The 72,089-nt window shown below is 47.5% G+C and overlaps 1 protein-coding gene across 3 annotated transcripts; it reads right to left on the bottom strand.

Annotated features, from left to right (window-relative positions):
- Positions 1-12,830: 12,830 nt before the first annotated feature.
- On the bottom strand, positions 12,831-64,731 carry LOC126548583 (monocarboxylate transporter 13-like). 3 transcript variants are annotated; one of them, XM_055063322.2, is made up of 8 exons: positions 64,471-64,731; positions 64,101-64,192; positions 56,660-56,918; positions 43,936-44,079; positions 30,595-30,899; positions 18,844-18,927; positions 17,827-18,289; positions 12,831-13,242 (listed from the first exon to the last, which is right to left on the bottom strand). In XM_055063322.2, exons 3-8 carry the CDS (start codon positions 56,886-56,888, stop codon positions 13,091-13,093), a joined length of 1,377 nt encoding a protein of 458 aa, XP_054919297.1. In that variant the 5' UTR covers positions 56,889-56,918; positions 64,101-64,192; positions 64,471-64,731; the 3' UTR covers positions 12,831-13,090. The 3 variants fall into 3 exon arrangements, with proteins under 3 accessions (XP_054919297.1, XP_050052789.1, XP_050052790.1); XM_050196832.3 differs by lacking the exon at positions 64,101-64,192; XM_050196833.3 differs by lacking the exons at positions 64,101-64,192; positions 64,471-64,731 and adding an exon at positions 64,366-64,461.
- Positions 64,732-72,089: the final 7,358 nt, after the last annotated feature.

The following is a 72,089-nucleotide window of genomic DNA, read 5'->3' as shown; positions in this document are numbered from 1 at the left end:
AGGCTATGAAAATGTTTTTAGAGCGCAGCTCTTCAGTGCCCGTTCCTGGGGCGGGCGTCGGCATAACGGAACGAATGAGCACAGCAAAAGATGAAAGCGAACGCGGAGCGCAGGGGGGGATGAGGGACGCGAGGAGGAGGGTGGAGAGAAAGGTGCAGCGGAGCCATGAGGCGGAAGGCGGAGGAGGGTATGGCGAAAGCGTGAGAAAAAAGGCGTAGTGTGGCGACGATGACCACGAGATGGCGGCAGAGTAGCGCGCGTCGTCTGGGGCATAGAGTTTGTTACGTTTCGCCTACAACGCGCGGTAATGCCGGCGCGGATGCAACGGACACCGGGGCTTTGTTCAAAGCGGCGGACATTTTGGCCGTCCGACGCCGCCGCGACGCCTACCCGCCAAGCGTGTCCAGGCGTGTTTCAGTGCCACGTGTCTTCGTGTGTGCGTGTGTGTGTGTGTGCCCTCGCTTGTCAAAGCGCGGCAGCCGGGGAGCGGAGTTCCCCGAATGAGGAGCCTGGACGTCTCTCGGCTCAACTGTTCACGCCGTCGTGTGGGTGAAGGTTGGCAATGCGTCACTACACTCGGTTCAGCAGGTCTCTCGGCCCGACAGTTCGCGCCGTCGTGGGCTCCTGCTGCGCCGTCCCGTGACCTTCATCCCGTGACCTTCCCTCCTTCCCTTTTGGACCGCGACGCCGGGAGTATAAGAGCAGCTGCCCCCGGACGCCAGGGGAGAGGCTCCGATTTGTACTGTTGAGTTACGTGCTCTCCCGTCTCTCCACTCCGGTCGACCTGACCGGCCGCTCTTTTGCTATGTTAGAATAAACAAGTTGTTCTGTTACCAGTCTTCTCTTGCTTTGCCGGGACCTTCGGATGCTTCCAGTGCCCCAGGCCGCCAGGCCAACGCTACCCTTGGGGCTTGCGACCCATTGGCAATAACGGGCGTCAGCACCGAGACCCCATCAACTCGTGCCAGCGGTGCAATTACAACATCTGGTTGCCAGCGGTGAGATCGCGACAACGGAGGCCAGCAGCGAAGAGATGCGGTTGAATGTATGCTGAGCAGCACAACGACCATCCGGGAGCAGTGCAACGAGCCCTGTGTGATGACTGGTTGCCTGCAGCGGAACGACTGCGCTGAAGTCTTGCCTGCAAGGTTTGGTGAGTGCGGGACTTTCTTCTTCTGAGTTTTGCCAGGCTTTTGTTAGTGTTAGAAACAGAGCTGGTAATTGTGGTTGTCGTTGCTACCGGGTTAGTTTGCGGCAAGACAATAGTAGGCAGTAGAGAAAGCAGCATTCAGAGCAGCCATGGATTTGAAGTCGTTGCGCAAACCGATATTACTGGAGCTTGCAAAAGAGTTGGGTCTGGATGTCTCAGACAAACTCAGAAAACCAGAACTGCTAAGGGCTATTCTTGAGTTAGAAGCTGAAGATGACGAGCTGTCGGATTGCCTTGAGACCATTGAGGAGCGGGCAAAAAGACATGAGCGCGAACTTATAGAGCAGAAAGAAAAAGAAGAGCGCGAACACGCTTTGGAATTGAAGCGTCTCGAGATAGAGATGGAACGCGCTCGTAATGGAAGTCAGGCACACGGTGCAGGAGAACGAGTATTGTTCAAAATGACTGACCTGATGCGGCCGTTTAAGCTTGGAGAGGACATTGGTTTGTTCCTGGTTAACTTTGAGCGAACGTGCGAGAAGCAGGGGTTCTCTCGGGAAACGTGGCCACAGCGCTTGCTCACTTTGTTACCCGGCGAGGCGGCCGACGTAGTCGCTCGCTTGGAGAGAGAGGAGGCAGAGGATTTCGACAAAGTGAAATCGAGTCTGCTAAAAAAGTACCGGCTGTCAGCGGAGGCGTTCCGTCGGAAGTTCCGGGAAAATGAGAAAGGCAGAAGTGAGTCGTATACAGAGTTTGCGTACAGGCTTATGTCAAACATGCAGGAGTGGCTAAAAGAAGAGAAAGCGTTTGGTGACCACGAGAAAGTTCTGCAGTGTTTCGGGCTAGAACAGTTTTATAGTCGGTTACCTGAGAACGTGCGGTACTGGGTCTTGGATAGGCCAGACGTTAGTACGGTGGCTAGAGCCGCTGAGTTAGCCGAGGAGTTTGTGACGCGTCGGGCTCGCGGAGCTAAGGACGGTCAAAAGGGTGAATTTGGCTCCAAGTTTGAGAGGCCGAAGTTCACACCCATGAGAGCAAAGGGGGACACACGTAGTTCGGATGCAAGTGAAAGCAGTCCGACCGAACGTAAGGAGACGGCGGCAACCGAAGCCGAACGCAGAAAGCGGTTCGAGATGAGGCAAGCGCGCGTTTGTTATACGTGCCAGAAGCCGGGTCACTTTTCGGCGCAGTGTCCAGAAACAAAAAAACAAGTCGTGTTTTTGTCTATATGCAGCACTGACGAGAACATGAAGCTTCTCGAGCCTTACATGCGAGACCTCCTCGTGAACGGGAAAGAGTGCCGAGTGCTTCGCGATTCCGCAGCTACAATGGATGTAGTTCACCCCTCTTACGTAGAACCCGATATGTTCACGGGCGAGTGCGCATGGATCAAGCAAGCAGTGGAGGCTCATAGCGTGTGTCTGCCGGTAGCAAAAGTGCTTATTGAAGGACCTTTCGGAGCACTTGAGACGGAGGCCGCAGTGTCATCTATGCTGCCCCCCCAGTACCCGTACCTATTTTCGAACAGGTCCGATCACCTCCTGCGCGAGAAGGGGCTTTTGTTTGGTGAGGCTAGCGTTCAGGCCTTAACCAGATCGAAGGTTCGGGAGCTCGCTGCAAAGGCGGTAGTTGCGGGGCCGACGTTGTTGAATGATGAGAAAGGGTCAGAGGCGCAGCAAGCTGGTATTCAGAGCACGCCCGAACTGAATAAAATTGAGCCTGTAGCGTTAAAGGCACCAGATACTGGAGAGGAAAATCCCGACACGGGAAAGTTAGAAGAGCTGTCTCCAGATTTGCTCATCGCGCCTACGTCAGACGGACTTAACAGGTTGCTAAAAGTCAGCCGGTCGGCTTTGATAGCCGAGCAAAAGAAGGATGGCAGCCTAGAAAACATACGCTGCATTATCAAGGAAGGTATCGCCAAGAAAAATGCTCGCTTTGTGGAAAGAGGTGGGGTCCTGTACCGGAAGTATCTAGACCGCAGAGGAGTGGAGTTCGATCAGCTGATCGTGCCTCAATGCTATCGTCAGGATCTGTTGCGCTTGTCGCATGGGGGTTCGTGGTCCGGACACCTAGGAGTTAAGAAAACTAAGGACCGTCTCTTGCAGGAGTACTATTGGCCAGGGTGTTTTCGGGACGCAGACCACTTTGTGAAGACATGCGACACCTGTCAGCGGGTGGGCAAGCCAGGGGACAAATCGAGGGCGCCGTTGAAGTTGGTACCTATCATTACGGAGCCTTTTAGACGGCTCGTTATTGATACAGTGGGACCTCTGCCGGTAACAGCCACGGGGTACCGACACATTTTGACTGTGATCTGCCCAGCGACAAAGTTCCCTGAAGCAGTGCCGCTTAAAGAACTCAGCTCAGTTGAGATAGTCAATGCACTACTGTCCATATTTGCGCGAGTTGGTTTTCCTGCAGAAATCCAGTCAGATCAGGGTACAGTGTTTACTAGCGCTTTGACGACAGCCTTTCTCGAAAGGTGCGGGGTAAGGCTGTTACACAGCTCAGTGCACCACCCCCAGTCGAATTCCGTTGAGAAGCTCCACTCCGTCATGAAGCGCGTGTTGAGAGCATTGTGTTTTGAACATCAAACTGACTGGGAGCTGTGTCTGCCTGGAGTGATGTTTGCTTTAAGAACCGCGCCGCATGCGGCTACGGGGTTTTCGCCAGCTGAACTGGTGTACGGTCGCTCGCTGCGATCTCCGCTTCGCATGCTTCGAGAATCATGGGAAGGCAGGGGCGACGACCCAGTCGTGGTAGAGTACGTGCTTAAGCTCCTCGAACGCTTAAGAAGGGCACAGGAGTTGTCAGGTGAAGCAATGGCAGAGGCCCAGCAGAGGGCCAAGGTTTATTATGATCGGACAGCCAGGGCCCGTCGTTTTGAGGTGGGCGATGAGGTCATGATATTGCGCACATCGCTAAAGAACAAACTCGACGTGCAGTGGGAGGGCCCAGCACGGATTGTTCAAGAACTGTCGGACGTTAACTACGTGGTGAGTCTGCCAGGAAAGCGGAAAGCACAGCAAGTTTACCACTGTAATCTGCTCAAACCCTATAAGCAACGGGAAGCAGTGGTGTGCATGATGGTAAACGTGCCCGAAGAGCTTCCGGTCGAGCTTCCGGGACTAGGCTCAGTGACGAACAGGAAAGACACCGATCAAGTCATTAGTGACTTAATAAGTAAAGCATCGCTGTCGCCTGAGCAGAAAACCGAACTACACCAGCTCTTACAAGAGTTTCAAGGTCTGTTCTCTGAGAGGCCTGGTAGGACTTCTGTCCTTACTCATGACATAGAACTTACCTCCCCAGAGCCAGTACGATCCAAGGCGTACCGGGTGTCACCCCGCCAGAGCGATATTATGGAGGCTGAGGTAAAGAAAATGCTACAGCTCGGTGTTATTGAAGCGGGTGAGAGTGATTATACCTCCCCTTTGATTTTAGTTGAGGTACCGGGCAAGGAACCTCGTCCTTGCGTCGACTACCGCAGGCTTAATTCCATCACTAAGGATCAAATTTATCCGATCCCTAACATCGAGGAGCGCCTTGAGAGAGTGAGTAGCGCTCAGTTTATTTCCACCCTAGATCTTGTCAGGGGTTATTGGCAGGTTCCACTTACAGAAGAGGCTAGTAGGTATGCGGCGTTCATTTCACCAATGGGGACATTCCGTCCTAAAGTTTTGAGTTTTGGTTTGAAGAACGCGCCATACTGCTTTTCAAGCCTCATGGATAAAGTGTTGCGGGGACAGCAAGAATTCGCTTTACCGTATCTAGACGACGTAGCGATATTCTCCGCATCCTGGCCGGAACATATGGCGCACTTGCGGGCAGTGCTAACCCGCCTGCGCGATGCGGGCTTGACAGTCAAGGCTCCCAAGTGCCAGTTAGCACAGGCCGAGGTTGTCTACCTCGGACACGTGATTGGTCGGGGTCGTCGCCGCCCCTCTGAAATAAAAGTGGCCGCTGTGCGAGACTTCCCGCAACCGCGCACGAAGACCGATATTCGGTCGTTCTTAGGTGTCGCCGGCTACTATCAGAGGTACATCCCCAGGTACTCTGATATCGCGGCATCCCTAACGGATGCTCTAAGAAAGACAGAGCCGCAAACAGTCGTCTGGGACGAGACAAAGGAAAGAGCTTTTAGCGCCCTAAAGAGCGCCCTAACAAGCCAGCCTGTGCTACGATCGCCCGACTACACAAAAGGGTTCGTTGTTCAGTGTGATGCTAGTGAGCGAGGCATGGGCGTTGTACTGTGCCAACGGGAAAATGGAGAAGTAGAACACCCCGTCCTGTATGCTAGTCGTAAGCTGACGAGTCGTGAGCAGGCGTATAGCGCCACCGAGAAAGAGTGTGCGTGTATCGTGTGGGCCGTTCAGAAATTGTCATGTTACCTAGCTGGCTCGAGGTTTATCATTGAAACGGATCACTGCCCTCTCCAATGGCTGCAGACCATCTCTCCCAAAAATGGCCGCCTCCTGCGCTGGAGCCTCGCTTTGCAACAATATTCCTTTGAGGTGCGTTACAAAAAGGGGAGTCTCAACGGTAACGCCGATGGCTTAAGTCGAAGCCCCTAACGTGGGAATCAGCCTCAAAATTACTTGTTACTGATGTTTTTCTTCCTGAGGCAGGATTTTTAACCTATTGCTTTTGTGTAGTGTTTCAAAGTGATGATGTGCTTTTTAGTGCAATTTTTCCGATTTGTGGACGCGTTCTGAGTGCTGCTAAACTAGTGTAAGGAACTAGGCAGCAGTATAAAAGGGGGAAGAGCCTGGCAGGGCTTAGTGAGGGTTGTGCCGTGCTTGCTGACTGAGCGGTTGACTTTTGGCGTGGTTCTAACGCTTGCCGGAAACGAGAACAAAAATGTCAACTCTCCCGAAGTCACTTTGCAGTGTCCTGTGTGCACCTGAACGTGAGAACGAGGCCTTCTCTGTGCGCTGCGCTCAAGAAACGCCCAAGGACGCCCAACTTCGGTTATGAGCATCATCGAGCGACATCCCTCCGGACAGCGGATGCAGTCCCCTGACCATCGGGATCTCCTTCCCCCGGCGGGGCGGTCTGTTACGTTTCGCCTACAACGCGCGGTAATGCCGGCGCGGATGCAACGGACACCGGGGCTTTGTTCAAAGCGGCGGACATTTTGGCCGTCCGACGCCGCCGCGACGCCTACCCGCCAAGCGTGTCCAGGCGTGTTTCAGTGCCACGTGTCTTCGTGTGTGCGTGTGTGTGTGTGTGCCCTCGCTTGTCAAAGCGCGGCAGCCGGGGAGCGGAGTTCCCCGAATGAGGAGCCTGGACGTCTCTCGGCTCAACTGTTCACGCCGTCGTGTGGGTGAAGGTTGGCAATGCGTCACTACACTCGGTTCAGCAGGTCTCTCGGCCCGACAGTTCGCGCCGTCGTGGGCTCCTGCTGCGCCGTCCCGTGACCTTCATCCCGTGACCTTCCCTCCTTCCCTTTTGGACCGCGACGCCGGGAGTATAAGAGCAGCTGCCCCCGGACGCCAGGGGAGAGGCTCCGATTTGTACTGTTGAGTTACGTGCTCTCCCGTCTCTCCACTCCGGTCGACCTGACCGGCCGCTCTTTTGCTATGTTAGAATAAACAAGTTGTTCTGTTACCAGTCTTCTCTTGCTTTGCCGGGACCTTCGGATGCTTCCAGTGCCCCAGGCCGCCAGGCCAACGCTACCCTTGGGGCTTGCGACCCATTGGCAATAACGGGCGTCAGCACCGAGACCCCATCAACTCGTGCCAGCGGTGCAATTACAACAAGTTTCATACAATAATTGCTAGAGGGAACTCTGGCGCTAGTGTCTGCGGGAGCTGCAGTAGGGGCCGTTCAGTCAGCATGGGAATTATGTGAAGTACGTGGATCTGCCTAAACTCCGTCCTTCTGGCTTCAAGTGACTCCGCGACTTTGTAAATTCGTTAACTAATTAAAATATTTACTATAGTTAACTTTTTAACTCTACATATTAGTGCACGTGGTGCATTAATTGGAACAGAGATGCTTAATGGACATGTATAAACAACAAATGTGCTGGGGACGAATTCTCAAAGCTTCTTCGTAAAGCCCCAACCAGACGTACGCGTTGGAACGCGTCCGCACGCGCCGCGCCCACTTGACGTCGCGTCGCGCCCGGCGGAGGAAGAGGGCGCGCACCCAAGCGATGCAGGAGTCGCGGCGCGCTCGTCGCCGCGCGTTTCTTCGCGGCGATTCAAGAAAGCCCAGCCTACGCTTAACGGTCACGTTAAGCAATGTGCTAAAGATGGCAATAACACGCAATAATTTTTAACTTAAAATTTGTTTTTATATTTTAAAAATTATATTGCAGGGCTCCTAGTGGTTCAGTCAGCTGAACTATCAGTATTGCGAACTCGGTGAAACCTGCAGCAGCGTCGGCATAGCATCACTCGCGTGCTCTGTGCCTTACGCGTTCTGCACGCTGTATCAGGTCCCGAACTTCTGCGATGACCATTTCGTTAATAATGCGCCCGTTACGGCTGAAGACTTCAGCGGCTGCCATCATCAAATACCGAAACCCGCGCGGAACTCCGATCACAACGCACGCAGCTCGCCCGGGCTTGCGTGCACGCCGCGCGAAGAATCGTTCCGGAAGTCACGTTGGTTCGCCGTCGTCAGGTGAGGCGCGTCGAGCGGATGACGAGAGCGGCAACTTCCGGTGCGGGCGCAAGAAACCTAGCAGTGCAAGGTCTCCACGCCGCCGCGCGTCAACATGCGATGCAGCCTCCATGCCTGACGCCGTACGCGTTCAGACGCGGCACTGCGCGTGCGGCCGCGTAACAGCGCGTACGTCTGAGAGGAGCTGTTCCCCAAGATCACACCGCGTTTCGACGCATACGAGCCATGCCGCACCGTCTGCGCATGCGTGGGCGCGTGAACGCGAGCTTGAGCGCGTCCGCAAGCGTACGTGCGGTCTGGGCTTAAGACTTTGCGTAAGACACACGCGAAGACACATTCCGCAAAAAGCATGCACATAACGCATACGGGAACATATAGAAATTGGTAGATAATATGGAAAATATGAACCGGTGCTAACATTTGGAGCAGAGACTTGGAGGCTAACAAAGAAGCTTGAGAAATAGCAAAAAACCGCGCAACGACCGATGGAACGAAAAATTGTAGGCTTAACGTCAAAAGACTTGAATACAGCGGTGTGGATTAGATAGGAAAACGGTGGTAGCCGATATTTTAAAATAGAGCTGGGCAGACCGTGTGATGCGTAGGGCAGACAACCGATGGTCTATATGGGTTACTGAGTGGTTTCTGAGGCAAAGGAAGCCAAGTCGTGCATGGCAGAGAACTAGGTGGTGTGATGGAATTAAGAAATTTGCAGGAATAGGATGGTGCCAGCTGGCGCAAGACAAAGGTAATTAGAGATCGATGGGAGAGGTTTTTATACTGCAGTGGAAATAAAATAGGCTAATGATGAGGTTTATAATTAGGTTGATGATGTCCGTGTTTCTTTTAAATTTTTTGTAAATAAGTCTTGCGGCAAATTCCTCGAAAAAAAGTAAACACGTCAGTTCAACAACCCGTGATCGGATTTCCCGCACACAGTTTCCAACGCCTATTCGTGGTGTGCGATTTACGGCCACAAAACAAAATTTTAGAGCAGTGGCAGCTCGCGAAGCTAACTTTCTCGTCTATCATAAGTAATGACGACACTAATGACAAAATGAATGGTTGTCGCAAACCGGAATACTCAAAAAAGAAAAAAAAAATAACAAGTATACGTGATTGTAGCTGGCGATCCCCTTTGTCTAATGCGCGATTCGTGGGAAACAACGTCCGGTTAAACTATTAATGTCCGTTCAAATATTTATCTATAAACGATAACAGTTGTATTACATTCTGCAAGTTTGTGCTTAATGTGACGAGTTAAATACCGTCGCAAAATGGCAGTCAGTGCGCGTTGTGTTATCTGTACAAGCTTGGCGATTCACTTCAGTCGAGATTTTACCATGAATTAGGCCACCTAGTTACAGTTCACATCTTCACTCCTTCTTTCGTCAGTGTAGGCGACTCAAAACTTGGTCTAAAAATATTCGAAACATTACTGTAAATGTCGAATAAACGGCTGTTCGATTCTAATGCCGAATCGAATAGCTTGAAGTTCGATTCGGGTGCTCAATTCGGCAACTGAATTCCTCGCAATGCCAACTGTTTCACAGGTTTTCTTAGCTCATCTTCACTTCCTGTGAGCAGCGAGTCTTCACCAAGGTGTGGGGCGACGCAGAACATGTGCCTGCGCATGCCGTTGCGGCCATGTAAAGGCGCTGGCACTCGGGAAGCCCACGCTGCAGTTTGTGTTTGGCTTTCTCTTATAGCTCAGACGCTCCACAGTGAAGCTTATGTCTCTAAAAAAAAGAAAGAAAGAAAGTCTCGTTTTATATGCGCAGCGAATTCCCGAATATAGTGGCAAGATTACCTTTAGTGCAGCTAGAGAGATAAAGAGAGGGAGACAGTGAAAAAGGTAAATCAAATAAAAAAAAAACAAGAATGTTAATCGGAATAGAACATCTTGTTCGTTACCTTACACAGGGGTAAGGATAAGGGGAGACAGAAAGATGGCGAGAATAAGGGAGAAAGAAAGCACGCAGAGGACATAAAACTCGCTGGATTGTCAGAATATTTTGCACGTGCACTTCGCACTGCAATACTGTGCACGAGTTGCACTCAAGAAACTCACAAGTACTTAGAAAGGTACTCGTAAATTCCCGAATGTAACTCAAACATTTATTTGAGCAATTGCCCGTTTTGAGGAAGAAAAAAAAATAGGCGTATGTGTGTGCGTGTTTGTTTGGGAGGGGGGTGCTCGAGTTACGTTTGCGGAATGATGGGTTTCTTAGCTAGGGCTGTCCAGAGAGCCCGCGATGCGGCGGTTAGGCTCCGCCTACCAGTCCCCACGTGGGAGTGGCCCGCAGCTCTGCCCCAGGGCAAAGCTTCTCAGGACCTTGTAAATAAAGTTCTCCGCCTGGCTGTCTGTTAGCGAGTACCGTGTTTTGGTATAGCAGTGTAAAAAAAAAAAACGCAATAGCGCGACACTGGTGCATATAACACGCCTACAGTATACTGGGCCCGTAATAATACTTTGACTTTAGTGCTACGCAAATGCCCTGTGCGACACCTTACTCGAATGACGGACAAACTGTCGATGACTTAGCCAGTTGATTTGCTCTGAAGATGAAATCCCCGAAAGCTATTCACCAATAATGCGGCCCCTGAAGCATCGAAGTCGTAGATCGACGCATATGTATACAGTGTTGAGTAAAGGAAACACCCAATTTGTATTCAGTTCTCGATAACTTGAGCGTTTATTCTACGTTATGATAAAATGTAGGTCGCGGCCGTAAGCTGATATCTATTAACTAAAGGTCAGTATGCAGGTGTTCACATTAAAATCGATTAAATGTTAATGTGTCTGTCCAGTGGACAACCCTGTACTCAACGTACGCACCACAGAAGCGCACTGGCCACCGCTCTTGTCGGAACGTCGAGCGCGGTGGCCAGATAAGGCCGCTGTTTTGTCCCAAAGACGATTCACTGACAGCGACTTCACGGACTAAGGTTCTACAAGTTACAACAAACGTTCGTTCACTAACTAAACCCGTGCGGTGTCACGCGCCCAAAGACGCGTCAATAGAGTTCACTCAATGACAGCGCGCTCTCGCGGTCACGACTCTGCCGTGATAAGGAGCTCTGTGAGGGGGGGGGGGGGGGGTGCGTGCGTGCTCTTCCCAAAGTCCGTGCTGCCGCTCTCTTTCCCACACGGAGGAAGGAAACTAAGGAGAGGCCCTGACGTCACTCTTTGTGAAGCAAAAGTGAAGCCGGAATTTGGCGTTGCTCATGGCGATGCTCCGCCTTTTGGGCCACCCTCCTCTCTTGTTTACATCTTTCGCGAAACCACGCCGCGCTGCGCGTGGTGTCGCGCGCTCGCGCAACATCTGGCAGAGCAGGGTGCAGGTAACACAGCGCAACAAGACACGGTGACTAACGCAAACCCGCCCACTCAGCGCCTTTGCCACGGCCCGAAACCTACCAGAGCAACACGTGTGAGCGCTCAAAACCATAAGAACGCCGCCATTGTGGCCCAAAAGGCGTGGCCATACAACAAAAAAAATAAAAAAGCAGCAAAAAAATGAGAACCTACTACGTCATTTCCGCCACACTTTTCTCCTAGCGCGCGGAGGGGGTAGGGCCTCTCCTTAGTTTCCTTCCTCCGTGCTTTCCCATTTCGACTTTGTCACGCCTCCAAGGCTCAGCAGGTCACGTGACCACCAATACTCGGCGCGCGAATACACAGCGCGCCATCGAGCCACCACCCTTCTCGGTTCGCCCTTGCATGCTCGCCCTGGCACTAGCAGTGAACCACGTGTCTTCCAGCGCACGGCGCTCGGACTACGTACGCGCTCGGTGCCGCGGGCAGAGCGAGCTCGGTCAGCCGAGCGGGTTGGGTGGCGAGGGCTGCGCATGTGCCGTCGCATCCAGGACAGCGAGGCGGTGGTGGCGCGAACGCGCCTCGGATGTCCGTGTTATTGATATCGCAAGAAAACGACGCGCGAAAAGTTTTCCGAAAGAATGACTTCTCGAGGCGCCACGCACTGTTGCTGAAAAGCCGAACTCTCTATTTGTACCTGCGTTCGAATAGTGGGACCGTATATTTCGTGAGCATTCTTCTCAGATTTTTATTAATTTCTCATCATCCGTCCCGCCGAGTGGCAGATCCCAGTGACGGTGGGACCACACGTGCGAGCGAATGACAAAGGGCAAAAACAATGAAAAGATTTCTTACAAAATGCGGCCCCTGCTCGCAAAATACATGGAGAGCATCCGAATAATCGCACACTCGCAAATCGGACAGCCCAACATTTTGTTCGTTACTCGTAACATCTGAATATTTATTTAGTCCTAGAGTAAAACGTTGTGCGTTTTATTTTCTTGATGGGCTTTCATATTTTCTGACCGACTTGTAAATGTTGAACTGTCCGTGGCAGTGAAGAAACTGCCGTATCGCTGCATAATTCGTTTATTATGCACACTCGCCACTTTTCGTAGAAAAGAAGCCATAACGTTAAGTTACACGTACTAAAATTTCGTCTAAAGGAATCGTTTATAGCAAGGGCGATTCCAATGGAAATGCAAGAAGGCTGATTTTTGGCCTTGTTGGTACTGATGCTTCAAATAGTAAACAAATAAAAAAGTAAAAAATAACGACAATATACCAGGGGCGCACCCGGGGCGACGTTGTATTTTCTGTGTTTTATGTCCTTGTCTTATGCACTGCAACGTTACTGAACAACCCAAATACTTTCCGCGCATTCGACCAATCACTTCCGAGCTCGGGCTCTCGCGGTGCGGTTTACATTCAGCAGGTCGAAATCGAGCGTGCGTAACACAATCGCCTGGTTCATTCAGAGCGCCGCGTTCCAGCCCACAACACTTTGGGCCATGTTTACCGTCGAGCTGGGAGCGCGACCGAGGTCAGACAGAATCCCGATCATGTGGCTACTCCGATGGCCCCGGGAGCGGCCAAGCGTTCAGCTCGGGCAGGTTTTCGAGAGACAGCTCCGGAGCGCTGTGCAAACCAAGTTGGTCGGGACTAGTCGAATGCATAACATTAGTTGTGCTTCAAGTTTTATGACGTGGAGGCTTTACGAACCGCCAGAGTGCAACCAATGTTTATTGCAAACTTTGTAGCATGACCTGGAGCCTCTCGTCGTCGCGATTTTTTTTCCCGTTTTTCTCCCCCTTTTCTTCTCGTCCCTCTTCCATCCTTGCGCTTTCTTCTTTGCCGGTGTCGGAGGCCCTTGAGCCATGCGACACCGCGCAAGGCCTCGGCGCGGAATGGCTTTCGGCGTACAGTCCGAACAACCGACACGATGGTCGCGGCTACTACAATACATGACACCTCGCAGGAGTGCGTCAGGCAAATGCGAGGGCTATGCGCAGCTTCGCCGTCCGGTGCCTCCACTTGAGCAGAGCCAGCGCGCCCCAGCACACGGCCAGCACGACCTGCATGGCGGCCAGGCCCACCATGAGCATGAAGTAGCTGCCCAGCGTGTCCCGAACGTAACCTGCGAAAGAGGAGAGTCGGTAGTCTATATTCGAGTGTTGGATGAAGGCGTTGGGTGCACGCGTTGTTGAACTTTTCGCTTTATGCCCATCAAAGGAAGATGTGCGTGCGGTATACTGAAAGCATTAGATGGCCAACCGTTATTTCCTTTAGAACGACAAAGCACGGACACAAGAGAATGGTAGTTCAAAAAAAAAAAAAAAGGGCGGGGGGGTGACGAAGGCAGACGGAAACATTACCTGCGCATACTGACGGAAAATAAGTCATGGACACAGGATATATAGACGAGTTTGTGCTGTCCATTATTGACGGCTTGGCGCTGCCTTTCCATGAGCCACGTGCTATGAGCATGCGCAGATAGTTCTTGTGCCTTCTTTTCCGTAAATATGCGACCTTTGAGTTTTCCTTTTTATTCATGTCGTTTCCGCGCTTTGTGCGCCTGTTTTTCATAAGATACGGAACGGTTTGTTTCTTTGGATCATATGCGCAAACTCATACCGCGGCTTGTTTCAAGCCTTAAAGAGAGGCCGTTTATTGCATGAATATGTATCTGGCTTATTTCGGACACGAGTTCGAAGCACAATTGCGCACACTTGCGCGCCAATTAGCACCATTAAACGCGTCAATTAACTCTTGAGCCTTTAGGTGCGCTAGGAACGGTGTGTGATAATGCCCAGGGAAAGTGGTTTGCTTCCAACCTCTCCATATGATAATACCATCAGTTAAACCTACATCTATAGTTCTTATATATGCCCCTCACGTCCTCGCTCTTTCAGCGCTCCATCTTAACTGGGCGAAATGTAGTTAAGCGAAGCTGACAGGTGGGCATGGTGTTCTGAACAAAAGGAGAGAGAAGAAAGGACACATTTGAAAACAAATTTGCCAATAAGCTGGGAGACGACACAAAAGATGCCGCACAAAAAGAGATGATGGGCGGTGACAATGCCTTCACAGTAGTCCGCAACAGGAATTTTAATGCGCAAGAAACCTTTTTTTTTTCGTAGGTGAGATCTATAGCACCTGCGATGCTCGCCCATTCGTGAGTAATCTTGCTGGTCTCTTTTATTAAAAATGTTTCACGCCGGTGGTGGTAAGTAATGAATGCCCGAAAAGAAAAAGAAAAGCTAAACAAAACAAAGGGGGCGAAATGCGAAAACACCCGTGTACTTAAATTTAGGTGCACGTTAAAGAACCCTAGGTGGTCGAAATTCCCGGAGTCCTCCACTACGGCGTGCCTCATAATCAGAAAGTGGTTTTTGCCCGTAAAACCCCATAATTTAACTAAATAAACAACACGAATCAAATTTAATTACATAGCGGTCTCCACGAAAGGTTGGGAAATATTTCAACACGTGAAACACGAAACAAACGTGGTTCAAAGCCACTTTTACAATTAGTATCGCATGAACGAACTATAGCATGTGCTTTACCCAGAACTCCAAGTGAGAGTCGCGCCGTCGAAGACTCTGTTAGTTGTGGTCACACGCACTGGAAAGCCGAGGCTAACACTGCTACAATCTTAGAAAAAAAAAGTTGCGTCAGCTGCTAACTAAAAGGTAGTAACTGCTTGTAACAAAGGTAACTAAGTTTCTAGTAAAGGCTGTTCGTAACGGTGCCGGTAGTTGCAGCATATCCAAAGGAGGTAGTGCATACGACTCGCACAGGTAGCCAGTTTACGAACCATAGATAGTAAAGTCATCGGTGTAAAGGCATTTGTTACCGAATTAAGTTAGTGGGGCCTGTTTTGTTTACAAGCGGCGCTTCCATTGGCAAGAAATAACTAAGTCGCTTCTATTATAGAAGTGTAGGATAAAAATATATACGGGAAAAAAAGAAGGAAAATAACGATGACTGCATTGCCACACGTTTTAGTGATGTTTATAATGTCATCAAAGAATGGTTTGTAAGGGTCATGACACAAACATTAAGTTACGTGTAATCTTTGAAGAGGTTCTATTGGGACCTTGGCCGGATTCTTGTGGGCGTGATGTTGTAAAAGCTCTATATAGTCGAATTCTTGCACGAGAACCGCTTAGATTTGAGACTTTGAAGAGAATTTGCTGTTCTTGTTCACTCACCGCCATCGTTACCCTCATCATCAACACATCTCTCCCTCTCTCTCTTTTTACTACAGTCTCCCTTCCCCAATTCTGAGTATCAGGTCAGAACTTTGATTCAGGCCGACTTCTCAGTTTTTCTACCATAGTAAATGCTTCTCTCTCTCTCTGCACTGCACAGAAAGGCTTAAACGACAACAACGTATCACACAATACAATGGTGTGGATATAGTAAGCGACATCTTTCTAAGAACGACTTTATAAGTATATATAGCCATAACCTTTAGAAGCACAGGTTGTACCGCTGGGCTCGCTCGTCCTATGTATTTGGATAAACAAACAGGAACCTATATTTGTATAATGTACAGACTGTCTATATGTGCGCGACAACGCAGAATATAGCTATTAATCCAGCGTTATGATAAAAACTATATTTTATCTAAACATCGCAGTAAGATCGCCACTACACAGCATAACAGACCACATGCGAGACGAGGTCATACTTTTTACAAAGATGTCTTTGTGACATGGTAACTGCTTAGGAAAGGCAGCGCTTATAGAAAGTCTGAATTATCGAAGGTAGTAAACAGCTAATAAAAAAAAAGTAGTAATGGGTGGTAAATTACAACTCATTACTACCGTTTTACTAACTTTTGTTCCTCAGAGTGTACTGCAACCGCTCGTCACTGAAACGCAGCTTACCGAAAGAAGGAGGAAACTGCCCACATACGCAGCTGTGTGCAGCCGCGTGACTCAACACGTTGTGTTCCAGAACTCGATACTTCGCAAATAAGCATGCAAAAGTACAACACAGCAGGCTTCGCCGGGGTGCGCTGTTATTGCGGGCTCCGCGATGCTCTGGCCGACTCACCGAACCAGACTTGGCTCGCCACGGGCCGTATCTTCTGCAAGAGCATGGGAGATGTGGGCGAGGTATATGCGGCGCTCTTTTTTGCACGCCAGCGGCCCGCAGTCGTTCCTAGTTGCTTTTCGTCCCGGGAAATTGAAAGCATAAGGACGTCACCCCGAACCGTCAAAACAAGGGTAGCGCTCTGGCGCTTTGCGTTTACAAATGAAGCGAGGTCAGAGCCGCTCAGTGTTACAGTGAGTTCAGAATAAGGCAAGTTGGAGAAAGATGTACGGACATAGTGAGACTAAGTTTACAACCACTAAGGCTGTCGTAAGCTTGTGCTGGCGCTGTAAAGCGTTCCAGACTTTTCGTTTGCTGCAAATAAGCCACGGTTTCAGAATGCCTTTCCTCATATTCACGGACGACACATTAGTCGCTGCCCGCGCAGCGCTGTCGGAAGGGAGTGATCCAGGCACGTACACAGAACGTTTATTCATCTGTAAACCAATTTCACTCGCACTCAGTCCTAAAATATAGACTTACGCTTTCCAAATCAACGGGGTTGCTATGAGAGATGCTATAGTAAATTTCATCAGTTTAATTTTGACCACATGTGGTTCTTTAACGTGCGCCTGAAAGTCGGTTTACGAGAGCGTTCATGCACGAAACGTTCTTGACCTTGTGCTCAGCAGTAAAGCAGCAAATATCTACGAAACCACAGCGGCGGGGGACTCAGTTCACTTGTTCAAGCAAGGCTGATGGGAAAATGTCGAGCCATGGCATCAGCAACGTAACAAACTGGATGTTTATCTTCCGGTTGACCTCCCCACCTCTCTCTCTCTCTGTCTATATATATATATATATATATATATATATATATATATATAAGACGTAACACAGCTCCAAATGTCAAATGAATAACATGATGGATGAACATCGTCATCGTTTGAGCGCACATAGCAGACAGGGCAAGTCTGCTACGAAACTGAACGATCCGATCCGCTTCACGCAACAAAATGCGATCGAACTCTGTGTTGTCGTTAGCGAAGAGAACAAACGACGGACGAGGGGGCGTGTTATGTGTACACTTGGGGAAAGGCTGCGTACTCTGAAGCCATTTGACAAGTATTGGCCACAACCTTGAAATTATGCGGTTTTACGTGCCAAAACCACGATCTGATTATGAGGCACGCCGTAGTGCGGGACTCCGGAAATTTCGACCACCTGGGGTTCTTTAACGTGCACCGAAGTCTAAGTACACGGGTGTTTTCGCATTCCGCTCCCATCAAAGTGCGGCTGCCATGGCGGGCATTCGATCCCTCGACCACGTGCTTAGCAGCCCAACACTGGCCACAGTCTTCAACGTGGACTAATATGTAGCTGCGCGTGTCGTTTCACCTTTCTTTATGAGGTGATAGAAAACCATGCGAGCCTCCTTCATCGTTCACCTCAGTGACTCATTGCTCTGGGTTAGTAATTTTTGCATATTTGTGACGCTTGAAAGAAGCAAGAATGAAGTATATACGAAGACAACGGTCATTCGCTAAGCGCATGGCATCACCAATCAGAGCTCGGCATATCAGTGTGTGGTTTGGCATATGCGGCCCGCTGTAATGAGATTGTCTTTCCTTTTTTTTTAAACCCCGTAGAAGCGTGCACTAGCATGGTAGAGACTTACCGATGATGGGCGCCCGCGCGAAGAAGGGTAGCGTGCACGAAAGACTCATGAGCGCGAAGGCCAATGGAATCTGTCCCTTGGGGAAGCGCTCGGGCACGAACACGAAGAGCAGAAAGCCTCGGCTGCCTTGACCCCAGCCGACCAGAATGCTGCCGGTCACGAGCCACGCGTAGTGTTCGCCCAGCACCGCCATAAACACGAAGCCGACGCCTTGCACCACGAAGCTGGTGAAGACCACCGTCTCCTTGCTGGTTAGCCCCGCGTCGACGGCCGGCGCAAGTGCCACGCTGGCCACCGCCCAGCCCACAGACATAGCTGTCATCAACATGGCGGCCTGGTAGCCTTGAAAGCCGCAGTCGTGTGCGAAGTCCACTATAGTTAGTGTGTAGGTGAAGATGGCGAAGCATCCGCATGCGTTAGTCGTGCAGCATATCGGGAAGATGCCTTGCAGGAATGGCCGCATCTGCATCGAAAGCAGCAACCCGCACGTTGTCATAAATCACTCGTTGCTTGTGCATTGTCACCATGCATGTGTACTTTAATTTGATCCTGCGGGGTAAGCCCTTAAGTGCTAGTGGGAAGGTATGACCCCCGAGGGGAAAGCCCTTAGGTGCTAGTGGGAAGGCATGGGTCCTAGCACACAGCAGGTTCGGCCATAACTGAGCCGTACAACAATTGGTCATGTGCCGTGCTTTAAGGCCACCGTGGCAGTGAAGAGAATGTACTAGAATATAATATAGACTTTCAAGAGTGCGCAAATAGGTGCAAACTTGCAAAGGGCATAACTATAGCACAACCTGTCCTCCGTACATTACGAAACTTTTCAGTATTGCCTTTAGATAGTGACACAGAGTTGCGACTGCGCTGATTCATTGTTCTGCAATAATTCTAATTGGAGAACAGGGAGAATCATAAATCTACATGTGATGTGCAGCATTCGGGTTGAAATAAATATTGCTGTCCAAGTTTTTTGGCAAAGGTTCAACATTCTAAAGACAGGAGAGTGCATTGACTTACCTTTTTGAATATAAGTGTGCTTTTGGGAGTATCTTGTTTTGTGTTTTCTTGCTTCACGATGTGACCATTTGTATTTTCCCGCACCTGCGTGACAAGATAAAATTATTTAGTGTAAACACACTTGTACACGTTACAGAAAAAAAAAAAGCGACCAATTCCAATTAACATTACTCTATTCAAAAGTGTAATTAATTAGTGAACAATTTCTACCCCATGAGAGTAACTGAACAATTGCTAACAAGTAGTCGAATACCTTTACGTTACCTTCCTCGCAACCTTTTTATCATTCCACAAATACATTCAATAGAATGAGCCGGCCTGGCCCTTTTCGTACCTCCTCTGCAGCCTTTAAGACATTGTCTGCCCTAACAATTGCTTTTCAATTTCTGTTCGGTCATCTTCCCTCGTTTTATTGTGAGGCCATCAACAGCGACGCTGAAAACTCGCTCTATTTGCGCTCCGGACGGAAGGGCGATGTCACAACGTACGAACACCGGACGGAGAAATTGGCGAACAAAGACCGAAAACTATCCGATGACAATGGAAAAAGCGAAGTCTAAGCTAACTGAACATGAGCGTTCTGGCATTTTTTTTATGTGGCTGGTAAACGCGGAACAATCGCGAGACGCAGAAAGCGGTGCCGACAATAGGCTGCGCAACCTTTATTGAAGGCAAGTAAACAAATACTGAGCGTCTGCGTTTGCTTGTACGAACGTTCACATCCATGAGAGCGCTGCGTGCCACGAGCGCATGGGTTCTATTGTGGTTCCCACCAAATTGAAGTGCTCAAACCTGTGTTGCCTATTGCAACTTGTCGGGTCAACAAAGTAACTGGTTACGTGTAATTGGTTACCGGAAAGCGTAATTCAATTATGGCGAACGTTACCGAGTAAGAAAAGTAATCGAACAATTACAAAACTCCAAAAGCTGTAAGTTGTTAGAAGTTGTCAATTACACGTAATCCGTTATGTAGAAGGCTGGTGCTGATGCACGCGTCTCTACGTTTCATGACGTAAGTTTGAAGCTTAGTGTACTACGTAAGTGAGTCAATCCAGGATCAAGCAAAACACCATTTTTTTCGGAGAAAGAAATCGGAACTACGTGCACTTACTGCCCCATGTATATATATATATATATATATATATATATATATACACACATTAAGAGGTTCAATACATACAAGCATCTGTCTCGCGAACCAGATTTTTTTCAAGGGAATTTTCCACGTCTCAGTAATTTCTCTCGTCGTATTCGAGTGCTGATTGCCGTGTTATAGTTTGTTAACGAAGCTTTCCCTCAAGTCTAAATATTTTAAGGCAGTTTTCCTAGCCTCTAAAGCCGCTCGAGTTCGCTCTTCTCCTCGAGCGGCCATTTTCCTAGAAAGTATGCCTTCCAACCACTCGACTAAACCGACTATCGCGGACAACATGAGTCTCTTTCCACGTAAGTGTGAGGCTCGGAGCAGGAGCTGCGGCGCTAGAAAGTAGCCTGGGGCCTGACGAACCAACCGACTGAGCTATCTTTCCGGGCAACATCGAAGGGTCACGAGTTCAAATCACCTGTTATGTTCCTTTTTTTTCGCCCTTTTTTTTCTTTCTTTTAATGTCTTTTCCTTTATTTTATCACTGTACGGGAACCCTCCTAAAAAAAAAAAAAAAGATATATATCTTCAAATATGTATGGCCTCACATGTGCAGGTCATAAATACCAGGTTCTCTAGCCGAGTGCCATCCATGCGGTATAACCGAGCTCAGATTGGTCCACCTTGACTGATCAAATAGGGCACCACTGCAGGTTAAATGAGGAGTACAACTCCTGCGGGACCCGCCGTGGTTGCTCAGTGGTTATGGTGTTAGACTGCTGAGCACGAGGTCGCGGGATCGGACCCCGACCACGGCGGCCGCATTTCGATGGGGGCGAAATGCGAAAACACCCGTGTACTTAGAATTAGGTGCACGTTAAAGAACCCCAGGTGGTCGAAATTTTCGGAGTCCTCCACTACGGCGTGCATAATCAGAAAGTGGTTTTGTCACGTAAAACCCCATAAATTAATTTTTAATTTAACTCCTACGGGGACGGTAGAGTATCCGTCTCCAGTGCAAGAGGACCGTGATCCAAATCCCGGTGCCGCGCAATTCTCCACCGGAAAATAAAAAAAAAAACCGTGTGTTGAGAAAATTGCACAAACAGGCCTGGAGTGCGGCCTGATCCCGGTGACCAGAACCGGTAACGCACTCTCTCACCAGAGCAGGATTGGCCACCCTGGTGCAGTACTTGGCCACAACCTCCTATATGAATACAACAATCGAACCCCGGCCCTCAGTCCCCAGCAGCCGCGAAGCAACTGACCACGGCGGCGGTCAGATCTGTGACGCTGCAGATGGTGCTAAGAATACCTGGCTCCGGACAGGCCGCCATTGGAATCTGAACCTGGCAACGTTTAATGTTAGAACGCTATCTAGTGAGGCGAGTCTAGCAGTGTTATTGGAGGAATTAGAGGGTAGTAAATGGGATATGATAGGGCTCAGTGAGGTTAGGAGGACAAAAGAAGCATATACAGTGCTAAAAAGCGGGCATGTACTGTGTTACCGGGGCCTAGCGGAGAGACGAGAACTAGGAGTCGGATTCCTGATTAATAAGGAAATAGCTGGTAACATACAGGAATTCTATAGCATTAACGAGAGGGTGGCATGCCTTGTTGTGAAACTTAATAAGAGGCACAAAATGAAGGTTGTACAGGTCTACGCTCCTACATCTAGTCATGATGACCAGGAAGTCGAAAGCTTTTATGAAGACGTAGAATCGGCGATGGGCACAGTCAAAACAAAATACACTATACTGATGGGCGACTTCAATGCCAGGGTAGGCAAGAAGCAGGCTGGAGACAAGTCAGTGGGGGAATATGGCATAGGCTCTAGGAATAGCAGAGGAGAATTATTAGTAGAGTTTGCAGAACAGAATAATATGCGGATAATGAATACCTTTTTCCGCAAGCGGGTTAGTCGAAAGTGGACGTGGAGGAGCCCGAATGGTGAGACTAGAAATGAAATCGACTTCATACTCTGCGCGAACCTTGGCATCATTCAAGATGTAGACGTGCTCGGCAAGGTACGCTGCAGTGACCACAGGATGGTAAGAACTCGAATTAGCCTAGACTTGAGGAGGGAACGAAAGAAACTGGTACACAAGAAGCCAATCAATGAGTTAGCGGTAAGAGGGAAACTAGAGGAATTCCGGATCAAACTACAGAACAGGTATTCGGCTTTAACTCAGGAAGAGGACCTTAGTGTTGAAGCAATGAACGACAATCTCATGGGCACCATTAAGGAGTGCGCAATAGAAGTCGGTGGTAACGCCGTTAGACAGGAAACCAGTAAGCTATCGCAGGAGACGAAAGATCTGATCAAGAAACGCCAATGTATGAAAGCCTCTAATCCTACAGCTAGAATAGAACTGGCAGAACTTTCTAAGTTAATCAACAAGCGTAAGACAGCGGACATCAGGAACTATAATATGGATAGAATTGAACAGGCTCTCAGGAACGGAGGAAGCCTAAAAACAGTGAAGAAGAAACTAGGAATAGGCAAGAATCAGATGTGTGCGTTAAGAGACAAAGCCGGCAATATCGTTACTAATATGGATGAGATAGTTCAAGTGGCTGAGGAGTTCTATAGAGATTTATACAGTACCAGTGGCACCCACGACGATAGTGGAAGAGAGAATAGCCTAGAGGAATTCGAAATCCCACAGGTAACGCCAGAAGAAGTAAAGAAAGCCTTAGGAGCTATGCAAAGGGGGAAGGCAGCTGGGGAGGATCAGGTAACAGCAGATTTGTTGAAGGATGGTGGTCAGATTGTTCTAGAGAAACTGGCCACCCTGTATACGCAATGCCTCATAACCTCGAGCGTACCGGAATCTTGGAAGAACGCTAACATAATCCTAATCCATAAGAAAGGGGACGCCAAAGACTTGAAAAATTATAGACCGATCAGCTTACTGTCCGTTGCCTACAAAGTATTTACTAAGGTAATCGCAAATAGAATCAGGAACACCTTAGACTTCTGTCAACCAAAGGACCAGGCAGGATTCCGTAAAGGCTACTCAACAATAGACCATATTCACACTATCAATCAAGTGATAGAGAAATGTGCAGAATATAACCAACCCTTATATATAGCTTTCATTGATTACGAGAAAGCGTTTGATTCAGTCGAAACCTCAGCAGTCATGGAGGCATTACGGAATCAGGGTGTAGATGAGCCATATGTAAAAATACTGGAAGATATCTATAGCGGCTCCACAGCCACCGTAGTCCTCCACAAAGAAAGCAACAAAATCCCTATAAAGAAAGGCGTCAGACAGGGAGATACGATATCTCCAATGCTATTCACAGCATGTTTACAGGAGGTATTCAGAGGCCTGGAGTGGGAAGAATTGGGGATAAAAGTTGATGGAGAATACCTTAGCAACTTGCGATTCGCTGATGATATTGCCTTGCTTAGTAACTCAGGAGACCAATTGCAATGCATGCTCACTGACCTGGAGAGGCAAAGCAGAAGGGTGGGTCTGAAAATTAATCTGCAGAAAACTAAAGTATTGTTTAACAGTCTCGGAAGAGAACAGCAGTTTACGATAGGTAGCGAAGCACTGGAAGTGGTAAGGGAATACATCTACTTAGGGCAGGTAGTGACCACGGATCCGGATCATGAGATTGAAATAACCAGAAGAATAAGAATGGGTTGGGGTGCGTTTGGCAGGCATTCTCAAATCATGAACAGCAGGTTGCCACTATCCCTCAAAAGGAAAGTGTACAACAGCTGTGTGTTACCAGTACTCACATATGGGGCAGAAACCTGGAGGCTTACGAAAAGGGTTCTGCTGAAATTGAGGACGACGCAACGAGCTATGGAAAGAAGAATGATGGGTGTAACGTTAAGGGATAAGAAAAGAGCAGATTGGGTGAGGCAACAAACGCGGGTAAACGACATCTTAGTTGAAATCAAGAAAAAGAAATGGGCATGGGCCGGACATGTAATGAGGAGGGAAGATAACCGATGGTCACTAAGAGTTACGGACTGGATTCCAAGGGAAGGGAAGCGTAGCAGGGGGCGGCAGAAAGTTAGGTGGGCGGATGACATTAAGACGTTTGCAGGGACAACATGGCCACAATTAGTACATGACCGGGGTAGTTGGAGAAGTATGGGAGAGGCCTTTGCCCTGCAGTGGGCGTAACTAGGCTGATGATATATATATATATATATATATATATATATATATATATATATATATATATATATATATATATATATATATATATATATATATATATATATATATATATATGTCTATCCACCTTTCCTGCCAACTTCTAAACCGGCGGTGCATGTTGATGTATTCATAGCAAGATCAAACAACAAGAAAGGTAGCGTGCACGTGAGATTTCCGAAGGTCGAAATCGTTACACGTGGAGACGCATATGCGTCGGCGCTACGGCATTGGTGGCATTGCCAAAAGAACTAGAAAAAAGAAGAAAGAGATCAGCTCGAGTATGTTTTCATTTCTCTGTGCGCGTTTTCCTATACATGACTTTACGTGCATGCCACTGCTGGAAATAAAGCAGTTAGTTGATAGTCAGCTCTGTGCCCACGTGGTTCTTTCTGTTTTCTGTTTTTGCACTCTCCGCTTTGTTCGTCCTAATAGGAGAGAGAGAAAAAAACCCAGCATACATGGTCGCAATGGAGAACGGGGCCCGTATTCACAAAGGCGTCCTTACGCTAGAACTGTTCGAAAAAGCTGCAAATTACCAATCGTGGCAGCCGGCCAATGGCGAATGGCGACTGTGAACGAATAACTTTCTGAATTCGGCTCCGTAGTACTGCTTCGAGATCTTACTTTAGCCAAGCCATCGTTAGCCTTGAAGACACATACAACTAAACGGCTTATCAATACTGGAACCCCCCCCCCCCCCCGCCCCCCCCCCTCCCGCCCTAAATCCCTTCTTTTTTTGTATCTGCAGTCGGTGCTGTTCAGCAGCTGTAATTTGCCGTTAGAAGTACAGGCATCGAACGCTTCCGTCGCAGCTACAATTACCGAACACAAGGGCACCAAAATTGTAAGACATGGTTATGCTGTGGGCAGACAAAAGCAGCTGCTTCTGCGTTAGTGAAATGGCGCTCAAGTTGTTAGTGCTTACATCGGAAAACTTATATATTGCATAGCGTCAACCTCTGAGTACGCCAGAAACTTATGGACATCTATAGGTTGTCCCAGGTAGCGTTAGCCAAGAAGACATGGTCCAAGATACGAGTTCAAGACCTACGGTGTTTCGTCGTCCGACCTCTGACGACCGAACATCGTAGGTCTTATAATCGTATCTTGCGTCGTGACTATTTAATTTTTTTTATTTTTTGAACAGCTTGGCTATTAGCTGGGACACACGGTATAGTGCCCTCGAATACTTGCTCTGCTCCAAATAGCTCACCGCTATTAACACTAAGAATTTTAGACGATACAAGCTGTTATAGTGGGATACAACTTGTCTTCAGTGAAGCCCCGCCCACACCCTCATAGCCGCCAGCCACTGTTCCTCCGCAAGGCTGCAAATAGTTCGTACTTCAAACTTTCCCTGTTACCTAAATTAGGCGGTAACCACAAAAATAAAATTATTAGCGCGCAATTTTATGCGTTTTCACTCGTGTATTATAGTGGAACGGTGAAAGTCTAATTCTTTATTGAACTGAAATAAAACGCTTGCTTCGCTGCAACTATTTATTGTCAAGTTTCACTTCAGTTGGCAGGGAAGTTTCATGAATAAAACGGACTAGGCAGTGAAATGAACTGTACCGCAGACTTTTGAAGAGTGAAATGCTCAGACTCCATACACTTTGTCCATGTCTGTTGCACACCTCATCGTTTACGCCGATGAAAAGACTCTCCGAGAACAGCGGACGTTCCGGAGGTATAAAGTACGACGCCATTTCGAAAAGGTCGCATGACGACCATTTTGTTTGCTTCTGTGATTGGCTGGCGGAGTAACACAACCCTGCGCAGTCCGTGTGCCTTGGTTGCCAACTGCTGTTTCTTTAAGTTGTATCCTATTATAGTGCAAGTAGCTTTCTAAAAATATGTTCACACTTACCACTTCGCAGCTTTGATGTTACTCTTTACAGCTGTTTGTCTATTGTCCATGCTGTGTCACGTGTTTCGTAATTAACATGAGATGTGACAGCATTTGCTAGAGCTTATATAAATGGTTCTCATAGTTAGCACTACTTCCACAGTAATAGATAACCCAAAAGGAAAAAAAAGAAGGAACTTACCGCCGTATTCAGAAATGCAACTTAACTTCAAGCTCATGCTTGACTTGATTTAAATGACGCCTGGCATTAACGCGCCCAAAGACGCTCACTGCGTTTCCTTCGGCGCGTTCACGATAGGCGTCACTTAGAACAAGTCAAGCATGGGCTTCAACTTAAGTTGCATTTCTGAATACGGGGGTTAGTGGTTAGCACATCCAGCGTTCTCAGCAGCGACTGGGAACTGTGGCTTGGTTTTAAACCGCACTGACGACGACAAGCAGTTTAGTTTGCTGTGCGTTGTAGTTCTACTGACTTTCGTTTTTATTCTCATTGAGAGTCCCCAACAGAAACTACTGCCGTGACACGGTGACGCATATCATACTCAATAAGAAAAGGCGGACTGTTTTCACACTCCCTTAGCTGTTCATGTCAAAAGCGATGTGAACAAGTGCCCCATTATGAGCGTAAAATTATGGAGGCATCAATGTACACGTTGTCGAAGTCACTTCGAAGCAACAGAAAAGGTCCATCGGACTTGGCTATTCCAGACGCTGTACGTAGAGAGTGTGCAATCTGTAACCGCGCTAAATGAAGGACAGAAATTCTGGACATTGACAAGCAGCATCAATAGCTCCCGCAGATTGAAAACAAGCGCTAAAATGACACCTTCCACAAGTGTCTAATGACACACGTAGAAGATGCTCTGAAGGTACCGTGCAGGCAATGGTTGTACGCGTCTATCCACCAATATGCATGCGCCGATACGTTTTTTTTTTTTTTTTTTTTGCAGAATCTAGGGTCATAAAGTTTACGCAGTTTGAACTACAGGAGTCAGTGGGAATCTCCACTGTTTAAGAGGAAAATAATGATTTCAAAAGAAGGCACCTCAAGAAGTGGAACTGCCGAGATAGATTAAATTACACATAGATAGATAGATAGATAGATAGATAGATAGATAGATAGATAGATAGATAGATAGATAGATAGATAGATAGATAGATAGATAGATAGATAGATAGATAGATAGATAGATAGATAGATAGATAGATAGATAGATAGATAGATAGATAGATAGATAGATAGATAGATAGATAGATAGATAGATAGATAGATAGATAGATAGATTTTATTTGCTATCCTACCTTTCCCATTTTTGCCACTGGCTTCGTTTAGGTTTTTTCAGCACGATGTTTTATAATCAGCTGCCAAGCGTCAGCGAATCATAGCATACAGCCAATCAGAGTTCGTCAGGCGCATATTATTTCTTGTGTAGCATCGGTGGTGGCGTAATATTATGCACAGCAAGTCTTTTCTTTCACTGTTTCATGCAGTATCGGAGGCAGTATCGGTTAGATAGATCTCGAATTATAAACTGACGAATTCAACAAAGTGTATCAGACAGTCTGTCATGCAGCTGTAGGCGTCACCGCCCTCTTTAGGGGCATTATTATTCGCTGTAGAAGCATCGGCGGAGTAGCCGATAGTGATATCACCATTCGAGTGGCTTCCTTTATGTGTTGCACCGAAGTTGTACAGGCAATAACGAAAAAAAAAAAAAAAGAAAGAGTAGCCGATAGGTTACACTTTCGTCTGGCAACCTGCAGTACCGCAGTTCTAATCGCTGCTGCGCGGCTTTTTTTCTTCATTTTATTTTTTTTATATAAACGTCTCGGAAGGCATTTCGGGTATACTACGGTGGACATCCAAAAAACCAGGGTGGCGATAGAATAAGGGATTTCGCTGTAAAAAGAAAACGAAGTGTGTATTTCAGCAAAACACTCATTATGGGGAAAGGATGCAATTACAAAATATTACCCCCCTTCTTTTGGGTGTATTAGTTCTCTCAAACATCATTTTCTAAGAGTCGAAGGGGGTGAATTATGGGCACAAGAAAACACCCTTAAGGTTGCAAATTTTTTTAGGATGTGCGGAGACACAAGGGTAAAAATCACGCCTACATATGGCCGCCGAGGATATTCGATTTCTGAAATTGCAGCGATTACCGCAGTGCCGTTAGTCTACACAATAGCTTAGCCCCCCTTCCCTCCCCCCCTTTAATTTCTTCCAGGTGGCGCGTTTCTGAAGTGAGTTATCACGTTTCTCAAATCGCCGTTTCCCAAGCATGTCCAATCACCTGAAGAAAATGTAGATATAAACCTGTCCACACCACAAACCAGGTTGTGGGAGCGGCTGCCGTGTGGTTTTCGACTATACCGCAGAGCGACCAATATGAGTGCCCGTTCGCAAAGCGCACATGCCCCATAGGCAAACACCATAGATGCTCAACATGTCGCTGCGTCGGTGTCCTTCTTTTCAAAGTATTCCCGGTATTTAAGAATGCGACCTTACTCGATTAACGTGACGCACCATGTGCCGCAAAAGTCGCTGTTCCACTTCGGTGCCGTAAAAGATATAGTCCCCTTTTTTATAACCAGAGCTCCAAGTAAAGCGCAAGAACTACACCGAGAGGCTCAGAGACTTTAACGACAACGTAAAAAAAGAAAGTGGTCGTGCAATGTGGCTGACCTTGCACAGCAATACGTGTGGGTGTTGTTGACTCTTTCATAGCTGCGCCGTATGGAAAAAATAAAAAAAATAAGGACCCTCCCCATTAGGCTGATAGTTGAATGAGCAAAAAATTAATAGTCTCGGTTCTCAGCGTGCAAGCCTCCCTTCCCTGGCACAGTCACAAAAAGAGGTATTATTTCTTGAACGTTAATAAGTGTGCGCACGGCATCTAAGCGTCTTGAGCGTCATTTGTACGCGCATATATACACGCGGCCTCTTTCAAGTAAAACCATTGGACGGAGTTAGCGCATGCGTCCTGCACTCCCTGGTGGTCCGTGTAATTTTTTCGATTTACTTGCAATATGTCATACTAACAAAGCCGAATTCCTACCCTTTCCAGGGTCGGTACGCATAATGTGAGAATTCGTTTTACTCTATTTTATTCGTTTGTTATCATCAACCACTCACAACCAGCCGATCCTAGTGATAGCGCGCAAGCAGAGCGCTGCTCAAACGACTGCAGAAGCTCGAAAAATGAACAGGGGCCGAATTAGCAAAGCTTTTCTTTCGTAAGTGCTGCTTGCCATTGGCCGTCCGCCTTCGTTAACATTACGTGCCGCATCCAATTTGACTGACAGCTGCTCTTACGAACACATTTAGCGTAAGAGCCTTTTTTTTTTTGTAGATACGGTCCCCGAATTAAAACGAAATCGTTACGTTATACATGTATACCAGGCCTCGCATGGCCGTGTCTAGCCGCCCGTACTTGATTGAGTAGAAGAGTGACGCTCGTGTTTTACACTCTAAAAAAAAAAAGTCGTCATATTCATTAACTAAATTAAAATTAAATTATGGGGTTTTACGTGCCAAAACCACTTTCTGATTACGAGGCACGCCGTAGTGGGGGACTCCGGAAATTTGGACCACCTGGGGTTCTTTAACGTGCACCTAAATCTAAGTACACGGGTGTTTTTGCATTTCGCCCCCATCGAAATACGGCCGCCGTGGCCGGTATTCGACATTAACTAAATCCCAACACGTTACTTGTCCCAGAAAGCGCTACCTTCTTAGTAAGTGCAGCTTGTAATATGATGGTTAGTACTTTTCACTACCTGCTGATGCTAGAAAAATGCGCTAACTTAGTAAACTAAATACTACCTCGGTATGTGCAGTTACTAACGCAACTGAAATATAATTACTAACAATACAATGGGGCCTATTCGATTTATAAGTGCCGCTTGCATAGTTATATGAAGTCGATGGTGTAAAATCATGGCAAAGTAAAGTAATAAATATATACGAAAAATAAAGAGAACGGCGTCCTTTCGCTATATATTAGGGCATCAATTAAGATACGTATATGTGTAAGTTATGTTCACTAGGGGCATTAAGGCACACTACTCCGGGTAAGAATGTATTACATATCTCCAACAAGCAATGAACGACTGGGCAAGAACACACATTCAGAACGACAAAGGGGCTACGCGACACTTAGTCAAAGAGCAACTTCAAGAGTATTTATGACCCAAGTTTGAGGGAGCACATGTTGCACAGGTGAGAACCTATCTATTTGGTTAAATAATCAAAGCTTTGCGCATAAATTTCTAAAGCCAACTGTCTGCATATATGTGTGCTACGACGTCGCACGTAACTGCTAGTCCAACATAATGAACAACACTACAGCTTATCTCAATTTTGCGAGACTGTCACAATCACAATAGGCCACGGCCTGACGAGGTAGTAGTGGCTTGATAGTTACTTGGTAAAAACTACTAAGAAACCTTTCTGGCTAGTAAAGGCAACACTAACTGGCTTTATTAGCCGCTGCAGCCCCGTCACTCCTCGTGCCCCGTCACCTCCCAGCACGAAACGAGTGTTAACGAGTGTCGACAACGGGACCACAGGTTGGTATGCGGCCAGAGGTCGGCTGCGCGTCAGCACTTACCGCGGGAGTTTTGTGGCCGGTCAGCGTAGTGGGCGGCGGCGGCGGCCGCGGCGCCTGCTCTCGCTGCCACGGCTGCGGTGCCAGGGGCAGGCAGCAGAGGAACAGGTGCAGCGACAGGGCACCCAGCAGCAGCAGCGACGTGGAAAAGCCGTACTCGGTGACGAAGTAGGACGCCACGGGTGGGAACACGACGCCCGTCAGGCTCAGCGTGACCGACATGAGCGCGAACGCCGTGGCCCGATACTTGATGAAGTACTGCGACAGCAGGGCGCCCACCACCACACCAACCGAGGCCACGCCCAGACCTGCGCACGTGCGCCGCGGGGATTAGTCGGTCACACGCCGGGTTGTCGAATTCAGAAAGGTTTCTTTCGTAAGTGCTGTTTCCCAATGGCCGACTGCCTTCGCTGTAAGTGTATGTTCGCTCTGACTATTGACCGACGCTTGTTCTTTCGAACAACTTCAGCATACGACGTGCCTTGCAAATAGGGCCCCATCATTAAAGAACAGCAGCTTAAATTAAATAAATTAATTAAATAAACTACAATATTTAGCTAATTAGGCAGAATGCAAAGTTTACTGGCTCCCTCACGTAAGTGGTAATTATACGTACAGTGGGCGTTCATCTGCATAGGAGGCTTTTCTTCTGTTTGGCTTTTTTAAAACTTGCCACGCGTTAGCTGCCATTCCATGAATGACTCCAAACAGGAATCGTGTGGAGCACGTGTAGCATACCGACTGATACAGCCGCTTATTGGAGGGAGAAAGGAGCTCTGAAACACTATAGCACTGTAAAGCAATTTAGCCCCTTCCGGATGTTTCACTGCGTTTATCACTAACACCCTTACACCCCTGAAAAAAAGAAGGCATTTCCACAAACCAAAACACCAATATATTAGATGCTTTGAGTTGCTATAACAACCTTTTCTCTAAAGGGTGCAAGTAATCTATGCAGGCGCTATTCATTACGGCACCTTGCTATTCGATGATTATTATTATTTATTGGCATCCCTTTTAAAACGAGTCACACAGCTTGCTTGAGTTAATCAGGTATGCTATACATGTTTTTCATTTTAGCATTTTGTATGCACTTCCTTAATCTGTTTTCCTTCAAACTTCTGTATTTACCATGTACCACAACTTATGCCTATAACGGATCTTGTCCGATCAATATCTTCCCTGCAATCCGCCGCAGTGGCTTAGCGGCTATGGTGTTGCTCTGCTAAGCACGAGGTCGCGGCATCGAATACCGGCCACGGCGGCCGCATTTCGATAGGGGCGAAATGCAATAAAGACCGTGTTCCATGCATTGGGGGCACGTTAAAGGTCCCTATAGGTTGTCAAAATCCGGTTGGAGTCCCCCACTATACGGCGTGCCTCATAATCAAATCGCGGCTTTGGCACCTAAAACCCGAGAATTCAATTCAAATTCTCTTCCCTGCTATTTCCCCACTCATACTCTCAGCGTCTCTAAACGAATACTCATTGGGCAGCGCCACCTAGAAGGACTTAGAACCATAAAAGATAGCAGTTACTGCGTGGACAGATATATATCCCTAGCAACCGCTAGAAAAAAAAAAAAAAATGGGCATAGTTTTTTCAGTTTTGTTCCTCAGTTCTGTTCCTCACATTATGGTACCGCGATGGTCACAACACAGCAGTCGCTTTGACATTGAAAGAAATCCTACACAAACAACAGAGCAACCCTAACACAGAGCACACGTACGCATCGCACATTCTCATACAAATTAACACTGCCCGCTCTGCCTACCAACGTACTATTGCGCTCAGTACGAGCTACAACGCACGACCGCTTTGTCACGCGCTTTCGCGTTGGACCTTATACTGAGCGTGATAGTACCTACTAACGGCTTAGGCTATATATTTATCGTGTTTTGACCTAGAATGCAGTGCTAGTGGGTGCATCTTTGTTCTGCTTAATTACACAATAAATCTCGACAGAATGCTTATTTAGATATAGTCAGCTAATACGCACCTCAAGAACCACACAGTCCTGTTAATATAAAATGGCACTGTATTGAATTCCTTTCGAGTAGCGAGTTCCAGTAATCAGCACAGTAAGGACATGTACAAAAGCAGGTGTCCAATTGACAGCCCGTAATACCCTTAGCACTAAAAGGGTGCGTTAGGTTTACAATGCTAGGCTAATGCGCAATCGAAAAGGTTGTTTTGGTAATCACAACGCCCTTACGCCACATGTTTGCAACTTTCTGTCAATCAAAACGGCGGTTATTGTTTTTGAGCTCTAAAAAACCCTTAAGGGTGCAGAGTGGTTTATAGTGCAGTTGTTCCTTTCACTTTCCACTCCTCGCTATCCACTTTGAGTGATTGCAAACGCACTAGATATCCCCGCTAAATGGGCATGTCGAAATATTCCGTACTTGCGACATCATTTGATACAGATGCCGTATTTTATAAGAATATTTTGTGCCGTCGAGTGGTCGATCCCGGAAATTGCGACTGTGCTCTCTCTCTCTCTCTCTCTCTCTCTCTCTCTCTCTCTATATATATATATATATATATATATATATATATATATATATATATATATATATATATATATATATATCCCTTTACTGCACCTTGTTGCATTTACGCAACATTCTGATGAACGGCGTTAAAAACCGAAGCAAAGTCAGTTTGGAGCTGCCTGTACACGTTGTTGCATATCCGCAACATTGGTCTGTAAAACGCGCCACCTTGTGCTGCAATCTGTGCTAATCCTTCGCATCTTCTACCAAAACAAACATGGCGGAGGCTGCGCGCGCCCGCGAGCAGTTATATAGGTAAGTTTTACAAATTGTAAATGTATTTCTCCATAAGACAAAGCGCAAAAAAAATTCTTACGCTATGCTCCACATCCTTCCGACTCTGTAGGTACAAAAAAACATTGTCATTTCGGAATAGTTTGTTCCTGGCGACAGAACATTGCTATGTTGCACAAATGCAACAACGTGTACATAGTTTATTTCCTTCGGAAAAGTGAAATGGCTCCGAAACGCTGGTATGGCCAAGCAATTCCTCCTGATAGTGAAGGCAGTGACTATTCAATTAGTCACGACAGCCACGAGTGTAAGTCCGTTTCGGTTCAATTTGTGGACAAGATGTTCTCTGGTCGAATTTCCTTTTTTCTTTTCAAAAGTAAGCTGTGCCTCCGCACGTTGCCGCGTCACGTCGTCACGTGCACAACTTTACGTCTGTGCTTCGATGTTCTACATATAGACAATAACCCGAAAACACTGCAATGGTTCGTGGCTGCACGGGAATCTGCGTGACGTACTGCACGAAGCGTGGGAACCACCTGTGCTGCACAAGCATGTACAAGTGCTTCTTTTTGTTCCACACTAAATCATAGGTGCACCAATGATTGTCTCGTGCAAATAAGCATCTGAGTATGAATCGCACTAAATTATCTTTTACTTTCAACTTCTTCTTTATTTGCACATTGTTGCAAATATGCAACATACCCTTTTTCTGCAAATTGAAACCACTGACATTCGCTAAAGTAAGTTTCGATGGGAGTACAGTGTTACGTTTCGCCTACAACGCGCGGTATAGCCGGCGCGGATGCAACGGACGCCGGGGCTTCGTTCAAGCGGCGGACATTCTGGCCCGTTCAGCGCCGCCGATACGCCTCCCCGCCAAGCGCGTCCAGGCATGTTTCAATGCCACGTGTCTTCAAGTGTGCGTGTGTGTGTGTGTGCATGTTGGTGCCCACGCTTGTCAAAGCGCGGCAGCCGGGGAGAGGAGCTCCCCAAGTGTGAAGCGAGGAGGTCTGACCGGCGCCGGCCCGGCGGATGCGTCACTACACTCGTCTCAACATGTCTCTCAGCCTGTCCGTGCCCCGCATCACGTGCGCCTCTGACGAGGCGTTCCTCCTTCCCCTCAACTGCGAGAGTATAAAAGCAGCTGCCCCCGGACGCCAAGAGAGAGGCTCCGATTTCTTCCGTTGAGTTACGTGCTCTCCCGTCTCTCCACTTCGGTCGACCTGACCGCCCGCTCTTTTGCGATGCTAGAATAAACAAGTTGTTCTGTTACCAGTCGACTCATGCTTTGCCGGGACCTTCGGATGCTTCCAGTTGTGCCCCAGGCCGCCAGGCCAACGCTACCCTTGGGGCTTGCGACCCATTTGCAACAACGGGCGTCAGCGCTGAGATTACAACAACAGGTACTGTTATGCTTCCCTACAACTCCATGAATATTTTGAGGAAGCAAAAAATTGTGCAGTAAAGGGATATATACCTTAAAAGAGGGGGGGCTTCCACCTCTGAACGTCGGTAAGAGTGAGTATATACCGTTCGTTACACTGTTACAAAGAGAGTAGCGTCGCTTCCTGGCATAGTAAGCTTATCGAACGTTACCTACACACACACCACAACTCACACGCCAACTTGCGCCCATTTTATCGCCAACATATCAAGAATAAGCTAAAGAGCGCACACTTGTTTTAATGCCCTGAAGCATGGGTTATGGTCTACACCGACAGCACCACACGAATGTTCGAAGCTGAACATTTCGTGACAATCCAGAGTAAGCGGGTGAATAGTGATAATACACTTTTGCTACAAACAAGAAACTACAAACAGTACCGAGAGGCGTCAGGATACCTTCATTACAAACAGTAATGAACAGGATACAGAAACTCCTCCTATAACTAGTGATGAGGTCAAAAGGACCTTGAAAGACATGAAACGAGGAAGAGCGGCATGAGAAGATGGAATAACAGTAGATTTAATCAAAGATGGACGTGACCAAATGCTCGGAAAACTGGCGGCTCTATATACGAAGTGTCTATCGACTGCAAGGGTCCCAGAAAACTGGAAGAATACAAATATTATACAAATCCACAAAAAGGGAGACGTTAAAGAATTGAAAGATTATAGGCCCATTAGCTTCATCATCATCAGCCTAGTTACGCCCACTGCAGGGCAAAGGCCTCTCCCATACTTCTCCAACTACCCCGGTCATGTACTAATTGTGGCCATGTTGTCCCTGCAAACGTCTTAATGTCATCTGCCCACCTAACTTTCTGCCGCCCCCTGCTACGCTTCCCTTCTCTTGGAATCCAGTCCGTAGCTCTTAGTGACCATCGGTTATCTTCCCTCCTCATTACATGTCCGGCCCATGCCCATTTCTTTTTCTTGATTTCAACTAAGATGTCGTTTACCCGCGTTTGTTGCCTCACCCAATCTGCTCTTTTCTTATCCCTTAACGTTACACCCATCATTCTTCTTTCCATAGCTCGTTGCGTCGTTCTCAATTTCAGCAGAACCCTTTTCGTAAGCCTCCAGGTTTCTGCCCCATATGTGAGTACTGGTAACACACAGCTGTTGTACACTTTCCTTTTGAGGGATAGTGGCAACCTACTGTTCATGATTTGAGAATGCCTGCCAAACGCACCCCAACCCATTCTTATTCTTCTGGTTATTTCAGTCTCATGATCCGGATCCGTGGTCACTACCTGCCCTAAGTAGATGTATTCCCTTACCACTTCCAGTGTTTCGCTACCTATCGTAAACTGCTGTTCTCTTCCGAGACTGTTAAACAGTACTTTAGTTTTCTGCAGATTAATTTTCAGACCCACCCTTCTGCTTTGCCTCTCCAGGTCAGTGAGCATGCATTGCAATTGGTCTCCTGAGTTACTAAGCAAGGCAATATCATCAGCGAATCGCAAGTTGCTAAGGTATTCTCCATCAACTTTTATCCCCAATTCTTCCCACTCCAGGCCTCTGAATACCTCCTGTAAACATGCTGTGAATAGCATTGGAGATATCGTATCTCCCTGTCTGACGCCTTTCTTTATAGGGATTTTGTTGCTTTCTTTGTGGAGGACTACGGTGGCTGTGGAGCCGCTATAGATATCTTCCAGTATTTTTACATATGGCTCATCTACACCCTGATTCCGTAATGCCTCCATGACTGCTGAGGTTTCGACTGAATCAAACGCTTTCTCGTAATCAATGAAAGCTATATATAAGGGTTGGTTATATTCTGCACATTTCTCTATCACTTGATTGATAGTGTGAATATGGTCTATTGTTGAGTAGCCTTTACGGAATCCTGCCTGGTCCTTTGGTTGACAGAAGTCTAAGGTGTTCCTGATTCTATTTGCGATTATCTTAGTAAATACTTTGTAGGCAACGGACAGTAAGCTGATCGGTCTATAATTTTTCAAGTCTTTGGCGTCACCTTTCTTATGGATTAGGATTATGTTAGCGTTCTTCCAAGATTCCGGTACGCTCGAGGTTATGAGGCATTGCGTATACAGGGTGACCAGTTTCTCTAGAACAATCTGACCACCATCCTTCAACAAATCTGCTGTTACCTGATCCTCCCCAGCTGCCTTCCCCCTTTGCATAGCTCCTAAGGCTTTCTTTACTTCTTCTGGCGTTACCTGTGGGATTTCGAATTCCTCTAGGCTATTCTCTCTTCCACTATCGTCGTGGGTGCCACTGGTACTGTATAAATCTCTATAGAACTCCTCAGCCACTTGAACTATCTCGTCCATATTAGTAACGATATTGCCGGCTTTGTCTCTTAACGCACACATCTGATTCTTGCCTATTCCTAGTTTCTTCTTCACTGTTTTTAGGCTTCCTCCGTTCCTGAGAGCCTGTTCAATTCTATCCATATTATAGTTCCTGATGTCCGCTGTCTTACGCTTGTTGATTAACTTAGAAAGTTCTGCCAGTTCTATTCTAGCTGTAGGATTAGAGGCTTTCATACATTGGCGTTTCTTGATCAGATCTTTCGTCTCCTGCGATAGCTTACTGGTTTCCTGTCTAACGGCGTTACCACCGACTTCTATTGCGCACTCCTTAATGATGCCCATGAGATTGTCGTTCATTGCTTCAACACTAAGGTCCTCTTCCTGAGTTAAAGCCGAATACCTGTTCTGTAGTTTGATCCGGAATTCCTCTAGTTTCCCTCTTACCGCTAACTCATTGATTGGCTTCTTGTGTACCAGTTTCTTTCGTTCCCTCCTCAAGTCTAGGCTAATTCGAGTTCTTACCATCCTGTGGTGACTGCAGCGTACCTTGCCGAGCACGTCTACATCTTGAATGATGCCAGGGTTCGCGCAGAGTATGAAGTCGATTTCATTTCTAGTCTCACCATTCGGGCTCCTCCACGTCCACTTTCGGCTAACCCGCTTGCGGAAAAAGGTATTCATTATCCGCATATTATTCTGTTCTGCAAACTCTACTAATAATTCTCCTCTGCTATTCCTAGAGCCTATGCCATATTCCCCCACTGACTTGTCTCCAGCCTGCTTCTTGCCTACCCTGGCATTGAAGTCGCCCATCAGTATAGTGTATTTTGTTTTGACTTTACCCATCGCCGATTCTACGTCTTCATAAAAGCTTTCGACTTCCTGGTCATCATGACTAGATGTAGGAGCGTAGACCTGTACAACCTTCATTTTGTACCTCTTATTAAGTTTCACAACAAGACATGCCACCCTCTCGTTAATGCTATAGAATTCCTGTATGTTACCAGCTATTTCCTTATTAATCAGGAATCCGACTCCTAGTTCTCGTCTCTCCGCTAAGCCCCGGTAACACAGTACATGCCCGCTTTTTAGCACTGTATATGCTTCTTTTGTCCTCCTAACCTCACTGAGCCCTATTATATCCCATTTACTACCCTCTGATTCCTCCAATAACACTGCTAGACTCGCCTCACTAGATGACGTTCTAACGTTAAACGTTGCCAGGTTCAGATTCCAATGGCGGCCTGTCCGGAGCCAGGTATTCTTAGCACCCTCTGCAGCGTCACAGATCTGACCGCCGCCGTGGTCAGTTGCTTCGCGGCTGCTGGGGACTGAGGGCCGGGGTTCGATTGTTGTATTCATATAGGAGGTTGTGGCCAAGTACTGCACCAGGGTGGCCAATCCTGCTCTGGTGAGAGAGTGCGTTACCGGTTCTGCTCACCGGGATCAGGCCGCACTCCAGGCCTGTTTGTGCAATTTTCTCAACACACGGTTGTTTTTTTTGTATTTCCCGGTGGAGAATAGCGCGGCACCGGGATTTGAATCACGGTCCTCTTGCACTGGAGACGGATACTCTACCGTCCCCGTAGGAGTTGAATTAAAAATTATTTTATGGGGTTTTACGTGACAAAACCACTTTCTGATTATGCACGCCGTAGTGGAGGACTCCGAAAATTTCGACCACCTGGGGTTCTTTAACGTGCACCTAATTCTAAGTACACGGGTGTTTTCGCATTTCGCCCCCATCGAAATGCGGCCGTCGTGGTCGGGGTCCGATCCCGCGACCTCGTGCTCAGCAGTCTAACACCATAAACACTGACACGGAGCAAGAAATATTTAGGAGTGGAAACTCCGCTGTTAGCGGCGACCAGAAAAGGTCACAAGCCCGCGGATATATTTTCATGCTGGCGGCACCTGGCGGCATGGGAAGAAATTACCGCCGTTTCGGTTGCCAGGGCAACCGGTCGAGCGTGTTGCTCCCGTTCGGCCGCGCGTGCCTGACTACTACTGAGGGCACTCTCGCGCGCTTCTTTACCGCTTGTAGCCCGAAGAGCAACTGCTGCTACGCTTCAGCCATTTGAGCACAGTAAAAAATAAAACGCGTTTTCCATGACAGCTATAAGATGATACGTAGCTTCTGGTTGTAGCCAGGGCTATCTTGCTCCGTGGCGGGCGGTTTTCGGCTTTTTGCGCTTGCGAAACTGATGGCTATCTCGTTCCTAATCGCTCAAAGGGCGATCACTTGTTTCTCGCTCTAGTGCTCACAGGGGTGCGCGTAGGAAGGATGCCGCCGTGCATGTGTTTCCGTTCCTTTTCTTTTTTTTAAGACTCGCGAAAACTAGTTGCCCTAGCTGCTTGGCGATAAGAGGAAGATTAGCGGAACTTTGCCACACGTGTTGCTGTTTTTGATGGGCACACAACAAAACAGTTTTCTTGAGTGCGCGCACCTCCGCAGTTCGATTATGGCGTGCCCGCTGAAGCAAACACCCGTGTCATCTGCTTGTCGGCTGCTTTGAGCGGGCGCCGCCGGAGTGAGCGCCGGAGCTGCCGGAGCCGCCGAACAGCCTGCCGGGCGCTGCTTTTTTTTTTTTTTCCGCTGCGGCTTCTACGACGCGCCGCATGGTGCTGCCACTGCATAGGGTAGCGTCGGCGCATGCAACAATTGTGACTTTATCTGTCGCCCGCGCTCGCTCGCGCTGACGGGAGTTTCACCTCCTATATGTCTTACTCCGTGAACACTGAGCAACCACGGCGGGTCCCGCAGGAGTTGTACGCCTCATTTAACCTACAGTGGTGCCCTACTTGGTCAGTCAAGGTGGACCAATCTGAGCTCGGTTATACCGCATGGATGGCACTCGGCTAGACAACCTGGTATTTATGACCTGCACATGTGAGTGTGAGGCCATACATATTTAAAGCTTTTTATCTTTCTTTTTTTTTTTTTTAGGAGGGTTCCCGTACAGTGATAAAATAAAGGAAAAGACATTAAAAGAAAGAAAGAAAAGAAAGAAAAAAGGGGCGGAAAAAAAAAAGGAACATAACAGGCGATTTGAACTCGTGACCCTTCGATGTTGCCCGGAAAGATAGCTCAGTCGGTTGGTTCGTCAGGCCCCAGGCTACTTTCAAGCGCCACAGCTCCTGCTCCGAGCCTCACACTTACGTGGAAAGAGACTCATGTTGTCATGTTGGAGTAGTTGGAAGGCATACTTTCTAGGAAAAATGGCCGCTCGAGGAGAAGAGCGAACTCGAGCGGCTTTAGAGGCTAGGAAAACTGCCTTAAAATATTTAGACTTGAGGGAAAGCTTCGTTAACAAACTATAACACGGCAATCAGCACTCGAATACGACGAGAAAAATTACTGAGACGTGGAAAATTCCCTTGAAAAAATCTGGTTTGCTAGACAAATGCTTGTATGTATTGAACCTCTTAAAAGATGAGGGGTGAAATATGCGCTCACCGAGAGGGCATCGTCAGCACGAGACATCCACGAGGCACCTTACAGAGATGTGGAGAGCTTCGCGGCCGGAACGAAGCCTCCCTTCTCCGCCGGCCAAGAGGGGGAAACGCGCTTTCCGATCGCTCAAGGTTGCGCGGACAAAGCATAACTCTAGCGTGTAGGAAAAGCTTAACCAGGTGCGATGGCGGCACGCATAGCGTGGGAAGCTAGCCGCCAGAATAACTATACCAAGGACTGCTGCTGATGAGGGCGAAATACCTTCGTGTAATTATAATAACCCTAATAGGACTACTCTCGAAAAAAAAAAAAAGGAAACGGCCCAGAGGGCTATACTACGAGAGCTATGACTGATAGTTTTCTATATATATATATATATATATATATATATATATTCATCTCATCTATGGGATCGCATGCGCGCGCTGTTTCTTTGTCTCTGCGTGTAGTTCAGTTGAGAGAGCCAGTTTAAGGGCGGAGAAGAAAGAAGAGAAAAGCAAAAACTGCAGCGCCGTGGTTTTAAAGCGCACCCGTGGTAGAGAAACGGAATGCGATATAAGCGTGCGTAGCCATGATACGCACACGACAAACTGCCTTAAAATATTTAGACTTGAGGGAAAGCTTCGGTAACACACGATAGCACAGCAATCAGCACTCGAATATAATGATAACCCTAATACTAATTGTAAATATTCATCTCATCTATGGGATCTAATGCGCGCGCTGTTTCTTTGTCTCTGCGTGTAGTACAGTTAAGAGAGCCAGTTTAAGGGCGGAGAAGAAGAAAGAAGAGAAAAGCAAAAACTGCAGCGCCGTGGTTTTAAAGCGCACCCGTGGTAGAGGAACGGAATGCGATATAAGCGTGCGTAGCCATGATACGCACACGACAAACTGCCTTAAAATATTTAGACTTGAGGGAAAGCTTCGGTAACAAACGATAGCACAGCAATCAGCACTCGAATATAATTATAACCCTAATACTAATTGTAAATATTCATCTCATCTATGGGATCTAATGCGCGCGCTGTTTCTTTGTCTCTGCGTGTAGTACAGTTAAGAGAGCCAGTTTAAGGGCGGAGAAGAAGAAAGAAGAGAAAAGCAAAAACTGCAGCGCCGTGGTTTTAAAGCGCACTCTCAGTATTATATAAAATATTCACCAAGATAATCTCCTATAGAATAAGGGCAACACTGGACTTTAGTCAACCAAGCGAACAGGCAGGTTTCAGGAAGGGATACTCTACAATGGATCACATACATGTGATCAATCAGGCAATTGAGAAATCCGCACAGTACAATCAGCCTCTCTATATGGCTTTCATAGTTTACGAAAAGGCATTTGATTCAGTAGAGATACCAGCAGTCATAGAAGCATTACGTAATCGAGGAGTACAGACCGCGTACGTAAATATCTTGGAATATATCTACAGAGATTCCACAGCTACCTTAATTCTACACAAGTAGGAAGATACCTATAAAGAAAGGGGTCAGACAGGGAGACACAATCTCTACAATGCCGTTCACTGCGTGCTTGGAAAAAGTATTCAAGCTATTCAACTGGGTAGGCTCAGGAGTAGGGATCGACGGCGAATACCTCAGCAACCTTCGGTTTGCCGATGACATTGTTCTATTCAGCAACACTGCAGACGAGTTACAAAAAATGATTGGGGACCTTAACAGAGAGAGTGTAAGAGTGGGGTTGAAGATTAATATGGAGAAGACAACGATAATGATGAATAGATTGGCAAGGGAACAAGAGTTCAGGATCGCCAGTCAGCCTCTGGAGTCTGTGAAGGAGTACGTTTACCTAGGTCAACTAATCACAGGGAACGCTGATCATGAGAAGGAAATTCATATAAATAAGAATAAAAATGGGTTGGATCGCATACGACAGACATTGTCAGTTCCTGACTGGAAGCGTATCATTCATTATCATTGAAAAGGAAGGTGTACAATCAGTGCAATTTACCCGTGCTGACATATGGAGCAGACACTTGCGGAGGTTGACAAAGAAGCTCGAAAACAAGTTTAGGACCGCGCAAAGAGCGATTGAACGAAGAATGCTAGGTATAACGATACGAGACAGAAAGAGAGCGGTTTGAATGAGAGAGCAAACGGGTATAACCGATATTCTAATTGACATTAAGAGAAAAAAAATGGAGCTGGGCAGGTCATGTAATGCGCAGATTAGATAACCGTTGGACCATTAGGGTTACAGAATGAGTACCAAGAGAAGGGAAACGCAATAGAGGACGGCTGAAGACTAGGTGGAGCGATGTAATTAGGAAATTCGCTGGCGCTATAGTTGGAATCGGTTGGCGCAGGGCAGGGGTAATTGGAGATCGCAGGGAGAGGCCTTCGTCCTGCATTGGACATACAATAGGCTGCTGCTGCTGATGATGATCATGATTACGTAGTAGAGAACATCTACATTCCAATCACCACCCTTGTGCGCAGCAAAAACAAATCTAATGCAACTGAGCACACCCGCGAGTGATTACGCAGAAAAATAAACAATCAGTGACAGCATCGAGGGATGTTACTGAGTCAGAAGCATGACAAGCCGTGCTTCATAGTGATCGGCAAATAAAGAACAACGCTGAAAAGTCACTGATCCTGATTTAATTCAGAACCGGGAAGTATGGATAGCTTGAAATGCATTTCTGTAGCCCCACTTCCCGTAAAAGCACCCTATACACTTCCAGTACCGTTTGGACAAGGCGTAATGAACTCTGGAAGCGCTTAAATGTCCTCTGAAGCTGTGGCCAAAACTTCGTGTCGTCCACCCAGTCACCGTCTTCTATATCTACCAAAACAAAAGTTTGCTGAGCCGGCGAAGAAGAATATGGCCTCGCGTGCAGGTATAGCGCGAGAATAGAAGACGCTAGCGGCGCTCGACATGAGCGGATTGCAGTGTCGGCCTCTCTCGAGATGCCACTGCCTCATGGCTGGCCGGCCTAAATAAAGCCCCTCCATCCACGCGCCACCGCCGCTTTCCGCCAACCTGGTTGGCGGAAACGTGTATGGAGGGGCTTTAGGCCTAAATAGAGGCGGTGCGAAGCGGTAGCCGCCGTGGCCACGATTTATTTAGGCCAGCCAGCCATGGTACAGCGGCATCTCGAGAGAGATGCCGCTGTACCTCTCGGCATCTCGCGATACCCGCACGCGAGGCCATATTCTTCTTCGCGTGCTTTGGAGGCGACAGTCGCGCCGCTACACATCCATTGCAAACACGGAGGCAGCTGAGGCAGGTCATTGACGCGTCACCACGCGATCAAACATCGCGGCGGCCACGGGATCGCCGTGAATGGGGACTACAGACAGCGCGAAGATTATGACTCGGCAAACCCCCGAGACGCGGCGTACGTGCAATTCTTACCGTGGATCACACCCAGGACAACCGTCAGAACTGTGATGTTGACGATGAAGTAGCTCGCAAACAGCGTCGACGAAATGATGACGGCGGCTGCGAACAGCAGCTTCTGTTCGTTGAACCAGTGGGCCAGCCCACCGTACAGGACGCCTGCGTGATTTTTGGTACAGGTGAAGAGGGTGAGCAAGGCCGACTGCAAGGAAAGTTCACTGCGGCTAAATTGGCTATAAATAGGTAGTATTTACTATTGAAACAATCTTTCTAAAGCTATAGAACTGGTAAGAAGGATCAGAGAGGCGCTCTGAGAGGCGCTAGCTTCGTTGTTTCTCTCTCTCTCTCTCTCTACATATATATATATATATATATATATATATATATATATATATAAACGAGAAGAAAGGGGGTTAACCACGGGGCCCGATTTTTATTAGTCATATCATAAGAAGCCAACAAACCTGACACCAAGGACAACATAGGGGAAATTACTTGTGCTTAATAAATGAATTAAAGAAACTATGAATTAATGGAAATTAAAGTGGATGAAAAAACAACTTGCCGCAGGTGGGAACCGAACCCACAACCTTCGCATTTCGCGTGCGATGCTCTACCAATTGAGCTACCACGGCGCGGTTTGCCCATCCACTTTCTTGGGTATTTGTTTTCTAGTAGAACCCTGGGAGTGTTAGCCAGCGCCACCACTCACAGACCTTGGCGGCGGACGTGGAACGTCCTTTTTGCCGCAGGCGTCACGAGAACGTGATCTTTTTGGGTGAAGGTCCGCCGCCAAGGTCTGTGAGTGGTGGCGCTGGCTAACACTCCCAGGGTTCTACTAGGACACAAATACCCAAGAAAGTGGATGGGAAACCGCGCCGTGGTAGCTCAATCGGTAGAGCATCGCACGCGAAATGCGAAGGTTGTGGGTTCGGTTCCCACCTGCGGCAAGTTGTTCTTTCATCCACTTTAATTTTCATTAATTCATCGTTTCTTTAATTCATTTATTAAGCACAGGTAATTTACCCTATGTTGTCCTTGGTGTCAGTGTTTGTTGGCTTCTTATGATATATATATATATATATATATATATATATATAATATATATAGAGAGAGAGAGAGACAACGAAGCAAGCGCCTCTCCAGTTTGTTGTGGCTGTATAATTTCGTGCCAGATCTACTATGCCATCAAAGCACCAACTTGCCCGATAAGGTTTCCTTCTTTCGTTTATTTGGCTCAACTTAACAGCGTGTAGAATGTGCAGACTTTATTCAGACGAGGGTGTGAAAGACAAGTAAAAAAAAAAAATGCACGACTTGATTTTGGTTGGTTATCGTGCTTACGGAGGCAATGCAGGAAGAGCGGAACGATCTCCCACGATAGGGAGAATGGAATGTGTGTGGTTTAGTGGCGCAAGGGCCAGATATGGCCAAAGAGCGCCAAGACAATGTTAGTGATTTCGCGGTGATCATGATGAGTTCTGTGAAGATGTGACTTGGCTGTAAAAGGCTTAAAAATAGTCGCTGTAAAGTGCGTAAAATGTACATGCTATAAAATTATGGCGATGACTAATGACGAATACTATGAACATTAAAATCCATCGTAGAAGAATGATGCATTATTTAAAATATGCGAGATGTTAAATTGCTTACAGCACTACTGCCTCGCCAGAGCCCTTGAACCACAAGGGCCTAGAGGCACGTGCTATTCAAGATAAGTATCACAGCGCCATCCTCTGAAGAGAGGAGGCGCTACGAACGTGTGGGGCTAATAACATGCAACACAACATCTTTAAAAAAACCTAGGACTGCGTTGGTGTCAAAGAGCGGTTCTGGACCAAGTAACATAACAGGATGAAGGGGGATGTGCTGCCGGTATGCTAGGAGAAAATGTTTCTTTCTTTCAGGTTCGGCTTCCCGACACTCCAGTAGGACGTGGAGGACGGTCAGCCTCTCCCCGCATCTACCACAGGTTGGAGGCTCGTTTCCCGTGAGTAAAAAGTTATGTGTGCCAAATGTGTGTCCTATTTTGAGACGACAGAATAGGACATCTGTCCGGCGGGATGTTGTTACAGGAGGCCAGAAACCTAATTGTGGCTTTATTACATGCAGCTTATTATTTGTTTCCAGGTCCCACAAGCGTTGCCAGTAGTTTCGCAGTTTTCTTCTTAAGAAAGGCTTCAGGTCTGTGACAGAGACCGAAGCAGTAGGATTAACTGCATGCATTGAAATTGATGTGGCCACCTGGTCCGCTAGAACGTTACCCTCGATGCCCCGATGTCCAGGCACCCAGCATATAATCACATGTTGGTTAGATATATATGCTTTGCACAGGACAGAGTATAGTTCATTAATTACCGGATTTTTGTGGTTACAGAATGACATCAAGGCCTTCACAGCACTAAGGGAGTCCGCATATATAACTGATTTCTGGAGTTTTGATTTCTTTATATGCTTTACAACCGACAACAGTGCGTAGGCCTCAGCCGTAAAGATACTGGTTTCCGGATGTAGTACATCGGATTCCGAGAAGGATGGACCGACGGCTGCATAGGACACCCCGATAGGGAGAGGAGCAGACTGTGCGAACGATCGGAGGTCGAGTTCACAAACCTTTCCGTTCGTTAAGTGCTCGTTGACATTGGTTAGCCCCTTCGCTAATAACATGTCCAGCATCAGTATTGGCTGGAATTTGTTCTTACTAACGATTATAGCGTAATAGATTTTCGTGAATACGGTCCCACGCACGTGCAGCCCACCTGCTTCGCTGTGAGACCAATTTTGATGCCGCCTTTCTGTCTTATTCTCATGTTTCGTCTCGTCTATTTAATAAAGTAGAGGTTGCGAAGAGTGGTTTTGAGCGTCTTCCCGGAAAGCTAACTTGCACTAATAATTTGGACCGATATTCAGAAAGAAAGTTCTTACGCTAGAACTGTTAGTAAGTGTAGACGCCATGCATCCTATCGTGATGCTCGGCATATAATAAGCGAAGACGACCGGTCAATGGCAAACAGCACTTACGAACGGAAAAAGCTTCGCAAAATTTGGCCCCTGTATTGCCGGAACCTATCGTCATTACAGATAACGTGTTCTTTTGGGGGCAGAGCGAGTACGCAGCTGGCGCTGTCCATAATTTTGTGTCGTTATGCGCAGCGGCTGAAACGACTCTCAGTTTCCAGTTGCGGGTATGCATTTATATTGAAGCATGTTCCCTATCCATCGCTCGTTGAGCGCCATTTAACTAACGCGGAAACAGTTGCTTCTGTCTGTCGACAGAAACAGTTTGTTATAACTTAGTAGCCTATATGGGAAGGGGGCATTGCAGCTGTGACGGAAGCGTTTGGCGTCTGTATACCGCAGACGGGACAGCGCAGCTGTCGAACAGCGCCGTCTGCACTAAAGCGCTCCGCGAGCAGCGAACACTTGCCAGCTTCGGTACGACTTGCGGGCTCTAACATACACGTCTCCCCCGTTTATTCCCACTATGGTATAGATTGTAAAACTGTTCATCCACTATTATGAAAGAATACCGCGCACAGACTGATCACCACTGGTTAGTATGTGACTCATGGCTGTGGCGCTTCACGAGGAGAGATCGCTCGCGGCCACACGGAGGAGGGTGTCGAGGCGAGGCGCAATCGAATGCTTGCATATGCAGAGCGCGTGCTCCGGATTCTCGGATGCCGTCGCCAAGTTCTGACGTCTTGTTGTAGAGCGAACCGGCTGCTCTGATCGACGATCCGCCTGAGCGCGCGTGCCAACTTTCCTTCTTCGTGGGTTCACTGGCAAGAAACCAGGCCCTTCGTGGGACTGCCCAGTGAGTTTTGCCTGGAAAGTATCAGACACCGTGGGATTGTGTCTCGAACAGCATACCGTAGCGCATCGCTGCAGGTAACGAAGCAAGCTCGCGGCAATGAATAAGGGTGGCGAGGGGCGAGTGTGAAAACTCGAAGAGTGGCTCGCGGACGTTTATTAAACCTTTGTCAATGCTTTTTCGATTCCCGTACGTTTTCACAAGTTCTTTTTTCGTATTTGCGATTGCTTTCCTAATTTTGTTTTCACGTGCGATCTCAATTTTGCATATGAAGCCTTGCAAGTTGACGTCTTCCGTTTCCAGTGAACTCCCTCCGAACTGGGTCCGTATTCACAAAAACGTTCTCGCACTATAGACCTGTTCGTACGAACGGGTGCCAGGCAATCGGGACGTTGGTCACGTTGTTAGCGAAGGCGGTCAACCAATGGTACAGCTCTTGAGAACAAGAATATATGTGAATTCGGTCCCTGATTTCTAAAACTCCGTGTTCCTCGTTTCGAAACTGTTTATTCATTTATTTAGTTATTTTGCACGCACCGTTTGTATACCATGAAGTCACGTCTCAGAAGCCGGACATTGAGCCTGCGACCCAGTGCAGATCAAAAGCAGAGGGCCTTATCCAATGGCGAAGGAAGGGGGCATGACGCGTGCAAGATTTTCTGATAACTGGCAGTTCACAAGTGTGGCGACGACAACCGCCAGTCTTGTCGTCTGAGAGAGAGAGAGAGAGCAAATGATAATGAAAGGTAGGGAGGTTAACCAGGACTGAGCCTGGTTGGCTAGCCAACACTGGGGAAAGGGAAAAGGGGACGGAAAGATTAAAAGAGGAAGAGAAAGTCCACTGGGGATATCGTTCGGTCACCCAGTCCGGATCACAGACGCTAACTCAATCCTGTAGCTTTCAAATATTGCAGCAGCACTTTTGTGGCCTTTTGTAGCTACGATATGCGAGGCCATGGTCCCAAGATCTTGTTCAAGGGGAACGGTTTTCTATCTAACTGGTTGAGAGCGTCTTGTCGTCTGAATCGGCAAATCGCAAATAGCACTTTGTTTTCTCTCACACTGACGGCAAGTAAGCGTTATTTCCTCCTTTTATCCTTTTTTTCTTTCTTTCCACCTGACACGTCCGAATTTTCGGATGTGAGGAACAACGTGTGACACATTATTTCCCATGGATCCAATGCAAGAAAAAAAAAAGAAAGGGAGAAAACCCCTTTAGCACAAATCGCAAATTCAATTACACCAAACTTCCGCAGCTGTCACTGACGCCTGCAACGCGGCTCAGCGGGAGGCACGTATCAGTAGACTTGGAGGAGGCGACTCCTGATAGCTACACGAGAAGCAAGCAAATGGTGTTTTGGTGGACATAAAAAAAAAAGAAAAAGCTCCGCCAGCGTCGACGATGACGCGGAAACGTGCAGGGCTCACACCGCAGAAACAATAATTCATGAGGTCCTCGAGGGGCTTCTGCAGACCGCAGAGGCCTCCCGTGGACCTCATGAATAATTACCACGGTAATGATGGTGACGACGTTGCCCATAAGTCACAATTAAGAACCAGCGGGGTTCACATATGAACAGCCGATTAGAGCCTGAATACCTTTATGCATTCTTTTTTCAACAACTTGAAAGCATAGAAGGATTATTTAGCAAGTTAGGTGGAAAGGTCAGCATTTGCGACAACGCACAGGTTTTGCAAAGCGCCGGCAAGCAAAAATTACTCAGTATACTTTGTGCCTTGCAAATGCAATCTCTTTTTATATCTGCCTTTTGGCTCTCAAGGTGTTTCCTTAATTATTTTGCGCCGTGAATATTTGAGTTTACCGGGAATAGTGTACTTTCTTTAGTTTTATAAGTCAATTCTGCTAGGAGGAAATGCTAATAAAACGAACGGATTTTCGCGATCCCTTCGAGTTTGTCTTAAATGGCAACTCTGGTGATTTTTCAATGTCCGCTGACCGTAATAAAGTCTTGAATATACGTTTTCTTTCTCACTCTGATTATGCGTGTCAAACGATAGTCATTTAGTTTTCCTGAACATGCATTTTAAAGATTGGTTACGGGTTCCCGACTCATACCCGCGAATGTATGACATTTTACTGGCCACTCTTGGTTCGTGACGTCAGGGTGTAAAACGCCACTTCGCCCGGAAGCGGTGAAGCTCGTTCCTTCTTCTACAAGGCGGTGGCCGACAGTGATCGTTTTGATCACCACCTACTTTATACAGTAGGTCGTGGCTTTGATAGACGTGATAACCGGCGCTTCTCTTCGTCTTGCCGCAGGACAATGCGTTGAGCTTGGAGCACGTCACCCGTCTCGCGCGGCGGCTGCGGGCCGAAAGCAAACGGCGGCCCTTCGGCGCTCATATGTCGTCGTTGAAATCACCGCTGTCGAATTCGAAAGAGCTGGAAAAGACATCGTCAGCTTCGCTTCTTTCTTATTTTTTTTTTTGGCGTTAGCACCACGTGTACTACGTGTTTACATTGAGGTATCGTAAGATCTGACATCATCGACTCATCGCAGACGTCACACGAAGCAGCTACCCGTTCCGGTTTCTGTACCTCGTTTACTGGCTATTTAAAGCTATCGATGAGTTTCTAAGCAAATTAAACCACCCTACCGGTTATACAGGACTGCGAATGCCATTTGAAAATGACAATATCCTTATATGGTTAAATAAACGCGGGAGTTGCGCGCCACTTAACAGGACTCGCTAGTTGGACGTTCACATTAGTATATATATATAGTCATATCATAAGAAGCCAACAAACACAGACACCAAGGACAACATAGGGGAAATTACTTGTGCTTAATAAATGAAATGAAGAAACGACAAATTAATGGAAATTAAAGTGGATGAAAAAACAACTTGCCGCAGGTGGGAACCAAACCCACAACCTTCGCATTTCGCGTGCGATGCTCTACCTATTGAGCTACCGCGGCGCTGTTTCCCCATCCACTTTCTTGGGTATTTATGCGTCCTAGTAGAACCCTGGGAGTGTTAGCCAGCGCCACCACTCACAGACCTTGGCGGCGTACGTGGAACGTCCTTCTTGCCGCAGGAAGACATCGTCAGCTTGTGTTTGTTGCCGTGTTTGTTGGCTTCTTATGATATGACTAATATAAAACGGGCCCCTCGGTTAACCCTCTTTCTTCTCGTTTATATATATATATATATATATATATATATATATATATATATATATATATATATATATATATATATATATGTTGAGGTGATATCACGCGGTATGCCTGCGTGCTCTGCCGGAGCAAGGGCAGGCAACGTTCTGGCTTCCGCGCGGCGAGCAGGCGCGCATTAGCGTTCCTGCTGAGCAGTGGTTTGCGTATACCTCACCGTGGTGCACATATACAGTGGTGTGAGCTGAACGGAGAGCAAGTTAACGTCAAGCGGAATCCATCAAACCCTTTCACTTGGTGCTGAGAAACGCTCACGGTTTTTCCGTCGCGGCCCCATTTCGTGCACGATGGAGGTGCACGCAAAGTCACTTAACGCCGCTGCCGACGTTACTCACCGCGCCGGCGATATAATTGCCACGCGGCTGGTATCTGATCAGTTGTCGCGCGCTATGAGTCGCACCATGTCGCCTCCGGGTATTGTTAAAACACCGTGGAAGGAGCTCGAGCGCTGTAAACTAAGCCTTGCTAAATCGCTTTCAACGCTTCGCTTTCGGGCAAACTATAGCAGTTTTTGAAATTATGAGCTTCCTATTGACCATGTGGCATTCTTCACGCACGTGTTTATAGAGAACATTCTTCTGCCCTTTTCTCATCTTCGTATTCCTTCCTCCCCTTTTGTCCAATGCATGACGCAGCCAACGGCGCACATTTCCGGCTAGCCTCGCTGTACCTTCAGCTCTTCATATTTTCTTTCTCCATCTCTCTCTCTCTCTCTCTCTCTCTCTCTGACCTTTCTGTCATACTCTCAAATGGCAGACTTGAAAGCAAACTTTAAAGCAATCGTATTCTGCGCGATTGACAAATCTTGCAGAATACTCGTATGCGAGCACGTGCTTCCAGATATCTGACGTCGAATTTGGCACTCCGCTCCGCTGATTTGGCAGACACACAGGCACTCCCAAGCGTGAGCCAGTGTTGGCGTCACTATGCAAATGATGGCAATATGCAAATGTCCGCGTGCAATGCCCCAATGCCATCCGAAGGTGCCGGTATCTTTTTTATCTGGGAGCTGACTGCGAGAAGATAGAGAGAGAGAGAGAAAAGGAAAAGTACCAGCAGTTGGTGCCGCATGTCCGTGAAACGAAGGAGGGCACTTGGCGGGCTTCGCTGGTCTGATTGTGCAAACGCCGACGACTTGAAAAGCAAATTTTACGATGGATATCTATACATATATAATACGTACTCATTGAGAAAATAAGTCTGCCTGTACTCTTGTGAAACGACAGACACGAACTTTTTATAATGCTATCAGCGTATCAGCTGCATTTAGTAACCTAACGGTTCAATATTCAGCCCGTCATTATAAAACAAAAAAAAATTAAATTATGGGGTTTTACGTGCCAAAACCACTTTCTGATTATGAGGCACGCCGTAGTGGAGGACTCCGGAAATTTCGACCACCTGGGGTTCTTTAACGTGCACCTGAATCTAAGTACACGGGTGTTTTCGCATTTCGCCCCCATCGAAATGCGGCCGCCGTGGTCGGGATTCGATCCCGCGACCTCGTGCTCAGCAGCCTAACACCATAGCCACTGAGCAACCACGGCGGGTAGCCCGTCATTATAGTCCACAGCTGACTATTACATGCTTTAGCAGCTTACGTTCACATTGCCAGGTTACATGACTAAATTAATGGAATAGCTATATTTCTCATGCCTTTTTGTAATTTGTACAACACATTTCGTCGAAACTGCATGTTCCTGTCTACGCAGGCCAATATTGCAAGTGATTTGGCTAAGCGGCGCGGCTCACCCGCCATCTTGGCTTAGCGGCTATGGTGTTGCGCTGCTGAGCACGACGTCGCGGGATCGAATCCTGGTCGCGGCGGCCGCATTTGGACGGGGGGCGAACTGCGAAAGCGCCCGTGTCCCGTGCAGTGGGGGCGCGTTAAAGATCCCCTGGTGGTCAAAATTAACCCGGAGTCGCCCACTACGGCGTGCCTCGTAATCAAATCGTGGCTTCGGCACGCAAAACCTCAGAATTGAGTACCGGCTCAGAATGAACGCAGCGAATTGCGCCTAAAGTCTTGCTGCGTAACCGATGTTTGATTTCTTTCTTGAACTGTCTTGTTTTTCTTTTTTCAACCTGTGCTTGTAAAATAGACTGCACGCGTAGCTGTAATCTGGCCCAACGGTGGCGCTCATCTTTCGTAACGCAATGGAAGCGACGAAAGATCGCACACGATGTAGATGCAGAAATCGAAGAGCAAGAGTGCATACAGCTCGGGAACCTCAAACAACAATCGATGCGGCAAGGGAGATCTTATGTATGGATTCGTATGAAGGAATAGACGCACGGTCTCCGCGCTGCACTCAGCGTGTCTGTATATCCCAGTTTTCTCGTAGTTGTGTTCGTCGTTGTCCTAACGTTTTACGTGTTCACGGATCACTGCGCCTGCACATTCCTCTTTTAAAGAACGTGTAGTCTCCAGCAATGCGTTTGCGATAGCACGTTCTTAAGGTTGATCCGTTCTTTGGCTTCAAATCGGGCTGCGGAACAGCAAGCACAGCTGCCAAACAATGAGTCGCTACTGCTACTCCTTTTGCGATGGACACGAATGAAACGGGCGTGAATCAGAGAAGCGCTTCCATCGCTGTGCTTATCATACAGATGCTAAAAACCACCCCCGCGAACGATCCGTTGCCTCAGAAAACGCATGCAATAATTTCAATGCAACGCAATGCATGCTGCGTTATGTGATTAAATAATATTTTCCAGCCTTCCTTGAAACACCCGAAATGTATGACGTCAATTTTTCCGATCCGCGCGACTTCCAATTTAGCAAAGCGCTGCTAAATGTTCTGAGGCAGTGCCTTATGTTATTAGCGTTGGTGCAGGCGTGCAGTTCATTACGCATACACACTTCTTCGAAGGGTCTATCTAAGCCTTGCCATTGCTTTCGTACCGCAATATATGAGCCTTTAACAGCGGCCTTGTCTTATTTGTCGCTGTATTCTTGTCCCTTGTACTCCGACACGAGAAAGGATCAGTGTCCGACAAGATACACGCGTCAGCTTCAGGTCACGCCAATGAGGAATGGCCTCAGCTACACAAGTCGTTGGTCAATAATAAATTAAGGACTTTCTGATAGCGCACTTTCGCGTGACATCTTTGACTTCCTTTTTCGGGCAAGTGATCAGCCACTTGGTCCCACGTGCGATGCAAGCAGAGATAATACTCAGCAACGTGAAGTGGACTACACCCGAAATCGTCGTTTATAGCGAGAGTATACACAACTCAGGCGGCGCGCTGCCCACCATTTATTGGCCTGTGCCGTGTACGCCTAACACTGTAGTATACCTGGTCCGCTCAGGCCACTTGGGCTCTCGTCTCTATCTCGAACCAGCGGGTAGTTATAAACCGGTCTGTGTCGTCCGGATTGCCACCGCGGTATCAACATCGGCGGTCGTACCTTCACGTATGCAGCGAAGGACGCGCAAACGCGTGCTTCTGATTTGGCCGCCGAGGCAAACTGTATGTTGAGTGCGTGTCAATTATCGGTCAACAAGACTGAACGCGGGCGAAAAGAAACGCCTGTTTCGTTCCATCACCAGTTTGCTTTTCTTTTGCAGTGCAGAACGCTCGTAGACGCACTTCTCTATCTGCCTCCCTTTAATCCAGTGTATCGGGCTTCCACAACAGACCGAGGTGGTGGGCTCTTGCATTTCCCCCTACGTTTCAAGGAAAAGAATAAACACTTTCCTGCTCATTTCATTTCCAACACGGCCACTGCCGATGCGCAGGAGCTGCTGGACGGTACGCTGCGCAGGCCCTCGGCACTACGAAGTATAATTCGACAAGGTGAATTACGGCTTGGCGCCGGCTCGGCCGCTGCGTGCCGCGGCGGGAAACGTCGCCGGCAGAATTCGCCGTTCGCGGTTCAAGGTTAAGGGTGACCATCCGTTGCCTATGGAAATGCCTGCGATCGCCTCGTTTTTCGCTGCTTGGCCAAGCCGTGTGGCGCAACCAGAAGAATGTGTACTACGGGCGCTTGAGATATTCTGGCCTCAGTTAACGTCCGTCAGGGAAAATCCCACGAGACGCGTGGAGCCCGATAAATTAGTGCACTGACACCGCGACCGTACTGCGAGCTGTCTGAAGGACGGTTTCGGTAGTGGTCCTCGCTCGCAGCAGACCGATGTTCGTGGAAGGAAAAGAAACGCTGCAACACGCGCCTTCCCTCTTTTTCTTCTTTTTTTTCCTTCCGAGTGTGTAGCGAGCTTGATGTAAACATCATCGTTAAACATTATTACCACTCCCGTGTGTTCCATTCAGCAAGCTCCGTAGAGCAGTCGCAGGTAGATCCTGACCCCCTGCCCCCGGCCGCTCGTATAGGAATCTAGCGCATACACATTAATGACAGTTATTTTGCTTTAACCATGACCTCTCGCAAAATCGTGATTGTGGCTTTCCTGGGAGAAGCGTTGTTGTTGGTTCTGTAGCTCCGAGCGAGCCATGCTGCGCACCTGTCGCGAGGCACGCCGCGTATGTCTTCACTGTTCGCCTGAAAACACACAAATGAATACTGCGCGTTCGCATGCGCGTGGAACGTATTGCAGGTGTATTTCCGACGTGGATTGTGTCGGCAAGCCACATGTTCCACAGCATATCTTTAACCAACTGTAAAGTTTGCAGCTTTCCTGTTTGATTGTGTGCATTGGGTCACGCGATGAGCATATGCTCTGTAATCCAGGTTAAGATGCGCTCCATGAGGTTATCAACTAAACCGAACAACCTACGGCATGCGTTCTGGCCGCGACTGAGTGTATAGAGACAAGTCGTACCGTGTAATGCTCGCGACGGTGACTGGTGATGTCCCAAGGTGAAGACACATGTTTCAAATACGTTCCCGGCGATCGCGGAAATCATTGAGTTCCTTGTAAGGAACGCTTAGAGGCAAGCGCAAGAAATGATATTTTCGAGGGCATTCTAACCAGCGCTACGGGGCCAGCGGGTCGTATTCTACTGCTGCCATTTCAGCCAAAAAAATGACGAGGCAATAATAATAATAATAATAATAATAATAATAATAATAATAATAATAATAATAATAATAATAATAATAATAATAATAATAACAAATAAAAAAACAATAAGTAAATAAATACATACGGTCGTATTTCTAGGGCAGTTTCGCTTTCTTTCTGAGCCAACGGCGTGCAGAGTCTATGAATAGTGTCATCTAATATGAAATAACGGAATTTTCGGTAGTTATCTTACCAGAGGATTGACCTCGTTTTATTTCTCACGCGCACAGCAATTACCTTTGTTGCATCTCTTTCCTTCGCGCTATTCCCACGCGCACTAGCTTTCTCGGCGCGTAGTATTCCTTCGAGTTTACTGGAGCTTAAGCTGAAATGAGGATGTTTATTGGGGGCGAAGGGGCGCCGATGCACTGTAAAATAATTTACACCCTTGAAAGGGAAAAATGGTGTAAATGTGTCTATAACCCACAGCCTTGGGTGACAAAATAATTCAGACCCTTGAAAGGAAAAAATGGTGTAAATGTGTCTATGGTGTAACCACAGCCTTAGAGTGTGGTTCCACACCCTAAGGCTGTGGGGCTGTGTGTAACCAGGGTGTGGTTACACCGTAGGTGTGGCTACACCAATGGTGTAACCCACAGCCTTAGGGTGACACCCTAAGGCTGTGGGTTATAGACACATTTACACCATTTTTCCCTTTCGAGGGTCTAAATTATTTTACAGTGTGGTGGACTACTCACTTCCAGTGAAGTACGCGCACATCATGGCCGTGAAAGGCTGCGACGCAGCCTCTCTGGACGCTCCCGAATGCTTGATGAGCCCCACGTAGAGGACGGGCGTGGAGCTGAGGCCCACCCAGCCGAAGAATGCGTACATGGTGCAGAAGACGCCCAGGTACCAGGCCCTCGCGGAGTCCGGGCCCTCGCGCACCGCCTTGCGGGCTGCTCCGCTGGTCTGCGGCTTGGCCATCGCTGTCGCTGGTCAGTGATGCCCAAGGTCCTGCGAGCACGAGCGCGCCGCCAAGTCACCTTCCGGCCTGCCTTATAACGTTGCAGCTTCTATGGAGGGTTTGTGTGCGTGAGCGGGTGAACGAACGAGCTTCCTGCAAATTTTTACTCTGTTTCGTGGGCAGTTGTAAGAGCTGCAGAATTTCCGACCAGGTGCAGATTTCGCTCGCCGTTTTAGATAACACCTTACTGAAAGCACAGGCAGTTGAACTGCAACAAGTGTTGTATGTATGTCTGCCCACTGCATTCAGGAAATCGACGACGCATTATTTGTCGACTTTGGAAAACTTACGCTTGTTGTCCGCCGCGATTGTTGAGTATAGCAATGACATTCCGCTGCTGAGCACAGGAGCACGGAACAGCCGCATTCTGACGGACGTGGAACGCAGAAACGCTCGTGTAACACTCTTTCGACGATGTAAAATAGACCCGAGGTTGCCTACTATACGGCGTCTGGCAAAGCCCGGTAGGTTGCTTCGTGAGATTAAACCTCTCAATCTAGTTGAAATGCGTCCGAAAGAGAGAAGGAAGAAATCGGAAAGGCAGGGAGCTTAATATGTTCTAAATAGTCTGATTGAGTCTGCGGGGGACGCTCGTCATTGTCCCCAAGTTCTAAAAGGTATACGGTGAAGTGCGTGATGGCGGGTCGCATTTGAGGCTCAGAGAAGAGCCATCCGCTCTACGTGCACATTGAAGCACTCACTTATGTTCATATTTTTATCGCCCTTTTAAGCGAAGAAGCCCCGCGAATACACTCAAAGTGCCTCGAGCGGCCAGTCGCGCGGCAGTTTTGCGTGCATTTGCGGGCTTATTTCACGCTCGGAAAAACACTTTTATGTAGCAAGTATTGAGAAACAGGAAGCTGTATCGGGAGTTTTTCATGTAGCTCTACAATTTTCTCATCGACGCTTCTAATCTAACTATAATATTTGAGAAGTTGAATAATTAATTAGGAATAATTGTCTAATTAAGTGGAATGAAAAATAATTTGAGTATCTCCAAGTCTTCTGTCTAGCTACGTGGTATATATATATATATATTCGCATATTTTTAAACTATGGCTAAAATTAGCTGGGACACCCTTCATGTATAACTCGCGTACGCTGACCGACAAGCTAGTGTCGGCATAAGTGCGCCATCTTCTCCGTAATCGCCAAATGAATTTCTATATAGAACCTAGACATATGTCGGCTGATAGATATCTCTAAAGCGCGGCGGCTTGTTGGGGGAATAACTAATTGCATTCGACGGATTCCTTGATTTACCTGACTTTCTTGGATTTAGCCCCGAAGGGTATATGATCTACTATGACACAAGTGGTAGAGAATCCTTAAATCTGTCCTAGATATGTGTTGTGCTTTTTTTGTTCATACACCTGTCATTGCCATTCTTCCCTCGAGAAGCATCATACATCGCCTTCGTCCTCGCCTCATCGCGGCGTACACGTCTTACACTGTGCATCAGTCGCATTTGGAGTTTGCATTTCGGCATAGCTTGGGAGCGGTTTAGTGCATGAACATAAAGATTGTATTAGATGAAAGTTGTGAGCTTTTTTTTATTATTGATAAACCTTACATAAACATTGCATGAGGTTACCGTTGCATAAGATGAACGTAAACACAATTGTAGACATCACTGGTAGAGCATTTCATCAACCGCTTCACAAAGGCTTCGCTTCATATTGATTCCAACATGTACGTTGAATCTGCATATATATATTTTTTTTACTTCCTTTAACCAAACTGTGTAGCTGACAAGAACTTCCCGACTCAGCCTGCGACCTGTCAGTTTATATATCCCCTATATAGTCAGTATATCCCCCCTCCCCCCCTCCCCCCCCCCCCCCCGAACCTCCCTCTATATATCTCCCTGTACGATATCAAACCTTGTCATTTGCGAGTTTTTATTCAGAGGGTGGGGGAAAGCGTGTTTTTTTCACACGCAGTCATTGATGACGAAATTACTGCCCCCCCCCCCCCCCACACACGCTCACGCACGCACACTTTTTCTCTGCTTCTTTTTTTTGTTGGGGGGGGGGGGGGCAACTTCAACTGAACCGTCGTTTTTTTTTTTATCCCTAGCTAGCGAAGTCCTCATTCACGCAAGTGCGAGTGTGCTTTCTCACCTCGCGACCGTGCTACGGTCGCAGCACACGGACAAGTAAGTAGTTGCGGTGAGTGCCAAGTGAAAGCGTTAACGTCGGCTGAAACCGAACTAACGGGAACAACTTCAGCCTAAATCCTCGTCCCTTTATCTTTACCCTTTTATTACTATTTCCTTCTTTTTTTTTGCGGCCGAAGAGAAGCAGGCTTCATTAGGGCAGGCAAAAAAGCTCACTGCAATTAGCGGCCACCAAGCAGCGCTAAGGTCGGTCGTCCTAAATGCCTTCCTTCCGCTGAGCCAGCAAACGGCCCCCCATTGCATCCTTATGGCCCATCATCCGCGCCCTCCGGCCACCAACCATCTGACTTTATAACGCCGCGCCGGGTAGAGAAAAAACAAAAAACAAAACAGAAACAACAACAATAACAAACAGAAAGGCAGGCTGTCCAGCGTCGCGTATTCTTTCAGATTGGACCATAAAGGGAAGCATGCGCGGTCGTCGTCACCGTCACATATACGCCGCTCAGGGACTATCGTTGTGTGCCTTGAAGCCGGTGTATGGCACAACCCTGCTGCACTTTCACCTCTGTGGGCAGCAAGCCTGCGGACTGCTACAGAACGTGCGGCGTTTTATTGAGTAAAAGTAGCAACAGAATTAGGGTAGCCCGTTCAACTTCATCCCCATCATCAAGAAAGAATATTGAGTGCGTTGCCTTTTTTTTAAGCCACTTGTAAACTTATACAGACACTTTTTGTTGGTTGTCAAACGTCTCAAAATTAAAGCTAGCAATTTCATGCGTATTTTGACAATTGTGAGTTATTTTGAGTGTCGAAATTTTCAGATGGCCTTGAGAGGAGCATGCATTTAGATCCCTAACTCTTATCAGAAACGAGAAAAGCAGCTCAAAAACTATCACAATCACTGTATACGATCGTGATAGCTCTTGGGTTGACTCGAGCAAGGTTGACTCGTAATCAGGAATAATTTTTACTTCAGATACCGCGTGCGTGGCGCCTAGTTAAGCGAAAACATGTAATTGATGTCAAAAGTGCTCAGCGCCCGTACAAATAGAGAGTTTTAGAATTGGTGCCGCTAGACTTTGGGACCCTAAATCGCGTTGCGTAGGTTGCTTTTGGGTTCGGAAGAGCATCAAAGTTTAATAATTGGGACAACAGCAGCGTTGGTGGTTGAACGCCGCAGTGGTGAAAATAGAAGGCGCTTGAAAGCGAAGGATCAGAGCAATAAGAGTCTTTTTACAAGTGAAGCCTAAAGGAATGCATTTTAGAATTAAAAAAAAGGCTTGGAAGAGTTTGTAATAAAAATGACTATGATAGTATTTGTACGACTTGTTTCTGCCCTCTTTAGGCCAAGGCTGGTCAAATGACGCCAACCCGAGCTACATGTAATCTGTATGCTGCACAAGTCAATGTTACAAATAATCAAGCTCTTTTCTAGAAAAAGAAACAGACGGAATGCCAACACAACAAATATCATGACGTTCAATAGAGAACGCCCAAAAAGAATGCCGGGGGTGCTTTGATCCCGGTAACTTCTAATCACGAGAGTCTGGTCAAGAAACGGCGTACAGACGTTGAAGAAAGGAAACTGAGCTAGATAAGAAAACTTGCGAAATTAGGTTGGGTTTGGTTGATGCAGGGGACGGAAAGTTGGAGATATTAGGGAGAAAGTCCCCGTGGCACTTCAGTAGAGTTAATACGCTGGCGATCACGACGATGAATTTATCTAGGCGGCCACAATATTTCTCTACCTTGTAAACGGCGTTGCGCTTCTCAATTTAATGTTTTTCTGTAGGTGACCGGCATTTGTAGTTCTGAAGTTGTAATATTGCTGCATTTGCTTTGAATCAGAGCACCTCGAACCGAGGCCCACTTAATGTTTTTCGCGGCCATTACCATCAAAACAGGTGAGGCTAACTGAAGCGCAAAAAGCAACAGCATTAGAAAAATACTGTTGCCTTTTTGTTCAGTTTTCTTTTTTCAATTGGCCATGGCGCGCCTGAGTGCAACAGATAATTTTCTGTGTGCGCGAACAGCTTTGGAAGTAGCTCCCAATGTCGCCGTGCATTCCTGCTTCCGTGTTTGTGTAACTAGCAGAGACATCGGTATGCATTCTTGCAATATCACAAATCCAGGTGTTAGTATTCTGACACGAAGGAGCGGTTCGATATTCTAGTTAGTGCTGCATTATAGACAGTTTAGAGTAAACAGGGCAGGGAAAGCAACAGGGAAGACGAAGATGCTCTGACGTTGAAAAAAACATTCAGTACTGTTCAACATGGATTACTGAAATCAGTGGCAGTGTTGCAGAAATAAAAGCACATGTGAACACGTAGAAATTGTCAACTGATTTCTCTCGACAGCACGCACATTTAGAGTGACGCTCGGCGCACAATTAACAGCACAACAAGATAGAAACAGCGAGACTGACAGAAATAGATTAAAAAAAAGAACTGTTTTCAGCCGTAAGCAGGGGATCTGTCACGTTCGCTTTCGCTGACACTTAGTGCGCGAACGTTTGATCGCGCGCAGTCATGTGATTGCTCTAAGCCTGCATGCATTTACTGTAATTCCAAGCATTAATTCTGTTGACATTTTGAAGAGGAGTACATAAATTTTAACGAAATTCATCGCCGAAAAGTGCAACCGTTCTGCTTACAGTCACTTCTTGACAAGTTGCGAACAATTTTTATGGCTCACAACTTGTCAAGCAACTTCGTATTTTTGTTTTTATTAGTTTTTATAATAATTTGTAATAATGCACAATTTTTACAGCTTGATAGAAAAAGAATTCAGCGCTTAGCGGATAAAGCCTAACGAGTACTGTGGTCGGCATCCTGAAGGGTTTACTCAATTATTTAGTTATTTATTTCAGGCTAAAGGCAGTTGATATTTTACCAAAGGTGTTTGCACTGCATTGAAGCCTACACCATCCTTGGCAGTAAAAGACGGACTACTGCTTGACTGCTAGAGACCAGTACTTTTATTTTATAACCGAGCAAACTTGCGGCCTAATAAATTTCGCTACTACTCGGTGTAAGTCGCTGTTCTTCTTCTTTGCGAAGTGACCGGTGTCACTTAATGAATGCGCATGCAAAGCCTTCATGTGCTGCTTGGTACATCGATGTCATTTATCTGTTGAGCCTTCCAGTGTGCAAGAGAGAGAGAGAGAGAAAAATGAAAACAAACAAACAAGAGCATTCGTACGAAGAGGGTAAAGCAATACTTTAAAATATAACAGGAATCAGTACTTGCGCTGTTCTTTGCGACCAGTGCTAGGACACCCGCTAGGCTCGTAAACGAAGCTGCGTCGGCGTAAGAACTCTCGGCGCAATGCGGCCGACAAGCTAGGCATGCGTCTGATGCTCTGTCATTCGAACATTGCACCGGTCCGGTGGTAAACCTGACTTAACAGCTCACGTCAGAGCTGGCGTTGCAGACGGCATTTGTCCGAGAATGATTACCGGCGTTTTTCTCGCGTGTGGCCGTTGACTGTGAAGGCGATGGCAATGACATAGCTCGAGCCAAGGATATCGGCAAGTTTATAGACGGGTAGTGGCTTAAGTCAGTCGTTCCAAACCTGAAGCGATCGCTCGACTTTTTCGCCAGGAGTTCATGCAACCTCTACATGACTAGTTATGCTGCTCGCGCATTTCGATTTGCATGCGCACTCAGATGCACAGCTGCAGTAGTCGTGCACGCGTCACGAGACGATTCCCGAAGTATGTTATATACGGCGAGCATCAACGCCGTGATATTACATAACGAGCACACCTCCCGGCGCATCCCCTGCGCAACAGCTGCTTCGAAAACAAAATAGATAGTCGCGCCACATCCAGCAACGTACGCGAGCGGCAAGGCTGTTGTTTTTGGACGCACGGTGTGCGGAGGCGGTGGCATTAACCTCTGCGGTATAGACGCTGTGTCTCTGGCGCACAGCGTCTGGGACCGAGGGCTTCTATAGTTTTACTGCGAGATCTCGCGCGCGGATAGCTGGCTGTGTAGGGCCCGCAATTCGGCATCCGATAAACCGTGCAAACAGCGACCTAACCTTGTCATAATGAGTGCTTGCGACACCACCAGCAACCTTCTGCGTCATTTCACCGGGTGCCTCCAGTATGCCGGACTGACGTAGAACTTTCGACTTCCGTTCGTTATACTTACACCGGTTAGCTATAGAGGGCTATCGTCGCGTTAACGGAAGTTTTCCCTGGGAGTAAAACGCTTGAACCGCAGCATGTAAGACTTATTGCATCAAAAAGAAAGTCTCCATAATGCCGGAATGGTACGCAGAACAAGAGGGCACACTGATGTGTCGTCTTGTTGCTGCGTACGTCGCATTCGATCTTTGCTTTTTTATACACCCTCTTTTCATTTAAGCCCAGTCGACCACCAGGACAAAACCTCGAATGGTTTATTCACGAATGCATGGAGGCAAATAATTAGCAAAATGCCGAACAAGGTTGCGCGTCCTCCCCCCCCCCCCCCCTGTAGATAAAATATAATTGAAATCGTACAAATAATTGCTGAAAAGTTTTCAGAACCAATTATAGTAATCTTCAGACTGCAGTCGGTATATACGTTAAGCGAAACCTGTGTCGAGTGTCGATATCGAAAGTGTTGAGCATAATCGGAGACTGTAAGGAAAACTCGCAGAAAGCTCTGGGCCAAAATGTTCTTATGCTCGAATCGTTGGCATAAGAGCAAATTAAAGCAAATCCTGGTGCTTAATATATTATGAGCGAAGGTGTCCCGTCCCGCCAGTGAGAAAGGCTCCTGGGCCTGTATTCACAAAGCATTCATACGCTGAAGCTGTTCGTATGAGCATGTTCCAGTCATCAGCGATGCTGGACATATTTGTGAAGTCAGCCGGCCAGTGGCGAAGAGAAACTTTTGAATTCGGCCCTTGATTCCCAGCTGAGAATTACCTTTCTTTCCCTCCTGTCTGCCATCGCTATCTGCACTGTTACTTCACAATGAGCCATTACTAACTCACGTAACTGTCAACACTATGCTAATCAAGCTCGTGGTTTCAGAGGGGTTTATCACTTACTGTCAATAGCAACGGATGAAGAACTGAGAAGTTTGACGTCCTTCCGTATTCTTTAACCGTGCACCCATCGCACTTCAACATCGGATGATGACCTCGAGTAAGAAAAAAAAAAGAAAGAAAAGAAACTGCATCACTGATATTGAACGTAAAAGCGACTCTAGTCGCGGCTCTGAGCGACGTGGCTCGAGGCTCACACAGCGGTCGTCACCTGGAGGGTCGTGGCAGGTAGAACAAAAAGGGGGGGGGGGGGGGGCACGCTACTCACCCTGAGAGACACCGACTCCTCCAAGCGCGCGCGGGGGCGAGTGTCATCGCCGCGTCACGCAGGACGCGAACAGCAGCCACTCGTAAAACAAATGGACCAACCAACCTGCATGGGCAGTGGTTGTTCTCGGGGAGCCGTTATCTCCGGCCAGCGTCGGCGCAAAGGAGGGGAGCGCATCGGGGCCCGAGCTCGCTGCTACGACATGGGCGCGTGCGCCAAGACAGTCACGCGTGGCTCCGGAGGCTGCCGCGCCGCAGTGAATGACGCCTTCTGCGCAACACGCGCCCAGCGGCATGGAGTGCTCGCTCTGCCGCTGCTTACGCACGTGCAGGCCAGGAGCGCACGCGCCCTTGGCAAGCACAGCTGGAAGGCCTGACGAAGCCGCGGGGCCTGCTGCAGCCGCTATCTTACGCGCGACGGGGATGTACGTAATACGCTTTCGCAAGAAAAACACAAACACGAGAGTGGATGAACTGCGTGCCCAAACAGGGCCGGGTTTGCTTTTCGAGCAATGCGATACTCGCAGAACGGCGGCATGTATAAGGAACCCATCTAATTCGTTTTCGCGTGCTTTATTACGCCCCTATATAGCTTCGAACACGCTATAATGTATATGTGATGTGGAACGCGCCCTGCGAGAGACGGAGAAATGAAGAGAAATGGGAATACGGGGGGGGGGGGGGGGTACGCTCTATTGCCTATGTTGCAGGATGAGAGGGTGACAAAGGCGCCGAAAGATAAAAGGGTCAAGGGTAAAGAGAATTGATGCACCCGGGAGCAAACAACACAGCGTCTCTCGCGATTAGGTGGCCACTCATGCGTGTTCACCTTGAGTGCCGGAAGAGTGCTAGCGAAAGGTGGCCATGCCTTTGATATTCGTTTCCGCAGTAGGCCTAATATCTAATCGGCGGCACACCGGAGGCGATGACATTGGATATGGACCTCGGGACAGTAGTCAGCGGAAATGCTCGAGCTGTAGTTGGCCGTTGGCCAGTAACCTTTTGAGATGAACAATAACAATACGGTATAGAATACGGTTTTTATGTCCCACATATTATTCCCACTCCCTTCAGCAAAAGAAATCAAAGAGCGCATTCTCTCTAACTTTTTTTCAGAGGTGCTTACCCTCCTTCTGCACAACCGCATGCACAAGGCCGGGACAATGGAACTATTCTATTCTTACACTGCTCCTGTTCGCGCTTCGCCAGTGGTCCAACAGTAGCGACACCCCCACGTTATCATCGCTGGATCAGCCGATCGGGAGTTGGAAATCATGATAAAGCAATAGAATTCGAGCTAAAAGGACCCGTGCATTATGCCGACCCAGGACCAGGATTTTTGTAGCGATGCCTTTTCCAATGATATTCTATTTCGCGCTCTTCGCACATCGTCAGTGACCGCAGCAACACCCCGCCTGCGTCATCAATGGGATCAGCCGGCCTTTAACGGAGGATGATAAGGATGGCATAGAATCGAGCCGAAGGCGTCGCTACAAACTTGCGGCGCAGGTTCGAGTTAATCGAGTGCGGTGAACGACAAATGGACGCTGCTATTAAGCGACGAGTCGTCTTTGTGCGCCATAGTGCTGCGCGGATTGCGAATGAACTAAACGAACTGCATTTTGCGGGGTACTTCACTCCGAAGAGAAATGCGAGAAATGTCATCGAGCACCGAGAAAACTATGTTGCAAGAACGAATTAGAAAGCCTCAGCACGTCGTCCCGCTTTTAACTTGTCTGACCTTGCGACCGACGTGTCGAGACCTGCAGTGAAGCTATCCGTTGTCTTGACCAAAGCAGGGCAGTGTCGCAATATCATAAGGAAAGAAACGAAAAACTTAGCTGCTATGCTCAAAGGGACAAGAAAACTCGGGAATCCCTAAAGGTGGCGCTAGCGATTTCGCGCCAGGAAGGTTTGGTCCTTTCACGGAGACACAAATTCACGATAAAGAAAGAAAGAAACGAAAGGAGAGGGTGAATATCTTACTACAGTGAAACTAGCTTACAAAATATTACTTTCCTGAAATGAATGCGGTCAGCATAACTTAGCACGAGGACGACAGTAAATAAAAGAACGAGGGACACAGTTCGTGAATTCCTTGTTTTTATTGTTATGTTTCTACTTACTGTTTCTTGTTTTGTATGCTGAATAGAACTCGTGTTCATAGCAAAAGCACTGAGGTTGGACACGTGCTACGCAGTGTGACGCGGCAGCTTCATGGTAATGGGATGAAAAGGATTAACATTTGCCCTGCATTCGGACGGTTCGCCGAGGCGCAATAAAGAAGAGCCTCAAGCAATGCTCCGCGCGGCGCTGCCATGTGCTTTCCTGTTTCGACGCGTTACACCAAACTGTACATAAAGAATTTTCCTAGAGCAGAATGGAAAGTGTGTAGGCTTTGAGCTCTTTTCTGATGTAATGTATTCGCGGTGCCACTCGCGCAGTCCTTGGGGCTGTCTGAGGAAAGTCATGCGAGCGCACCCGGCCATGCTCGACATAGATATTTGCGTTAAGTACACGGCTCAATACGCGTGCTAATGGATAAAAAAAAACGATGACGGGAACTAAACAACTGGGAGCATAATTCCATAAATAAAGTCTCAGTTTCGCCCAAAAAGGCAAAACATTGAATGCGATAGCAAATTATGAGACGGCTATACGAAGCAAGGATAGTAGCTTTATCGGCCGTATAAACTTGTAAACATTCGCTCACTGATTAAATTAACAAGCACGGTGTCACACGCGCACAGGCAAACATGAACACATCTCACTCGATGACCGCGAACACTCGCTGTCAGAACGCTAACGTGATGGAGTGGCGACAGCGGCGAGCGAATTGCCCTTCGCGGTGTGTCTCGCTTCAACGCGAACTATAGGCGCTCGACAACGCAGCGCACACGAAGCCATCAGCTATTTCGGGTTGTCTAAACTTTGTACTCACCGCAGATTGCCTCCGCGATAGGGAGCGCGCGTCCGCGGTCAGCCGTAGCCGTAGTAGAAGAAAAGTGCGCTAACCTGCCTCACCCCACCCCCTCCTAGCGCGTACACATGTCCCCGCTGCCCCCCCACCTGGCGCGCACGAGAAGACGGCGCCATCTTTCCTTCTCTCCGCCCTTGCACGCGCTAGTTCGGGCCAGCATCCTTGTCTTCTCACCTTCGCACGCGTCCCTCGAACCTGTAGCACACGACGCGTGGCCGCGATGGTATCGCACTTGGACTTTGTACGGAACCTCACAGCGACGCCGACGACGGAAATCTGCTTGGAGCGTCCAGGTAAATAAATAAATAAATAAATAAATAAATAAATAAATAAATAAATAAATAAACTTCGCAACACTTCTGTATTTCGAGAACAAACGTGTTTTCCACAATCGTTTAACTCGATCGTGGATCGCTTCAGTGCCATTACAGTCACAATCTTACCCCGAATTTTAAACCGCTTCTAATTTCACGCGTACATTGCTTTCAGATTCAGTTGAACTACTGCGCCACACTCGCATATCGCAAGTGTTTTATGGGTACAGGCGAAGTCGTATGTGAACGAAGTGTGCCCGTATTCACAAAGCCTTACGTTCGTAAGTGCTCTTTGACATTGGCTAGCCGCCTTCTCTTACGATATCTTCAGCATTAGTATTGTCTGGAATTTTCTCTTGCGAACAACTCAAGCGCAACAGCATTTTGGGAATACTGGCCCCGATGTTTTTATTACGTAATTAAATAGGTATGACTATAGACGACTTTTCAGGAATCGGTGAATGTCGCACCAACAATATGTCACATCACGCGCCAAAACTCTATTGTACGGAAAACCTCAATCTGCTAGGAGCGTAGGGCTATAAAAAGACTAACCCAATATTTACAACCCGCTAGAATGAAATAAGTTAGCAACTGAGAAACGGCATAGTGATTTACGTAACCTTGCACTTTAGCAGACCCACTTGCTCTGATTCATTAAAGTTGAAAACATATTTAGGCAGGCAAACTTTATATGAGATTGGGTGCCGAATTCTTCAAGCTTATCGCATGTAAGTGATATTTGCTATTGGCGGATCGCCTTCACTAATAGCCTATTCAGCAGACTGGCTGAAATTTGGTCTTACGAACAATTCTAGCGTCAGAGACTTTTGTGAATACGGGCCCTGATAGGTAAATTGCGGCGCTATACATTCACTAATTTACAAGTGGCAAAATAACATGTCTATACTATGAGAACGACACGTTACAGACATGAGTAACGATGCAGAGTTTGTGGCATTGCTCACTCACGTGTTCACAGTGGTCGCGATCGTGCTAGAAATGGTGGGATGCAGATGCCGAGCAGCGTCGAGAGTGTTCACATGTCATAGAACAGACATTTTGAAAAGTCGAAGGCTGGGGCTCCAATAGGAAGCGCTCATGAAACGAAGCTCGAAAACATGTCAGTTCTTATCGCAAGCGCTGCTTAATGGGCTTCGGGCAATCACGCTGCACAACTGCCAGAATATATACACTGGAAACCAATGCAGGTCGTTTTTTTTTTTTTTTTTTGTGGTCTTCTACCATTCATGTGCGGCAATGAGAGCCATGCAGCCCCAGCTTGGGAATCCCCACATGGATACCTCTTTGTGCGCGGAACAGGCTCAGGGCACCAGCGAAGTGTCGTTGACACTACCCTGGTCGCCGGATTAACGGGCGAGGAGGTTAAGCTCCAGAAACAGGAGGATTCTCGACTCTCAAGGCGATAATGCGGGGAGCTTGTAATTCAGCTTTTTAGATGTTGCACTTTGCCGGGCGCACTAAATTTATGACCGAAACAACCTCTAAGTTGTCTTATACAACCCCTCCCCCCCACCTCTCTTACCTCCCCAGACTCGAACTATTTTTTTTCTTTCATGTAACAGGAGTCGCTTTCACATTCTTGAGTCACACACACACAAAAAAAAAAACTGTATGTAAGAACATATATTTTTCTGGGAGCTGCCGGGAACGGAATGGCACGCACACGCGCATATCACTGATCAGCGCAACACATCCCAAACAAAACAAGCTACTTTCCTAGAATAGAGTGGGTAGTTTTACGAGTTGGTATTTAATTATTTGGAAACTAGAGCGCAGGAAACACGAAATACAAAGATAACACAAAGAGAGCGCTTGTTTGTGTCATCTTCGTGTTTCGTCGTTCATTCGTCCTCTCTCTCTCTCTCTCTCTCTCTCTATATATATATATATATATATATATATATATATATACACACACACACACACACACACACACACACACACACACACACACACAGTTTCTTACATGCATATATATGCTGCCGCATCCCCGCTGCCTCCTGGCAATAAATATACCACTAGCTCTTGCTGAAGTAACAAAAGTTTGCAACTCGAGGAAAGACAGATATATAAGGGTGGTCATCTCTCTCTTTCTATTCTGAAGTTAAAAAAAAAAAAAAAACGCTCACCTTAGTGCCGGCGCAAATAAATTATCCCAGCAGCCGTTTCTTTTGGCAGGGCTTTAAACTCGGGAACAAAGGCCAGGGCACATAGTCTGGTTTGTGCCTATCAAGCGCCGCGTCCGATGGCAGGTCATCTGCGACACACAAGAAGCACGCAGAATTTCTTGAGAGTGATGGGAGGGTCGTCGCCGTTGGAGCCGGCACCACAAAATCCTGTAGCCAGCGACGTTCCGTTTCGTGGCTTCTAGTTCAGGAGCGACTTCTGCCAAAGGGTACGCGCTGGCCCAACGGGACAAAGTCATCGCAGTTCCATAGTCGTCTACACGCATCTTTCGACGCGCCGCAGGTCATACATACGCACATGCAATATACTATAGCCCCAATACGCGCTTCCAACGGTATAATAACGTGTACAAGTGACTTCTCTGAGGAGTGCATGTACGCCAATGGTTCAGCCGACAACAAAATATTAAATACGCGAAAAACCAAACAAAAATACGTTAGGCTAGGTTGGCCCCGCGCGTCCTGCTCGTTTAGCTAAACCCCGAAAGGAACACTGCGTTAGTGCGATTAATTAGTCACTCACCGGCGTTCCGTGTCAGCCGGGTGGACAGCATGGGATCGTGCTAGCATCCCGTGCCCTCCAATTGGGAATTTGGCGAAGGTGTGGGTCCCACTTCAAGGCCAACGAGGTTGCGGATTATTGCGCTGCGGCATACGCGCCAATGTCCACTCCCTTCCTTCGTCGGCTTCACTTGCGCACGTAGCAGCCAACGGATGCGTCACTGCGGGCACTTGGCGTGCGCCAGAATAGTCGCTGGCTGTTGCGGAAAGGGCATTGCTTCTCTCACTACCTTTATTTCTCTCTCTCTCGTGAGCAAGAGTCGAAGCGCGAGAATGACCAATAAGCCCGGCACCACGAGTCCGCTCTTAAATGTGCAGTCGCCTTTTAATTTAAGCTAGTCGGTGCGGTCAACGTGACCTACGCTCGGTCAGACGTGTTGAAAGACGAAGCTCTGGCGTCCGTTACCGAGAATGAATATTTCGAATGCAGATGAACGTCGGTTGGAAACTACTTAGCATTCAGCGATCATACGGTTCCAGTAGATAACAGCGCGCATCGGTGCATGGCAAATAAAGACCGACGCTACATACCAGCGTACCACAGTTACAGTTCTAAATGCGGGCGCCTATGTGAGTATTGATGTTATAAAAGCGGCTGCGCGTTTTCCATAGGCCGAGACTGGCCACAGGGTACGGGCACAAGAAAAGTTTGCAGTGCGTGGTGAAAAGAGCGCGGAACCAGTGGATGCATCCCAATAGCGGCGTGGCCATCAAAGACAAGCAGCGTCAAGGTCACCCCACAGAGAAGGAGGGCTCAACACGACGCATGAAATGCTTCGGAACCGCCAATACGATTCGGGCAACGACGTATAACCCGGACGCTTGCGTAAGGGTATTTTCAGCATAGCGCTGCCCCATTTGCCGCATGGTTGGCGAATTACATTCTGAAAAACACTTAACGTACGAACAAGTTGCCAACGACGTCGTTCGTTTTTCCGCTCGAGTAATCGAAGAACGTCACTCGTCCAGGCTTTCAGTGACTTGTGAAACGATGAGGCGTCTTGTGAAACGATGAGGAGGCGAAATTTTCGAAATGAATCAAGCCGAACATCACTGTGGACTTGTTTGTTCTGCTTTAATTGCGGGGTGAGACTTATGCGCCCATGTTGAATTACTTCGTTGCGCAATGCGGCATCGTTAGTACAATTATGAACGAACGGTAAATTAATTAAGGTTAAATATAACGTTCGACAAAATAAATACAAGACCGGCGCCAAGAATAAGTCAGGAGTCTATACTTTGGTAATGAACGGCGGAACGAAGCTGTTTGTAAAGGCTTTGTTGTTATATATTAGAGATAGGATCAGGGTGTTTCGTTGTGACCGGGTGTGCGTCGGTATCATGGACGCTTTTACAAAACTAATTTAAAGAAGCAGGGTGGTGCCCTGCAACCATGTTACGCGAACATGGTTACGCACATTTACGCCGTATACATAAATAAGCTAAGCAGTATTTGTGCGCATGCATTTCTCTGTCATTTTTCTCTCTATTGGTGTCTCTAAATGAAAATGTGCCAGCCAATAAAGAAACGGACAGTTACTAGAGTCTATTATAACATTCGAACTTCCGACTATCGCAACCGAGCATTCGACATAGCTCGGTCAGGTAATCCCGCAGGCGGCGAGGCTACCTTATTGCTGAAGAGTACAGCCCAGAGGGC

Source organism: Dermacentor andersoni, chromosome 1 (assembly GCF_023375885.2).
Source record: "Dermacentor andersoni chromosome 1, qqDerAnde1_hic_scaffold, whole genome shotgun sequence".
Classification (NCBI taxonomy): domain Eukaryota; kingdom Metazoa; phylum Arthropoda; class Arachnida; order Ixodida; family Ixodidae; genus Dermacentor; species Dermacentor andersoni.
The sequence above is the reverse complement of the archived record's forward strand: the minus strand, read 5'-3'. Positions and strand labels throughout refer to the sequence as shown.

What these genes read in the sequence shown, in the direction of transcription:
- LOC126548583 (XM_055063322.2), bottom strand. Translation starts at nt 56,888, where the DNA reads ATGGCCAAGCCGCAGACCAGCGGAGCAGCCCGCAAGGCGGTGCGCGAG. An exon ending in CCGGCCACAAAACTCCCGCG is followed by an intron (nt 18,928 to 30,594) that starts GTAAGTGCTGAC and finishes CTTGTCACGCAG; the next exon opens with GTGCGGGAAAATACAAATGG. An exon ending in GCACACTTATATTCAAAAAG is followed by an intron (nt 18,290 to 18,843) that starts GTAAGTCAATGC and finishes CTTTCGATGCAG; the next exon opens with ATGCGGCCATTCCTGCAAGG.